The sequence below is a fragment of the Heterodontus francisci genome, chromosome 24 (assembly GCF_036365525.1).
Source record: "Heterodontus francisci isolate sHetFra1 chromosome 24, sHetFra1.hap1, whole genome shotgun sequence".
Classification (NCBI taxonomy): Eukaryota; Metazoa; Chordata; class Chondrichthyes; order Heterodontiformes; family Heterodontidae; genus Heterodontus; species Heterodontus francisci.
Genome location: NC_090394.1, coordinates 2,340,719 through 2,407,498, shown reverse-complemented (window position 1 = coordinate 2,407,498; position 66,780 = coordinate 2,340,719).

The window sequence follows — 66,780 nt, the reverse complement described above, 5'->3', positions numbered from 1 at the left end:
AGTGTCAGAGATTGTTAGAGAGGGTCAGAGAGTGATAGTGAGTGATAGTGAGTGATTGTGAGTGTCAGAGAGTGTCAGAGAGTGTCAGAGTGTGTCAGAGAGTGATAGTGAGTGTCTGAGAGTGTCAGAGAGTGTCAGAGAGTGATAGAGAGAGATAGAGAGTGATGGAGAGTGATAGAGAGTGTCAGTGAATGTCAGAGAGAGTCAAGAGAGTGTCAAGAGAGTGTCAGAGAGTGACAGAGAGTGGTAGAGAGTGTCAGAGAGTGTCAGAGAGTGATAGTGAGTGTCAGAGAGTGTCAAGAGAGTGTCAGAGAGTGACAGAGAGTGACAGAGAGTAATAGAGAGTGTCAGAGAGTGTCAGAGAGTGATAGTGAGTGTCTGAGAGTGTCAGAGTGTGATAGAGACTGTCAGAGAGTGTCAGAGAGTGATAGTGATTGTCAGAGAGTGTCAGAGAGTGTCAGAGTGTGCCAGTGAGTGATAGAGAGTGTCTGAGAGTGTCTGACATTGTCAGAGAGTGTCAGGGAGTGTCAGGGAGTGTCAGAGAGTGATAGAGAGTGATAGAGAGTGATAGAGTGTGATAGAGAGTGATAGTGAGTGTCAGCGAGTGTCAGAGAGTGATAGAGAGTGTCAGAGAGTGAAGGTGAGTGTCTGAGAGTGTCTGAGATTGTCAGAGAGTGTCAGAGAGTGTCAGAGAGTGTCAGAGAGTGTCAGAGAGAGTCAGAGAGTGATGGAGAGTGATGGAGAGTGATAGAGAGTGATAGAGAGTGATAGAGAGTGATAGAGAGTGTCAGAGAGTGAAAGTGAGTGTCTGAGAGTGTCTGAGATAGTCAGAGAGTGATTGTGAGTGTCAGAGAGTTATAGTGTGTGTCAGAGAGTGTCAGAGAGTGATAGTGAGTGTCTGAGAGTGTCTGAGATAGTCAGAGAGTGATAGTGAGTGTCAGAGAGTGTCAGAGAGTTATAGTGAGTGTCAGAAAGTGTCAGAGAGTGATAGTGAGTGTCTGAGTGTGTCTGAGATAGTAAGAGAGTGATAGTGAGTGTCTGAGAGTGTCAGAGAGTGTCAGAGATTGATGGAGAGTGATAGAGACTGTCAGAGGGTGTCAGAGAGTGTCAGAGAGAGATAGAGAGTGATAGAGAGTGATAGAGAGTGTCAGAGAGTTTCAGAGAGTGTCAGAGAGTGTCAGAGGGTGATAGAGAGTGTCAGAGAGTATCAGAGAGTGATAGTGAGTTTCTGAGAGTGTCTGAGATTGTCAGAGAGTGATAGAGAGTGTCAGAGAGTGTCAGAGAGTGTCAGAGAGTGTCAGAGAGTGATAGTGAGTGTCTGAGAGTGTTTGAGATTATCAGAGAGTCTCAGAGAGTGATAGAGAGTGATAGTGAGTGTCAGAGAGTGTCAGAGAGTGTCAGAGAGTGTCAGAGAGTGTCTGAGAGTGTCAGAGAGTGATAGTGAAAGTCAGAGAGTGTCAGAGAGTGATAGTAAGTGTCAGAGAGTGATAGTGAAAGTCAGAGAGTGTCAGAGAGTGATAGTAAGTGTCAGAGAGTGTCTGAGATTGTCAGAGAGTGTCAGAGAGTGATAGTGTGTGTCAGAGAGTGATAGAGACTGTCAGAGAGTGTCAGAGGGTGTCAGAGAGAGATAGAGAGTGATAGAGACTGATAGTGAGTGTCAGAGAGTGATAGTGAGTGTCAGAGAGAGTCAGTGAGAGGTAGAGAGTGATAGAGACTGTCAGAGAGTGTCAGAGAGTGTCAGAGAGTGATCGTGAGTGTCAGAGAGCGATATTGATTGTCAGAGAGAGTCTGAGAGTGTCTGAGATAGTCAGAGAGTGGTAGAGAGTGATAGTGAGTGTCTGAGAGTGTCAGAGGGTGTAAGAGAGTGTCAGAGAGAGATAGAGAGTGATCGAGAGTGTCAGAGAGTGTCAGAGAGTGATAGAGAGTGTCAGAGAGTGATAGTGAGTGTCCGAGATTATCTGAGAACGTCAGAGAGTGTCAGAGAGTGTCAGAGAGTGTCATAGAGTGATAGAGACTGTCAGAGAGTGTCAGAGAGAGATCGAGAGTGATAGAGAGTGTCAGAGAGTGTCAGAGAGTGTCAGAGAGTGATAGTGAGTGATAGTGAGTGATAGTGAGTGATGAGTGATAGTGAGTGATAGTGAGTGATAGTGAGTAATAGAGAGTGATAGAGAGTGTCAGAGAGTGATAGTGAGTGTCAGAGAGTGATAGTGAGTGTCTGAGAGTGTCAGAGAGTGATAGAGAGTTTCAGAGAGTGATAGTGAGTGTCAGAGAGTGATATAGAGTGTCAGAGAATGTCAGAGAGTGTCAGAGAGTGATAGTGAGTGATAGTGAGTGTCAGAGAGTGTCAGAGAGTGTCAGAGAGTGTCAGAGAATGTCAGAGAGTGTCAGAGAGTGATAGTGAGTGTCAGAGAGTGTCAGAGAGTGTCAGAGAGTGACAGCGAGTGTCAGAGGGTGTCTGAGAGTGTCAGAGAGTGACAGTGAGTGTCAGAGAGTGTCAGAGAGTGTCAGAGATTGTCAGAGAGTGTCAGAGAGTGATAGTGAGTGTCAGAGAATGTCAGAGAGTGTCAGAGAGTGATAGTGAGTGTCAGAGAGTGTCAGAGAGTGTCAGAGAGTGACAGGGAGTGTCAGAGGGTGTCTGAGAGTGTCAGAGAGTGATAGTGAGTGTCAGAGAGTGTCTGAGAGTGTCTGAGAGTGTCAGAGAGTGATAGTGAGTGTCAGAGAGTGTCAGAGAGTGATAGTGAGTGTCAGAGAGTGTCAGAGAGTGATAGAGAGTGTCAGAGAGTGTTAGAGAGTGTCAGAGAGTGATAGTGAGTGATAGTGAGTGTCAGAGAGTGTCAGAGAGTGATAGTGAGTGTCAGAGAGTGTCAGAGAGTGATAGTGAGTGTCAGAGACTGTCAGAGAGTGATAGAGAGTGTCAGAGAGTGTTAGAGAGTGTCAGAGAGTGATAGTGAGTGATAGTGAGTGTCAGAAAGTGTCAGAGTGTGTCAGAGAGTGATAGTGAGTGTCAGAGAGTGTCAGAGAGTGTTAGAGAGTGTCAGAGAGTGATAGTGAGAGATAGCGAGTGTCAGAGTGAGTCACAGAGTGTCAGAGAGTGTCTGAGAGTGTCAGAGAGTGATAGTGAGTGTCAGAGAGTGTCAGAGAGTGATAGTGAGTGTCAGAGAGTGTCAGAGAGTGTCAGAGAGTGTCAGAGAGTGATAGTGAGTGTCAGAGAGTGTCAGAGAGTGATAGTGAGTGTCAGAGAGTGATAGTGAGTGTCAGAGAGTGATAGTGAGTGTCAGAGAGTGTCAGAGAGTGTCAGAGAGTAATAGAGAGTGTCAGAGTGTGTTAGAGAGTGTTAGAGAGTGTCAGAGAGTGATAGTGAGTGATAGTGAGTGTCAGAGAGTGTCAGAGAGTGATAGTGAGTGTCAGAGAGTGATAGTGAGTGTCAGAGAGTGTCACAGAGTGATAGAGAGTGTCAGAGAGTGATAGAGAGTGTCAGAGAGTGTTAGAGTGTGTCAGAGAGTGATAGTGAGTGATAGTGAGTGTCAGAGTGTGTCAGAGTGTGTCAGAGAGTGATAGTGAGTGTCAGAGAGTTTCAGAGAGTGATAGTGAGTGTCAGAGAGTGACAGAGAGGGTCAGAGAGTGATAGTGTGTGTCAGAGAGTGTCAGAGAGTGACAGGGAGTGTCAGAGAGTGTCAGAGAGTGACAGGGAGTGTCAGAGAGTGTCAGAGAGTGTGTGAGAGTGACAGGGAGTGTCAGAGAGTGTCAGAGAGTGTCAGAGAGTGATAATGAGTGTCAGAGAGTGTCAGAGAGTGATAGTGAGTGTCAGAGTGTGTCAGAGTGTGACAGGGAGTGTCAGAGAGTGTCTGAGAGTGTCAGAGAGTGATAGTGAGTGTCAGAGTGTGTCAGAGAGTGTCAGAGAGTGTTAGAGAGTGTCAGAGAGTGATAGTGAGTAATAGTGAGTGTCAGAGAGTGTCAGAGAGTGATAGTGAGTGTCAGAGAGTGTCAGAGAGTGTCAGAGAGTGTCAGAGAGTGATAGTGAGTGTCAGAGTGTGTCAGAGAGTGTCAGAGAGTGATAGGGAGTGTCAGAGAGTGTCTGAGAGTGTCAGAGAGTGATAGTGAGTGTCAGAGTGTGTCAGAGAGTGTCAGAGAGTGTCAGAGAGTGTCAGAGATTGATAGTGAGTGATAGTGAGTGTCAGAGTGTGTCAGAGAGTGTCAGAGAGTGTCTGAGAGTGTCTGAGAGTGTCTGAGAGTGTCAGAGAGTGATAGTGAGTGTCAGAGAGTGATAGTGAGTGTCAGAGAGTGTCAGAGAGTGACAGGGAGTGTCAGAGAGTGTCTGAGAGTGTCAGAGAGTGATAGTGAGTGTCAGAGTGTGTCAGAGAGTGTCAGAGAGTGTTAGAGAGTGTCAGAGAGTGATAGTGAGTGATAGTGAGTGTCAGAGAGTGTCAGAGAGTGATAGTGAGTGTCAGAGAGTGTCAGAGAGTGATAGTGAGTGTCAGAGAGTGTCAGAGAGTGACAGGGAGTGTCAGAGAGTGTCTGAGAGTGTCAGAGAGTGATAGTGAGTGTCAGAGTGTGTCAGAGAGTGTCAGAGAGTGTCAGAGAGTGATAGTGAGTGATAGTGAGTGTCAGAACGTGTCAGAGAGTGTCAGAGAGTGATAGTGAGTGTCAGAGAGTGTCAGAGAGTGATAGTGAGTGTCAGAGAGTGATAGTGAGTGTCAGAGAGTGTCAGAGAGTGATAGTGAGTGTCAGAGTGTGTCAGAGAGTGTCAGAGAGTGATAGGGAGTGTCAGAGAGTGTCTGAGAGTGTCAGAGAGTGATAGTGAGTGTCAGAGTGTGTCAGAGAGTGTCAGAGAGTGTCAGAGAGTGTCAGAGATTGATAGTGAGTGATAGTGAGTGTCAGAGTGTGTCAGAGAGTGTCAGAGAGTGTCAGAGAGTGTCTGAGAGTGTCTGAGAGTGTCAGAGAGTGATAGTGAGTGTCAGAGAGTGATAGTGAGTGTCAGAGAGTGTCAGAGAGTGACAGGGAGTGTCAGAGAGTGTCTGAGAGTGTCAGAGAGTGATAGTGAGTGTCAGAGTGTGTCAGAGAGTGTCAGAGAGTGTTAGAGAGTGTCAGAGAGTGATAGTGAGTGATAGTGAGTGTCAGAGAGTGTCAGAGAGTGATAGTGAGTGTCAGAGAGTGTCAGAGAGTGATAGTGAGTGTCAGAGAGTGTCAGAGAGTGATAGTGAGTGTCAGAGAGTGTCAGAGAGTGACAGGGAGTGTCAGAGAGTGTCTGAGAGTGTCAGACAGTGATAGTGAGTGTCAGAGTGTGTCAGAGAGTGTCAGAGAGTGTCAGAGAGTGATAGTGAGTGATAGTGAGTGTCAGAACGTGTCAGAGAGTGTCAGAGATTGATAGTGAGTGTCAGAGAGTGTCAGAGAGTGATAGTGAGTGTCAGAGAGTGTCAGAGAGTGATAGTGAGTGTCTGAGAGTGTCAGAGAGTGATAGTGAGTGTCAGAGAGTGATAGTGAGTGTCAGAGAGTGATAGTGAGTGTCAGAGAGTGTCAGAGAGTGTCAGAGAGTAATAGAGAGTGTCAGAGTGTGTTAGAGAGTGTTAGAGAGTGTCAGAGAGTGATAGTGAGTGATAGTGAGTGTCAGAGAGTGTCAGAGAGTGATAGTGAGTGTCAGAGAGTGATAGTGAGTGTCAGAGAGTGTCACAGAGTGATAGAGAGTGTCAGAGAGTGATAGAGAGTGTCAGAGAGTGTTAGAGTGTGTCAGAGAGTGATAGTGAGTGATAGTGAGTGTCAGAGTGTGTCAGAGTGTGTCAGAGAGTGATAGTGAGTGTCAGAGAGTTTCAGAGAGTGATAGTGAGTGTCAGAGAGTGACAGAGCGGGTCAGAGAGTGATAGTGTGTGTCAGAGAGTGTCAGAGAGTGACAGGGAGTGTCAGAGAGTGTCAGAGAGTGACAGGGAGTGTCAGAGAGTGTCAGAGAGTGTGTGAGAGTGACAGGGAGTGTCAGAGAGTGTCAGAGAGTGTCAGAGAGTGATAATGAGTGTCAGAGAGTGTCAGAGAGTGATAGTGAGTGTCAGAGTGTGTCAGAGTGTGACAGGGAGTGTCAGAGAGTGTCTGAGAGTGTCAGAGAGTGATAGTGAGTGTCAGAGTGTGTCAGAGAGTGTCAGAGAGTGTTAGAGAGTGTCAGAGAGTGATAGTGAGTAATAGTGAGTGTCAGAGAGTGTCAGAGAGTGATAGTGAGTGTCAGAGAGTGTCAGAGAGTGTCAGAGAGTGATAGTGAGTGTCAGAGAGTGTCAGAGAGTGATAGTGAGGGTCAGAGTGTGTCAGAGAGTGTCAGAGAGTGATAGGGAGTGTCAGAGAGTGTCTGAGAGTGTCAGAGAGTGATAGTGAGTGTCAGAGTGTGTCAGAGAGTGTCAGAGAGTGTCAGAGAGTGTCAGAGATTGATAGTGAGTGATAGTGAGTGTCAGAGTGTGTCAGAGAGTGTCAGAGAGTGTCAGAGAGTGTCTGAGAGTGTCTGAGAGTGTCAGAGAGTGATAGTGAGTGTCAGAGAGTGATAGTGAGTGTCAGAGAGTGTCAGAGAGTGACAGGGAGTGTCAGAGTGTGTCAGAGAGTGTCAGAGAGTGTTAGAGAGTGTCAGAGAGTGATAGTGAGTGATAGTGAGTGTCAGAGAGTGTCAGAGAGTGATAGTGAGTGTCAGAGAGTGTCAGAGAGTGATAGTGAGTGTCAGAGAGTGTCAGAGAGTGACAGGGAGTGTCAGAGAGTGTCTGAGAGTGTCAGAGAGTGATAGTGAGTGTCAGAGTGTGTCAGAGAGTGTCAGAGAGTGTCAGAGAGTGATAGTGAGTGATAGTGAGTGTCAGAACGTGTCAGAGAGTGTCAGAGAGTGATAGTGAGTGTCAGAGAGTGTCAGAGAGTGATAGTGAGTGTCAGAGAGTGATAGTGAGTGTCAGAGAGTGTCAGAGAGTGATAGTGAGTGTCAGAGTGTGTCAGAGAGTGTCAGAGAGTGATAGGGAGTGTCAGAGAGTGTCTGAGAGTGTCAGAGAGTGATAGTGAGTGTCAGAGTGTGTCAGAGAGTGTCAGAGAGTGTCAGAGAGTGTCAGAGAGTGTCAGAGATTGATAGTGAGTGATAGTGAGTGTCAGAGTGTGTCAGAGAGTGTCAGAGAGTGTCAGAGAGTGTCTGAGAGTGTCTGAGAGTGTCAGAGAGTGATAGTGAGTGTCAGAGAGTGATAGTGAGTGTCAGAGAGTGTCAGAGAGTGACAGGGAGTGTCAGAGAGTGTCTGAGAGTGTCAGAGAGTGATAGTGAGTGTCAGAGTGTGTCAGAGAGTGTCAGAGAGTGTTAGAGAGTGTCAGAGAGTGATAGTGAGTGATAGTGAGTGTCAGAGAGTGTCAGAGAGTGATAGTGAGTGTCAGAGAGTGTCAGAGAGTGATAGTGAGTGTCAGAGAGTGTCAGAGAGTGATAGTGAGTGTCAGAGAGTGTCAGAGAGTGACAGGGAGTGTCAGAGAGTGTCTGAGAGTGTCAGAGAGTGATAGTGAGTGTCAGAGTGTGTCAGAGAGTGTCAGAGAGTGTCAGAGAGTGATAGTGAGTGATAGTGAGTGTCAGAACGTGTCAGAGAGTGTCAGAGATTGATAGTGAGTGTCAGAGAGTGTCAGAGAGTGATAGTGAGTGTCAGAGAGTGTCAGAGAGTGATAGTGAGTGTCTGAGAGTGTCAGAGAGTGATAGTGAGTGTCAGAGTGTGTCAGAGAGTGTCAGAGATTGTTAGAGTGTGTCAGAGAGTGATAGTGAGTGATAGTGAGTGATTGTGAGTGTCAGAGAGTGTCAGAGTGTGTCAGAGTGTGTCAGAGAGTGTCAGAGAGTGATAGTGAGTGTCAGAGTGTGTCAGAGAGTGTCAGAGAGTGTTAGAGAGTGTCAGAGAGTGATAGTGAGTGATAGTGAGTGTCAGAGAGTGTCAGAGAGTGTCAGAGAGTGATAGTGAGTGTCAGAGAGTGTCAGAGAGTGATAGTGAGTGTCAGAGAGTGTCAGAGAGTGTCAGAGATTGTTAGAGAGTGTCAGAGAGTGATAGTGAGTGATTGTGAGTGTCAGAGAGTGTCAGAGTGTGTCAGAGAGTGTCAGAGAGTGTTAGAGAATGTCAGAGAGTGATAGTGAGTGATAGTGAGTGTCAGAGAGTGTCAGAGAGTGATAGTGAGTGTCAGAGAGTGTCAGAGAGTGATAGTGAGTGTCAGAGAGTGTCAGAGAGTGTCAGAGAGTGACAGTGAGTGTCAGAGAGTGTCTGAGAGTGTCTGAGAGTGTCAGAGAGTGATAGTGAGTGTCAGAGTGTGTCGGAGAGTGTCAGAGAGTGTTAGAGTGTGTTAGAGAGTGTCAGAGAGTGATAGTGAGAGATAGTGAGTGTCAGAGTGTGTCACAGAGTGTCAGAGACTGTCTGAGAGTGTCAGAGAGTGATAGTGAGTGTCAGAGAGTGTCAGAGAGTGATAGTGAGTGTCAGAGAGTGTCAGAGAGTGTCAGAGAGTGATAGTGAGTGTCAGAGAGTGTCAGAGAGTGTCTGAGAGTGTCAGAGAGTGATAGTGAGTGTCAGAGAGTGTCAGAGAGTGATAGTGAGTGTCAGAGAGTGTCAGAGAGTGATAGTGAGTGTCAGAGAGTGTCAGAGAGTGATAGAGAGTGTCAGAGAGTGTTAGAGAGTGTCAGAGAGTGATAGTGAGTGATAGTGAGTGTCAGAGAGTGTCAGAGAGTGTCAGAGTGTGTCAGAGAGTGATAGTGAGTGTCAGAGAGTTTCAGAGAGTGATAGTGAGTGTCAGAGAGTGTCAGAGAGGGTCAGAGAGTGATATTGAGTGTCAGAGAGTGTCAGAGAGTGACAGGGAGTGTCAGAGAGTGTCAGAGAGTGACAGAGTGTGTCAGAGAGTGACAGGGAGTGTCAGAGAGTGTCAGAGAGTGTCAGAGAGTGATAGTGAGTGTCAGAGAGTGTCAGAGAGTGATAGTGAGTGTCAGAGAGTGTCAGAGGTTGTCAGAGAGTGACAGGGAGTGTCAGAGAGTGTATGAGAGTGTCAGAGAGTGATAGTGAGTGTCAGAGTGTGTCAGAGATTGTCAGAGACTGTTAGAGAGTGTCAGAGATTGATAGTGAGTGATAGTGAGTGTCAGAGTGTGTCAGAGAGTGTCAGAGAGTGTCTGAGAGTGTCAGAGAGTGATAGTGAGTGTCAGAGAGTGATAGTGAGTGTCAGAGAGTGTCAGAGAGTGATAGTGAGTGTCAGAGAGTGTCAGAGAGTGACAGGGAGTGTCAGAGAGAGTCTGAGAGTGTCAGAGAGTGATAGTGAGTGTCAGAGTGTGTCAGAGAGTGTCAGAGAGTGTTAGAGAGTGTCAGAGAGTGATAGTGAGTGATAGTGAGTGATAGCGAGTGATAGAGAGTGTCAGAGAGTGTCAGAGAGTGTCAGAGAGTGATAGTGAGTGTCAGAGAGTGTCAGAGAGTGATAGTGAGTGTCAGAGAGTGTCAGAGAGTGATAGTGAGTGTCAGAGAGTGTCAGAGAGTGACAGGGAGTGTCAGAGAGTGTCTGAGAGTGTCAGAGAGTGATAGTGAGTGTCAGAGTGTGTCAGAGAGTGTCAGAGAGTGTTAGAGAGTGTCAGAGAGTGATAGTGAGTGATAGTGAGTGTCAGAGAGTGTCAGAGAGTGTCAGAGAGTGATTGTGTGTGTCAGAGAGTGTCAGAGAGTGATAGTGAGTGTCTGAGAGTGTCAGAGACTGATAGTGAGTGTCAGAGTGTGTCAGAGAGTGTCAGAGATTGTTAGAGTGTCAGAGAGTGATAGTGAGTGATAGTGAGTGATTGTGAGTGTCAGAGAGTGTTAGAGTGTGTCAGAGAGTGATAGTGTGTGTCTGAGAGTGTCAGAGAGTGTCAGAGAGTGATAGTGAGTGTCAGAGAGTGTCAGAGAGTGTCAGAGAGTGTCAGAGAGTGATAGTGAGTGTCAGAGAGTGTCAGAGAGAGTCAGAGAGTGTCAGAGAGTGTCAGAGAGTGTCAGAGAGTGATAGTGAGTGTCAGAGAGTGTCAGAGAGTGATAGTGAGTGTCAGAGAGTGTCAGAGAGTGATAGTGAGTGTCAGAGAGTGTCAGAGAGTGACAGGGAGTGTCAGAGAGTGTCTGAGAGTGTCAGAGAGTGATAGTGAGTGTCAGAGTGTGTCAGAGAGTGTCAGAGAGTGTTAGAGAGTGTCAGAGAGTGATAGTGAGTGATAGTGAGTGTCAGAGAGTGTCAGAGAGTGTCAGAGAGTGATTGTGTGTGTCAGAGAGTGTCAGAGAGTGATAGTGAGTGTCTGAGAGTGTCAGAGACTGATAGTGAGTGTCAGAGTGTGTCAGAGAGTGTCAGAGATTGTTAGAGAGTGTCAGAGAGTGATAGTGAGTGATAGTGAGTGATTGTGAGTGTCAGAGAGTGTTAGAGTGTGTCAGAGAGTGATAGTGTGTGTCTGAGAGTGTCAGAGAGTGTCAGAGAGTGATAGTGAGTGTCAGAGTGTGTCAGAGAGTGTCAGAGAGTGTCAGAGAGTGATAGTGAGTGTCAGAGAGTGTCAGAGAGAGTCAGAGAGTGTCAGAGAGTGATAGTGAGTGTCTAAGAGTGTCAGAGACTGTCAGAGAGTGATAGAGAGCTATAGAGATTGTCAGAGAGTGTCAGAGAGTGCAAGGGAGTGATAGTGCGTGTGAGAGAGTGTCAGAGAGTGATATTGAGTGTCTGAGAGTGTCAGAGAGTGTCAGAGAGTTTTAGAGAGTGTCAGAGAGTGATAATGATTGTCAGAGAGTATCCGAGAATGATAGTGAGTGTCTGAGAGTGTCTGAGAGTGTCAGAGAGCGATAGAGAGAGATAGAGAGTGATGGAGAGTGATAGAGAGTGTCAGTGAATGTCAGAGAGAGTCAAGAGAGTGTCAAGAGAGTGTCAGAGAGTGACAGAGAGTGATAGAGAGTGCCAGAGAGTGTCAGAGAGTGATAGTGAGTGTCAGAGAGTGTCAAGAGAGTGTCAGAGAGTGTCAGAGAGTGACAGAGAGTGACAGAGAGTGAATGAGAGTAATAGAGAGTGTCAGAGAGTGTCAGAGAGTGATAGTGAGTGTCTGAGAGTGTCAGAGTGTGATAGAGACTGTCAGAGAGTGTCAGAGAGTGATAGTGATTGTCAGAGAGTGTCAGAGAGTGTCAGAGTGTGCCAGAGAGTGATAGAGAGTGTCTGAGAGTGTCTGACATTGTCTGAGAGTGTCAGGGAGTGTCAGGGAGTGTCAGAGAGTGATAGAGAGTGATAGAGTGTGATAGAGAGTGATAGTGAGTGTCAGAGAGTGTCAGAGAGTGATAGAGAGTGTCAGAGAGTGAAAGTGAGCGTCTGAGAGTGTCTGAGATTGTCAGAGAGTGTCAGAGAGTGTCAGAGAGTGATGGAGAGTGATAGAGAGTGTCAGAGAGTGATAGTGAGTGTCTGAGAGTGTCTGAGATAGTCAGAGAGTGATAGTGAGTGTCAGAGAGTTATAGTGTGTGTCAGAGAGTGATAGTGAGTGTCTGAGAGTGTCTGAGATAGTCAGAGAGTGATAGTGAGTGTCAAAGAGTGTCAGAGAGTGATAGTGAGTGTCAGAGAGTGTCAGAGAGTGATAGTGAGTGTCAGAGAGTCTCAGAGAGTGTCAGAGAGTGATAGTGAGTGTCAGAGAGTGTCAGAGAGTGATAGTGAGTGTCAGAGAGTGGCAGAGAGTGTCAGAGAGTGACAGGGAGTGTCAGAGAGTGTCAGAGAGTGTCTGAGAGTGTCAGAGAGTTGTAGTGAGTGTCAGCGTGTGTCAGAGAGTGTTTGAGAGAGTAAGAGAGTGATAGTGAGTGATAGTGAGCGTCAGAGTGTGTCAGAGAGTGTCTGAGAGTGTCAGAGAGTGATAGTAAGTGTCAGAGAGTGTCAGAGAGTGATAGTGAGTGTCAGAGAGTGTCAGAGAGTGTCAGAGAGTGATAGTGAGTGTCAGAGAGTGTCAGAGAGTGTCAGAGAGTGATAGTGAGTGTCAGAGAGTGATAGTGAGTGTCAGAGAGTGTCAGAGAGTGATAGTGAGTGTCAGAGAGTGTCAGAGAGTGTCAGAGAGTGACAGGGAGTGTCAGAGAGTGTCTGAGAGTGTCAGAGAGTGATAGTGAGTGTCAGAGTGTGTCAGAGAATGTTAGAGAGTGTCAGAGAGTGATAGTGAGTGACAGTGAGTGTCAGAGTGTGTCAGAGATTGTCAGAGAGTGTCTGAGAGTGTCAGAGAGTGATAGTGAGTGACAGTGAGTGACAGTGAGTGTCAGAGTGTGTCAGAGAGTGTCAGAGTGTGTCAGAGAGTGTCAGAGAGTGTCTGAGAGTGTCAGTGAGTGATAGTGAGTGTCAGAGAGTGTCAGAGAGTGATAGTGAGTGTCAGAGAGTGTCAGAGAGTGATAGTGAGTGTCAGAGAGTGTCAGAGAGTGATAGTGAGTGCCAGAGAGTGTCAGAGAGTGACAGGGAGTGTCAGAGAGTGATAGTGAGTGTCAGAGTGTGTCAGAGAGTGTCAGAGAGTGTTAGAGAGTGTCAGAGAGTGATAGTGAGTGATAGTGAGTGTCAGAGAGTGTCAGAGTGTGTCAGAGAGTGTCAGAGAGTGATAGTGAGTGTCAGAGAGTGTCAGAGAGTGTCAGAGAGTGATAGTGAGTGTCAGAGAGTGATAGTGAGTGTCAGAGAGTGTCAGAGAGTGTCAGAGAGTTACAGGGAGTGTCAGAAAGTGTCAGAGAGTGTCAGAGAGTGATAGTGAGTGTCAGAGAGTGACAGGGAGTGTCAGAGAGTGTCAGAGAGTGTCAGAGTGTGTCAGAGTGTGTCAGAGTGTGTCAGAGAGTGTCAGAGAGTGTCTGAGAGTGTCAGAGAGTGATAGTGAGTGTCAGAGAGTGATAGTGAGTGTCAGAGAGTGTCAGAGAGTGTCAGAGAGTGATAGTGAGTGTCAGAGAGTGTCAGAGAGTGATAGTGAGTGTCAGAGAGTGTCAGAGAGTGACAGGGAGTGTCAGAGAGTGATAGTGAGTGTCAGAGTGTGTCAGAGAGTGTCAGAGAGTGTTAGAGAGTGTCAGAGAGTGATAGTGAGTGATAGTGAGTGTCAGAGAGTGTCAGAGTGTGTCAGAGAGTGATAGTGAGTGTCAGAGAGTGTCAGAGAGTGATAGTGAGTGTCAGAGAGTGTCAGAGAGTGTCAGAGAGTGATAGTGACTGTCAGAGAGTGTCAGAGAGTGATAGTGAGTGTCAGAGAGTGTCAGAGAGTGTCAGAGAGTTACAGTGAGTGTCAGAAAGTGTCAGAGAGTGTCAGAGAGTGATAGTGAGTGTCAGAGAGTGTCAGAGAGTGATAGTGAGTGTCAGAGAGTGTCAGAGAGTGACAGGGAGTGTCAGAGAGTGTCTGAGAGTGTCAGAGAGTGATAGTGAGTGATAGTGAGTGTCAGAGAGTGATAGTGAGTGTCAGAGAGTGTCTGAGATTGTCAGAGAGTGTCAGAGAGTGATAGTGTGTGTCAGAGAGTGATAGAGAGTGATAGAGACTGTCAGAGAGAGTCAGAGGGTGTCAGAGAGTGATAGAGAGTGATAGTGAGTGTCAGAGAGCGATAGTGAGTGTCTGAGATTATCTGAGAATGTCAGAAAGTGCCAGAGAGTGTCAGAGAGTGATAGAGAGTGATAGAGACTGTCAGAGAGTGTCAGAGAGAGAGATAGAGAGTGATAGAGAGTGTCAGAGAGAGTCAGAGAGTGATAGTTAGTGATAGTGAGTGATAGTGAGTGATAGAGAGTGTCTGAGATTGTCAGAGAGTGATAGTGAGTGTCAGAGAGTGCCAGAGAGCAACAGAGAGTGTCAGAGAGTGTCTGAGAGTGTCAGAGAGTGATAGAGAGTGTCAGAGAGTGATAGAGAGTGTCAGAGAATGTCAGAGAGTGTCAGAGAGTGATAGTGAGTGTCAGAGAGTGTCAGAGAGTGTCAGAGAGTGACAGGGAGTGACAGGGAGTGTCAGAGAGTGTCTGAGAGTGTCAGAGAGTGAAAGTGAGTGTCAGAGAGTGTCAGAGAGTGTCAGAGAGTGATAGTGAGTGTCAGAGAGTGTCAGAGTGTGTCAGAGTGTGTCAGAGAGTGTCAGAGAGTGTCAGAGGGTGATAGTGAGTGTCTGAGAGTGATAGTGAGAGTCAGACAGTGTCAGAGAGTGTCAGAGAGTGACAGGGAGTGTCAGAGAGTGTCTGAGAGTGTCAGAGAGTGATAGTGAGTGACAGAGAGTGTCAGAGAGTGTCAGAGAGTGTCTGAGAGTGTCAGAGAGTGATAGTGAGTGTCAGAGAGTGTCAGAGAGTGATAGTGAGTGTCAGAGAGTGTCAGAGAGTGATAGTGAGTGTCAGAGAGTGTCAGAGAGTGATAGTGAGTGTCAGAGAGTGTCAGAGAGTGATAGTGAGTGTCAGAGAGTGATAGTGAGTGTCAGAGAGTGTCAGAGAGTGATAGTGAGTGTCAGAGAGTGTCAGAGAGTGATAGTGAGTGTCAGAGAGTGATAGTGAGTGTCAGAGAGTGTCAGAGAGTGTCAGAGAGTGATAGAGAGTGTCAGAGAGTGTCAGAGAGTGATAGTGAGTGTCTGAGAGTGTCAGAGAGTGATAGTGAGTGTCAGAGTGTGTCAGAGAGTGATAGTGAGTGTCAGAGAGTGATAGTGAGTGTCAGAGAGTGTCACAGAGTGATAGAGAGTGTCAGAGAGTGATAGAGAGTGTCAGAGAGTGTTAGAGTGTGTCAGAGAGTGATAGTGAGTGATAGTGAGTGTCAGAGTGTGTCAGAGTGTGTCAGAGAGTGATAGTGAGTGTCAGAGTGTGTCAGAGAGTGATAGTGAGTGTCAGAGAGTGATAGTGAGTGTCAGAGAGTGTCAGAGAGTGTCAGAGAGTGTCAGAGAGTGATAGTGAGTGTCAGAGAGTGTCAGAGAGTGATAGTGAGTGTCAGAGAGTGATAGTGAGTGTCAGAGAGTGATAGTGAGTGTCAGAGAGTGTCAGAGAGTGTCAGAGAGTAATAGAGAGTGTCAGAGTGTGTTAGAGAGTGTTAGAGAGTGTCAGAGAGTGATAGTGAGTGATAGTGAGTGTCAGAGAGTGTCAGAGAGTGATAGTGAGTGTCAGAGAGTGATAGTGAGTGTCAGAGAGTGTCACAGAGTGATAGAGAGTGTCAGAGAGTGATAGAGAGTGTCAGAGAGTGTTAGAGTGTGTCAGAGAGTGATAGTGAGTGATAGTGAGTGTCAGAGTGTGTCAGAGTGTGTCAGAGAGTGATAGTGAGTGTCAGAGAGTTTCAGAGAGTGATAGTGAGTGTCAGAGAGTGACAGAGAGGGTCAGAGAGTGATAGTGTGTGTCAGAGAGTGTCAGAGAGTGACAGGGAGTGTCAGAGAGTGTCAGAGAGTGACAGGGAGTGTCAGAGAGTGTCAGAGAGTGTGTGAGAGTGACAGGGAGTGTCAGAGAGTGTCAGAGAGTGTCAGAGAGTGATAATGAGTGTCAGAGAGTGTCAGAGAGTGATAGTGAGTGTCAGAGTGTGTCAGAGTGTGACAGGGAGTGTCAGAGAGTGTCTGAGAGTGTCAGAGAGTGATAGTGAGTGTCAGAGTGTGTCAGAGAGTGTCAGAGAGTGTTAGAGAGTGTCAGAGAGTGATAGTGAGTAATAGTGAGTGTCAGAGAGTGTCAGAGAGTGATAGTGAGTGTCAGAGAGTGTCAGAGAGTGTCAGAGAGTGATAGTGAGTGTCAGAGAGTGTCAGAGAGTGATAGTGAGTGTCAGAGTGTGTCAGAGAGTGTCAGAGAGTGATAGGGAGTGTCAGAGAGTGTCTGAGAGTGTCAGAGAGTGATAGTGAGTGTCAGAGTGTGTCAGAGAGTGTCAGAGAGTGTCAGAGAGTGTCAGAGATTGATAGTGAGTGATAGTGAGTGTCAGAGTGTGTCAGAGAGTGTCAGAGAGTGTCTGAGAGTGTCTGAGAGTGTCTGAGAGTGTCAGAGAGTGATAGTGAGTGTCAGAGAGTGATAGTGAGTGTCAGAGAGTGTCAGAGAGTGACAGGGAGTGTCAGAGAGTGTCTGAGAGTGTCAGAGAGTGATAGTGAGTGTCAGAGTGTGTCAGAGAGTGTCAGAGAGTGTTAGAGAGTGTCAGAGAGTGATAGTGAGTGATAGTGAGTGTCAGAGAGTGTCAGAGAGTGATAGTGAGTGTCAGAGAGTGTCAGAGAGTGATAGTGAGTGTCAGAGAGTGTCAGAGAGTGACAGGGAGTGTCAGAGAGTGTCTGAGAGTGTCAGAGAGTGATAGTGAGTGTCAGAGTGTGTCAGAGAGTGTCAGAGAGTGTCAGAGAGTGATAGTGAGTGATAGTGAGTGTCAGAACGTGTCAGAGAGTGTCAGAGAGTGATAGTGAGTGTCAGAGAGTGTCAGAGAGTGATAGTGAGTGTCAGAGAGTGATAGTGAGTGTCAGAGAGTGTCAGAGAGTGATAGTGAGTGTCAGAGTGTGTCAGAGAGTGTCAGAGAGTGATAGGGAGTGTCAGAGAGTGTCTGAGAGTGTCAGAGAGTGAAAGTGAGTGTCAGAGAGTGTCAGAGAGTGTCAGAGAGTGATAGTGAGTGTCAGAGAGTGTCAGAGTGTGTCAGAGTGTGTCAGAGAGTGTCAGAGAGTGTCAGAGGGTGATAGTGAGTGTCTGAGAGTGATAGTGAGAGTCAGACAGTGTCAGAGAGTGTCAGAGAGTGACAGGGAGTGTCAGAGAGTGTCTGAGAGTGTCAGAGAGTGATAGTGAGTGACAGAGAGTGTCAGAGAGTGTCAGAGAGTGTCTGAGAGTGTCAGAGAGTGATAGTGAGTGTCAGAGAGTGTCAGAGAGTGATAGTGAGTGTCAGAGAGTGTCAGAGAGTGATAGTGAGTGTCAGAGAGTGTCAGAGAGTGATAGTGAGTGTCAGAGAGTGTCAGAGAGTGATAGTGAGTGTCAGAGAGTGATAGTGAGTGTCAGAGAGTGTCAGAGAGTGATAGTGAGTGTCAGAGAGTGTCAGAGAGTGATAGTGAGTGTCAGAGAGTGATAGTGAGTGTCAGAGAGTGTCAGAGAGTGTCAGAGAGTGATAGAGAGTGTCAGAGAGTGTCAGAGAGTGATAGTGAGTGTCTGAGAGTGTCAGAGAGTGATAGTGAGTGTCAGAGTGTGTCAGAGAGTGATAGTGAGTGTCAGAGAGTGATAGTGAGTGTCAGAGAGTGTCACAGAGTGATAGAGAGTGTCAGAGAGTGATAGAGAGTGTCAGAGAGTGTTAGAGTGTGTCAGAGAGTGATAGTGAGTGATAGTGAGTGTCAGAGTGTGTCAGAGTGTGTCAGAGAGTGATAGTGAGTGTCAGAGTGTGTCAGAGAGTGATAGTGAGTGTCAGAGAGTGATAGTGAGTGTCAGAGAGTGTCAGAGAGTGTCAGAGAGTGTCAGAGAGTGATAGTGAGTGTCAGAGAGTGTCAGAGAGTGATAGTGAGTGTCAGAGAGTGATAGTGAGTGTCAGAGAGTGATAGTGAGTGTCAGAGAGTGTCAGAGAGTGTCAGAGAGTAATAGAGAGTGTCAGAGTGTGTTAGAGAGTGTTAGAGAGTGTCAGAGAGTGATAGTGAGTGATAGTGAGTGTCAGAGAGTGTCAGAGAGTGATAGTGAGTGTCAGAGAGTGATAGTGAGTGTCAGAGAGTGTCACAGAGTGATAGAGAGTGTCAGAGAGTGATAGAGAGTGTCAGAGAGTGTTAGAGTGTGTCAGAGAGTGATAGTGAGTGATAGTGAGTGTCAGAGTGTGTCAGAGTGTGTCAGAGAGTGATAGTGAGTGTCAGAGAGTTTCAGAGAGTGATAGTGAGTGTCAGAGAGTGACAGAGAGGGTCAGAGAGTGATAGTGTGTGTCAGAGAGTGTCAGAGAGTGACAGGGAGTGTCAGAGAGTGTCAGAGAGTGACAGGGAGTGTCAGAGAGTGTCAGAGAGTGTGTGAGAGTGACAGGGAGTGTCAGAGAGTGTCAGAGAGTGTCAGAGAGTGATAATGAGTGTCAGAGAGTGTCAGAGAGTGATAGTGAGTGTCAGAGTGTGTCAGAGTGTGACAGGGAGTGTCAGAGAGTGTCTGAGAGTGTCAGAGAGTGATAGTGAGTGTCAGAGTGTGTCAGAGAGTGTCAGAGAGTGTTAGAGAGTGTCAGAGAGTGATAGTGAGTAATAGTGAGTGTCAGAGAGTGTCAGAGAGTGATAGTGAGTGTCAGAGAGTGTCAGAGAGTGTCAGAGAGTGATAGTGAGTGTCAGAGAGTGTCAGAGAGTGATAGTGAGTGTCAGAGTGTGTCAGAGAGTGTCAGAGAGTGATAGGGAGTGTCAGAGAGTGTCTGAGAGTGTCAGAGAGTGATAGTGAGTGTCAGAGTGTGTCAGAGAGTGTCAGAGAGTGTCAGAGAGTGTCAGAGATTGATAGTGAGTGATAGTGAGTGTCAGAGTGTGTCAGAGAGTGTCAGAGAGTGTCTGAGAGTGTCTGAGAGTGTCTGAGAGTGTCAGAGAGTGATAGTGAGTGTCAGAGAGTGATAGTGAGTGTCAGAGAGTGTCAGAGAGTGACAGGGAGTGTCAGAGAGTGTCTGAGAGTGTCAGAGAGTGATAGTGAGTGTCAGAGTGTGTCAGAGAGTGTCAGAGAGTGTTAGAGAGTGTCAGAGAGTGATAGTGAGTGATAGTGAGTGTCAGAGAGTGTCAGAGAGTGATAGTGAGTGTCAGAGAGTGTCAGAGAGTGATAGTGAGTGTCAGAGAGTGTCAGAGAGTGACAGGGAGTGTCAGAGAGTGTCTGAGAGTGTCAGAGAGTCATAGTGAGTGTCAGAGTGTGTCAGAGAGTGTCAGAGAGTGTCAGAGAGTGATAGTGAGTGATAGTGAGTGTCAGAACGTGTCAGAGAGTGTCAGAGAGTGATAGTGAGTGTCAGAGAGTGTCAGAGAGTGATAGTGAGTGTCAGAGAGTGATAGTGAGTGTCAGAGAGTGTCAGAGAGTGATAGTGAGTGTCAGAGTGTGTCAGAGAGTGTCAGAGAGTGATAGGGAGTGTCAGAGAGTGTCTGAGAGTGTCAGAGAGTGATAGTGAGTGTCAGAGTGTGTCAGAGAGTGTCAGAGAGTGTCAGAGAGTGTCAGAGAGTGTCAGAGATTGATAGTGAGTGATAGTGAGTGTCAGAGTGTGTCAGAGAGTGTCAGAGAGTGTCAGAGAGTGTCTGAGAGTGTCTGAGAGTGTCAGAGAGTGATAGTGAGTGTCAGAGAGTGATAGTGAGTGTCAGAGAGTGTCAGAGAGTGACAGGGAGTGTCAGAGAGTGTCTGAGAGTGTCAGAGAGTGATAGTGAGTGTCAGAGTGTGTCAGAGAGTGTCAGAGAGTGTTAGAGAGTGTCAGAGAGTGATAGTGAGTGATAGTGAGTGTCAGAGAGTGTCAGAGAGTGATAGTGAGTGTCAGAGAGTGTCAGAGAGTGATAGTGAGTGTCAGAGAGTGTCAGAGAGTGATAGTGAGTGTCAGAAAGTGTCAGAGAGTGACAGGGAGTGTCAGAGAGTGTCTGAGAGTGTCAGAGAGTGATAGTGAGTGTCAGAGTGTGTCAGAGAGTGTCAGAGAGTGTCAGAGAGTGATAGTGAGTGATAGTGAGTGTCAGAACGTGTCAGAGAGTGTCAGAGATTGATAGTGAGTGTCAGAGAGTGTCAGAGAGTGATAGTGAGTGTCAGAGAGTGTCAGAGAGTGATAGTGAGTGTCTGAGAGTGTCAGAGAGTGATAGTGAGTGTCAGAGAGTGATAGTGAGTGTCAGAGAGTGATAGTGAGTGTCAGAGAGTGTCAGAGAGTGTCAGAGAGTAATAGAGAGTGTCAGAGTGTGTTAGAGAGTGTTAGAGAGTGTCAGAGAGTGATAGTGAGTGATAGTGAGTGTCAGAGAGTGTCAGAGAGTGATAGTGAGTGTCAGAGAGTGATAGTGAGTGTCAGAGAGTGTCACAGAGTGATAGAGAGTGTCAGAGAGTGATAGAGAGTGTCAGAGAGTGTTAGAGTGTGTCAGAGAGTGATAGTGAGTGATAGTGAGTGTCAGAGTGTGTCAGAGTGTGTCAGAGAGTGATAGTGAGTGTCAGAGAGTTTCAGAGAGTGATAGTGAGTGTCAGAGAGTGACAGAGAGGGTCAGAGAGTGATAGTGTGTGTCAGAGAGTGTCAGAGAGTGACAGGGAGTGTCAGAGAGTGTCAGAGAGTGACAGGGAGTGTCAGAGAGTGTCAGAGAGTGTGTGAGAGTGACAGGGAGTGTCAGAGAGTGTCAGAGAGTGTCAGAGAGTGATAATGAGTGTCAGAGAGTGTCAGAGAGTGATAGTGAGTGTCAGAGTGTGTCAGAGTGTGACAGGGAGTGTCAGAGAGTGTCTGAGAGTGTCAGAGAGTGATAGTGAGTGTCAGAGTGTGTCAGAGAGTGTCAGAGAGTGTTAGAGAGTGTCAGAGAGTGATAGTGAGTAATAGTGAGTGTCAGAGAGTGTCAGAGAGTGATAGTGAGTGTCAGAGAGTGTCAGAGAGTGATAGTGAGTGTCAGAGAGTGTCAGAGAGTGATAGTGAGTGTCAGAGTGTGTCAGAGAGTGTCAGAGAGTGATAGGGAGTGTCAGAGAGTGTCTGAGAGTGTCAGAGAGTGATAGTGAGTGTCAGAGTGTGTCAGAGAGTGTCAGAGAGTGTCAGAGAGTGTCAGAGATTGATAGTGAGTGATAGTGAGTGTCAGAGTGTGTCAGAGAGTGTCAGAGAGTGTCTGAGAGTGTCTGAGAGTGTCTGAGAGTGTCAGAGAGTGATAGTGAGTGTCAGAGAGTGATAGTGAGTGTCAGAGAGTGTCAGAGAGTGACAGGGAGTGTCAGAGAGTGTCTGAGAGTGTCAGAGAGTGATAGTGAGTGTCAGAGTGTGTCAGAGAGTGTCAGAGAGTGTTAGAGAGTGTCAGAGAGTGATAGTGAGTGATAGTGAGTGTCAGAGAGTGTCAGAGAGTGATAGTGAGTGTCAGAGAGTGTCAGAGAGTGATAGTGAGTGTCAGAGAGTGTCAGAGAGTGACAGGGAGTGTCAGAGAGTGTCTGAGAGTGTCAGAGAGTGATAGTGAGTGTCAGAGTGTGTCAGAGAGTGTCAGAGAGTGTCAGAGAGTGATAGTGAGTGATAGTGAGTGTCAGAACGTGTCAGAGAGTGTCAGAGAGTGATAGTGAGTGTCAGAGAGTGTCAGAGAGTGATAGTGAGTGTCAGAGAGTGATAGTGAGTGTCAGAGAGTGTCAGAGAGTGATAGTGAGTGTCAGAGTGTGTCAGAGAGTGTCAGAGAGTGATAGGGAGTGTCAGAGAGTGTCTGAGAGTGTCAGAGAGTGATAGTGAGTGTCAGAGTGTGTCAGAGAGTGTCAGAGAGTGTCAGAGAGTGTCAGAGAGTGTCAGAGATTGATAGTGAGTGATAGTGAGTGTCAGAGTGTGTCAGAGAGTGTCAGAGAGTGTCAGAGAGTGTCTGAGAGTGTCTGAGAGTGTCAGAGAGTGATAGTGAGTGTCAGAGAGTGATAGTGAGTGTCAGAGAGTGTCAGAGAGTGACAGGGAGTGCCAGAGAGTGTCTGAGAGTGTCAGAGAGTGATAGTGAGTGTCAGAGTGTGTCAGAGAGTGTCAGAGAGTGTTAGAGAGTGTCAGAGAGTGATAGTGAGTGATAGTGAGTGTCAGAGAGTGTCAGAGAGTGATAGTGAGTGTCAGAGAGTGTCAGAGAGTGATAGTGAGTGTCAGAGAGTGTCAGAGAGTGATAGTGAGTGTCAGAGAGTGTCAGAGAGTGACAGGGAGTGTCAGAGAGTGTCTGAGAGTGTCAGAGAGTGATAGTGAGTGTCAGAGTGTGTCAGAGAGTGTCAGAGAGTGTCAGAGAGTGATAGTGAGTGATAGTGAGTGTCAGAACGTGTCAGAGAGTGTCAGAGATTGATAGTGAGTGTCAGAGAGTGTCAGAGAGTGATAGTGAGTGTCAGAGAGTGTCAGAGAGTGATAGTGAGTGTCTGAGAGTGTCAGAGAGTGATAGTGAGTGTCAGAGTGTGTCAGAGAGTGTCAGAGATTGTTAGAGAGTGTCAGAGAGTGATAGTGAGTGATAGTGAGTGATTGTGAGTGTCAGAGAGTGTCAGAGTGTGTCAGAGTGTGTCAGAGAGTGTCAGAGAGTGATAGTGAGTGTCAGAGTGTGTCAGAGAGTGTCAGAGAGTGTTAGAGAGTGTCAGAGAGTGATAGTGAGTGATAGTGAGTGTCAGAGAGTGTCAGAGAGTGTCAGAGAGTGATAGTGAGTGTCAGAGAGTGTCAGAGAGTGATAGTGAGTGTCAGAGAGTGTCAGAGAGTGTCAGAGATTGTTAGAGAGTGTCAGAGAGTGATAGTGAGTGATTGTGAGTGTCAGAGAGTGTCAGAGTGTGTCGGAGAGTGTCAGAGAGTGATAGTGAGTGTCAGAGTGTGTCAGAGAGTGTCAGAGAGTGTTAGAGAATGTCAGAGAGTGATAGTGAGTGATAGTGAGTGTCAGAGAGTGTCAGAGAGTGATAGTGAGTGTCAGAGAGTGTCAGAGAGTGATAGTGAGTGTCAGAGAGTGTCAGAGAGTGTCAGAGAGTGACAGTGAGTGTCAGAGAGTGTCTGAGAGTGTCTGAGAGTGTCAGAGAGTGATAGTGAGTGTCAGAGTGTGTCGGAGAGTGTCAGAGAGTGTTAGAGAGTGTTAGAGAGTGTCAGAGAGTGATAGTGAGAGATAGTGAGTGTCAGAGTGTGTCACAGAGTGTCAGAGACTGTCTGAGAGTGTCAGAGAGTGATAGTGAGTGTCAGAGAGTGTCAGAGAGTGATAGTGAGTGTCAGAGAGTGTCAGAGAGTGTCAGAGAGTGATAGTGAGTGTCAGAGAGTGTCAGAGAGTGTCTGAGAGTGTCAGAGAGTGATAGTGAGTGTCAGAGAGTGTCAGAGAGTGATAGTGAGTGTCAGAGAGTGTCAGAGAGTGATAGTGAGTGTCAGAGAGTGTCAGAGAGTGATAGTGAGTGTCAGAGAGTGTCAGAGGTTGTCAGAGAGTGACAGGGAGTGTCAGAGAGTGTATGAGAGTGTCAGAGAGTGATAGTGAGTGTCAGAGTGTGTCAGAGATTGTCAGAGACTGTTAGAGAGTGTCAGAGATTGATAGTGAGTGATAGTGAGTGTCAGAGTGTGTCAGAGAGTGTCAGAGAGTGTCTGAGAGTGTCAGAGAGTGATAGTGAGTGTCAGAGAGTGATAGTGAGTGTCAGAGAGTGTCAGAGAGTGATAGTGAGTGTCAGAGAGTGTCAGAGAGTGACAGGGAGTGTCAGAGAGAGTCTGAGAGTGTCAGAGAGTGATAGTGAGTGTCAGAGTGTGTCAGAGAGTGTCAGAGAGTGTTAGAGAGTGTCAGAGAGTGATAGTGAGTGATAGTGAGTGATAGCGAGTGATATAGAGTGTCAGAGAGTGTCAGAGAGTGTCAGAGAGTGATAGTGAGTGTCAGAGAGTGTCAGAGAGTGATAGTGAGTGTCAGAGAGTGTCAGAGAGTGATAGTGAGTGTCAGAGAGTGTCAGAGAGTGACAGGGAGTGTCAGAGAGTGTCTGAGAGTGTCAGAGAGTGATAGTGAGTGTCAGAGTGTGTCAGAGAGTGTCAGAGAGTGTTAGAGAGTGTCAGAGAGTGATAGTGAGTGATAGTGAGTGTCAGAGAGTGTCAGAGAGTGTCAGAGAGTGATTGTGTGTGTCAGAGAGTGTCAGAGAGTGATAGTGAGTGTCTGAGAGTGTCAGAGACTGATAGTGAGTGTCAGAGTGTGTCAGAGAGTGTCAGAGATTGTTAGAGAGTGTCAGAGAGTGATAGTGAGTGATAGTGAGTGATTGTGAGTGTCAGAGAGTGTTAGAGTGTGTCAGAGAGTGATAGTGTGTGTCTGAGAGTGTCAGAGAGTGTCAGAGAGTGATAGTGAGTGTCAGAGAGTGTCAGAGAGTGTCAGAGAGTGTCAGAGAGTGATAGTGAGTGTCAGAGAGTGTCAGAGAGAGTCAGAGAGTGTCAGAGAGTGTCAGAGAGTGATAGTGAGTGTCAGAGAGTGTCAGAGTGTGATAGTGAGTGTCAGAGAGTGTCAGAGAGTGATAGTGTGTGTCAGAGAGTGTCAGAGAGTGACAGGGAGTGTCAGAGAGTGTCTGAGAGTGTCAGAGAGTGATAGTGAGTGTCAGAGTGTGTCAGAGAGTGTCAGAGAGTGTTAGAGAGTGTCAGAGAGTGATAGTGAGTGATAGTGAGTGTCAGAGAGTGTCAGAGAGTGTCAGAGAGTGATTGTGTGTGTCAGAGAGTGTCAGAGAGTGATAGTGAGTGTCTGAGAGTGTCAGAGACTGATAGTGAGTGTCAGAGTGTGTCAGAGAGTGTCAGAGATTGTTAGAGAGTGTCAGAGAGTGATAGTGAGTGATAGTGAGTGATTGTGAGTGTCAGAGAGTGTTAGAGTGTGTCAGAGAGTGATAGTGTGTGTCTGAGAGTGTCAGAGAGTGTCAGAGAGTGATAGTGAGTGTCAGAGTGTGTCAGAGAGTGTCAGAGAGTGTCAGAGAGTGATAGTGAGTGTCAGAGAGTGTCAGAGAGAGTCAGAGAGTGTCAGAGAGTGATAGTGAGTGTCTAAGAGTGTCAGAGACTGTCAGAGAGTGATAGAGAGCTATAGAGATTGTCAGAGAGTGTCAGAGAGTGCAAGGGAGTGATAGTGCGTGTGAGAGAGTGTCAGAGAGTGATATTGAGTGTCTGAGAGTGTCAGAGAGTGTCAGAGAGTTTTAGAGAGTGTCAGAGAGTGATAATGATTGTCAGAGAGTATCCGAGAATGATAGTGAGTGTCTGAGAGTGTCTGAGAGTGTCAGAGAGCGATAGAGAGAGATAGAGAGTGATGGAGAGTGATAGAGAGTGTCAGTGAATGTCAGAGAGAGTCAAGAGAGTGTCAAGAGAGTGTCAGAGAGTGACAGAGAGTGATAGAGAGTGCCAGAGAGTGTCAGAGAGTGATAGTGAGTGTCAGAGAGTGTCAAGAGAGTGTCAGAGAGTGTCAGAGAGTGACAGAGAGTGACAGAGAGTGAATGAGAGTAATAGAGAGTGTCAGAGAGTGTCAGAGAGTGATAGTGAGTGTCTGAGAGTGTCAGAGTGTGATAGAGACTGTCAGAGAGTGTCAGAGAGTGATAGTGATTGTCAGAGAGTGTCAGAGAGTGTCAGAGTGTGCCAGAGAGTGATAGAGAGTGTCTGAGAGTGTCTGACATTGTCTGAGAGTGTCAGGGAGTGTCAGGGAGTGTCAGAGAGTGATAGAGAGTGATAGAGTGTGATAGAGAGTGATAGTGAGTGTCGGAGAGTGTCAGAGAGTGATAGAGAGTGTCAGAGAGTGAAAGTGAGCGTCTGAGAGTGTCTGAGATTGTCAGAGAGTGTCAGAGAGTGTCAGAGAGTGATGGAGAGTGATAGAGAGTGTCAGAGAGTGATAGTGAGTGTCTGAGAGTGTCTGAGATAGTCAGAGAGTGATAGTGAGTGTCAGAGAGTTATAGTGTGTGTCAGAGAGTGATAGTGAGTGTCTGAGAGTGTCTGAGATAGTCAGAGAGTGATAGTGAGTGTCAAAGAGTGTCAGAGAGTGATAGTGAGTGTCAGAGAGTGTCAGAGAGTGATAGTGAGTGTCAGAGAGTCTCAGAGAGTGTCAGAGAGTGATAGTGAGTGTCAGAGAGTGTCAGAGAGTGATAGTGAGTGTCAGAGAGTGGCAGAGAGTGTCAGAGAGTGACAGGGAGTGTCAGAGAGTGTCAGAGAGTGTCTGAGAGTGTCAGAGAGTGATAGTGAGTGTCAGCGTGTGTCAGAGAGTGTTTGAGAGAGTAAGAGAGTGATAGTGAGTGATAGTGAGCGTCAGAGTGTGTCAGAGAGTGTCTGAGAGTGTCAGAGAGTGATAGTAAGTGTCAGAGAGTGTCAGAGAGTGATAGTGAGTGTCAGAGAGTGTCAGAGAGTGTCAGAGAGTGATAGTGAGTGTCAGAGAGTGTCAGAGAGTGTCAGAGAGTGATAGTGAGTGTCAGAGAGTGATAGTGAGTGTCAGAGAGTGTCAGAGAGTGATAGTGAGTGTCAGAGAGTGTCAGAGAGTGTCAGAGAGTGACAGGGAGTGTCAGAGAGTGTCTGAGAGTGTCAGAGAGTGATAGTGAGTGTCAGAGTGTGTCAGAGAGTGTTAGAGAGTGTCAGAGAGTGATAGTGAGTGACAGTGAGTGTCAGAGTGTGTCAGAGAGTGTCAGAGAGTGTCTGAGAGTGTCAGAGAGTGATAGTGAGTGACAGTGAGTGACAGTGAGTGTCAGAGTGTGTCAGAGAGTGTCAGAGTGTGTCAGAGAGTGTCAGAGAGTGTCTGAGAGTGTCAGTGAGTGATAGTGAGTGTCAGAGAGTGTCAGAGAGTGATAGTGAGTGTCAGAGAGTGTCAGAGAGTGATAGTGAGTGTCAGAGAGTGTCAGAGAGTGATAGTGAGTGCCAGAGAGTGTCAGAGAGTGACAGGGAGTGTCAGAGAGTGATAGTGAGTGTCAGAGTGTGTCAGAGAGTGTCAGAGAGTGTTAGAGAGTGTCAGAGAGTGATAGTGAGTGATAGTGAGTGTCAGAGAGTGTCAGAGTGTGTCAGAGAGTGTCAGAGAGTGATAGTGAGTGTCAGAGAGTGTCAGAGAGTGTCAGAGAGTGATAGTGAGTGTCAGAGAGTGATAGTGAGTGTCAGAGAGTGTCAGAGAGTGTCAGAGAGTGTCAGAGAGTTACAGGGAGTGTCAGAAAGTGTCAGAGAGTGTCAGAGAGTGATAGTGAGTGTCAGAGAGTGACAGGGAGTGTCAGAGAGTGTCAGAGAGTGTCAGAGTGTGTCAGAGTGTGTCAGAGTGTGTCAGAGAGTGTCAGAGAGTGTCTGAGAGTGTCAGAGAGTGATAGTGAGTGTCAGAGAGTGATAGTGAGTGTCAGAGAGTGTCAGAGAGTGTCAGAGAGTGATAGTGAGTGTCAGAGAGTGTCAGAGAGTGATAGTGAGTGTCAGAGAGTGTCAGAGAGTGACAGGGAGTGTCAGAGAGTGATAGTGAGTGTCAGAGTGTGTCAGAGAGTGTCAGAGAGTGTTAGAGAGTGTCAGAGAGTGATAGTGAGTGATAGTGAGTGTCAGAGAGTGTCAGAGTGTGTCAGAGAGTGATAGTGAGTGTCAGAGAGTGTCAGAGAGTGATAGTGAGTGTCAGAGAGTGTCAGAGAGTGTCAGAGAGTGATAGTGACTGTCAGAGAGTGTCAGAGAGTGATAGTGAGTGTCAGAGAGTGTCAGAGAGTGTCAGAGAGTTACAGTGAGTGTCAGAAAGTGTCAGAGAGTGTCAGAGAGTGATAGTGAGTGTCAGAGAGTGTCAGAGAGTGATAGTGAGTGTCAGAGAGTGTCAGAGAGTGACAGGGAGTGTCAGAGAGTGTCTGAGAGTGTCAGAGAGTGATAGTGAGTGATAGTGAGTGTCAGAGAGTGATAGTGAGTGTCAGAGAGTGTCTGAGATTGTCAGAGAGTGTCAGAGAGTGATAGTGTGTGTCAGAGAGTGATAGAGAGTGATAGAGACTGTCAGAGAGTGTCAGAGGGTGTCAGAGAGTGATAGAGAGTGATAGTGAGTGTCAGAGAGCGATAGTGAGTGTCTGAGATTATCTGAGAATGTCAGAAAGTGTCAGAGAGTGTCAGAGAGTGATAGAGAGTGATAGAGACTGTCAGAGAGTGTCAGAGAGAGAGATAGAGAGTGATAGAGAGTGTCAGAGAGAGTCAGAGAGTGATAGTTAGTGATAGTGAGTGATAGTGAGTGATAGAGAGTGTCTGAGATTGTCAGAGAGTGATAGTGAGTGTCAGAGAGTGCCAGAGAGCAACAGAGAGTGTCAGAGAGTGTCTGAGAGTGTCAGAGAGTGATAGAGAGTGTCAGAGAGTGATAGAGAGTGTCAGAGAGTGATAGAGAGTGTCAGAGAATGTCAGAGAGTGTCAGAGAGTGATAGTGAGTGTCAGAGAGTGTCAGAGAGTGACAGAGAGTGACAGGGAGTGTCAGAGAGTGTCTGAGAGTGTCAGAGAGTGAAAGTGAGTGTCAGAGAGTGTCAGAGAGTGTCAGAGAGTGATAGTGAGTGTCAGAGAGTGTCAGAGTGTGTCAGAGTGTGTCAGAGAGTGTCAGAGAGTGTCAGAGGGTGATAGTGAGTGTCTGAGAGTGATAGTGAGAGTCAGACAGTGTCAGAGAGTGTCAGAGAGTGACAGGGAGTGTCAGAGAGTGTCTGAGAGTGTCAGAGAGTGATAGTGAGTGACAGAGAGTGTCAGAGAGTGTCAGAGAGTGTCTGAGAGTGTCAGAGAGTGATAGTGAGTGTCAGAGAGTGTCAGAGAGTGATAGTGAGTGTCAGAGAGTGTCAGAGAGTGATAGTGAGTGTCAGAGAGTGTCAGAGAGTGATAGTGAGTGTCAGAGAGTGTCAGAGAGTGATAGTGAGTGTCAGAGAGTGATAGTGAGTGTCAGAGAGTGTCAGAGAGTGATAGTGAGTGTCAGAGAGTGTCAGAGAGTGATAGTGAGTGTCAGAGAGTGATAGTGAGTGTCAGAGAGTGTCAGAGAGTGTCAGAGAGTGATAGAGAGTGTCAGAGAGTGTCAGAGAGTGATAGTGAGTGTCTGAGAGTGTCAGAGAGTGATAGTGAGTGTCAGAGTGTGTCAGAGAGTGTTAGAGAGTGTCAGAGAGTGATAGTGAGTGATTGTGAGTGTCAGAGAGTGTCAGAGAGTGATAGTGAGTGTCAGAGAGTGTCAGAGTGTGTCAGAGTGTGTCAGAGAGTGTCAGAGAGTGTCAGAGGGTGATAGTGAGTGTCTGAGAGTGATAGTGAGAGTCAGACAGTGTCAGAGAGTGTCAGAGAGTGACAGGGAGTGTCAGAGAGTGTCTGAGAGTGTCAGAGAGTGATAGTGAGTGACAGAGTGTGTCAGAGAGTGTCAGAGAGTGTCTGAGAGTGTCAGAGAGTGTCAGAGAGTGTCTGAGAGTGTCAGAGAGTGATAGTGAGTGTCAGAGAGTGTCAGAGAGTGATAGTGAGTGTCAGAGAGTGTCAGAGAGTGATAGTGAGTGTCAGAGAGTGGCAGAGAGTGTCAGAGAGTGACAGGGAGTGTCAGAGAGTGTCAGAGAGTGATAGTGAGTGTCAGCGTGTGTCAGAGAGTGTTAGAGAGTGTCAGAGAGTGATAGTGAGTGATAGTAAGTGTCAGAGTGTGTCAGAGAGTGTCAGAGAGTGTCTGAGAGTGTCAGAGAGTGATACTGAGTGTCAGAGAGTGATAGTGAGTGTCAGAGAGTGATAGTGAGTGTCAGAGAGTGTCAGAGAGTGATAGTGAGTGTCAGAGAGTGTCAGAGAGTGTCAGAGAGTGTCAGAGAGTGATAGTGAGTGTCAGAGAGTGATAGTGAGTGTCAGAGAGTGTCAGAGAGTGTCAGAAAGTGATAGTGAGTGTCAGAGAGTGTCAGAGAGTGTCAGAGAGTGACAGGGAGTGTCAGAGAGTGATAGTGAGTGTCAGAGTGTGTCAGAGAGTTTCAGAGAGTGTTAGCGAGTGTCAGAGAGTGATAGTGAGTGATAGTGAGTGTCAGAGAGTGCCAGAGTGTGTCAAAGAGTGATAGTGAGTGTCAGAGTGTATCAGAGAGCGATAGTGAGTGTCAGAGAGTGTCAGAGAGTGTCAGAGAGTGATAGTGAGTGTCAGAGAGTGTCAGAGAGTGACAGGGAGTGTCAGAGAGTGTCAGAGAGTGTCAGAGAGTGATAGTGAGTGTCAGTGAGTGTCAGAGAGTGATAGTGAGTGTCAGAGAGTGTCAGAGAGTGTCAGAGAGTGATAGTGAGTGTCAGAGTGTGTCAGAGAGTGTCAGAGAGTGTTAGAGAGTGTCAGAGATTGATAGTGAGTGTCAGAGTGTGTCAGAGTGTGTCAGAGAGTGTCAGAGAGTGTCAGAGAGTGTCTGAGAGTGTCAGAGAGTGATAGTGAGTGTCAGAGATTGATAGTGAGTGATAGTGAGTGTCAGAGTGTGTCAGAGAGTGTCTGAGAGTGTCAGAGAGTGATAGTGAGTGTCAGAGAGTGTCAGAGAGTGATAGTGAGTGTCAGAGAGTGTCAGAGAGTGATAGTGAGTGTCAGAGAGTGTCAGAGAGTGTCAGAGAGTGATAGTGAGTGTCAGAGAGTGTCAGAGAGTGATAGTGAGTGTCAGAGAGTGTCAGAGAGTGATAGTGAGTGTCAGAGAGTGATAGTGAGTGTCAGAGAGTGTCAGAGAGTGTCAGAGAGTGATAGAGAGTGTCAGAGAGTGTCAGAGAGTGATAGTGAGTGTCAGAGATTGATAGTGAGTGATAGTGAGTGTCAGAGTGTGTCAGAGAGTGTCTGAGAGTGTCAGAGAGTGATAGTGAGTGTCAGAGAGTGTCAGAGAGTGATAGTGAGTGTCAGAGAGTGTCAGAGAGTGATAGTGAGTGTCAGAGAGTGTCAGAGAGTGTCAGAGAGTGATAGTGAGTGTCAGAGAGTGTCAGAGAGTGATAGTGAGTGTCAGAGAGTGTCAGAGAGTGATAGTGAGTGTCAGAGAGTGATAGTGAGTGTCAGAGAGTGTCAGAGAGTGTCAGAGAGTGATAGAGAGTGTCAGAGAGTGTCAGAGAGTGATAATGAGTGTCTGAGAGTGTCAGAGAGTGATAGTGAGTGTCAGAGTGTGTCAGAGAGTGTTAGAGAGTGTCAGAGAGTGATAGTGAGTGATTGTGAGTGTCAGAGAGTGTCAGAGAGTGATAGTGAGTGTCAGAGTGTGTCAGAGAGTGTCAGAGAGTGTTAGAGAGTGTCAGAGATTGATAGTGAGTGATAGTGAGTGTCAGAGAGTGTCAGAGAGTGTCAGAGAGTGTCAGAGAGTGTCTGAGATTGTCAGAGAGTGATAGTGAGTGTCAGAGAGTGTCAGAGAGTGATAGTGAGTGTCAGAGAATGTCAGAGAGTGATAGTGAGTGTCAGAGAGTGTCAGAGAGTGTCAGAGAGTGATAGTGAGTGTCAGAGAGTGTCAGAGAGTGATAGTGAGTGTCAGAGAGTGTCAGAGAGTGATAGTGAGTGTCAGAGAGTGATAGTGAGTGTCAGAGAGTGTCAGAGAGTGTCAGAGAGTGATAGAGAGTGTCAGAGAGTGTCAGAGAGTGATAGTGAGTGTCTGAGAGTGTCAGAGAGTGATAGTGTGTGTCAGAGTGTGTCAGAGAGTGTTAGAGAGTGTGAGAGAGTGATAGTGAGTGATTGTGAGTGTCAGAGAGTGTCAGAGAGTGATAGTGAGTGTCAGAGTGTGTCAGAGAGTGTCAGAGAGTGTTAGAGAGTGTCAGAGATTGATAGTGAGTGATAGTGAGTGTCATAGTGTGTCAGAGAGTGTCAGAGAGTGTCAGAGAGTGTCTGAGATTGTCAGAGAGTGATAGTGAGTGTCAGAGAGTGTCAGAGAGTGATAGTGAGTGTCAGAGAGTGTCAGAGAGTGTCAGAGAGTGATAGTGAGTGTCAGAGAGTGTCAGAGAGTGTCAGAGAGTGTCAGAGAGTGATAGAGAGTGTCAGAGAATGTCAGAGAGTGATAGTGAGTGTCTGAGAGTGTCAGAGAGTGATAGTGAGTGTCAGAGTGTGTCAGAGAGTGTTAGAGTGTGTCAGAGATTGATAGTGAGTGATTGTGAGTGTCAGAGAGTGTCAGAGAGTGTCAGAGTGTGTCAGAGAGTGATAGTGAGTGTCTGAGAGTGTCAGAGAGTGTCAGAGAGTGATAGTGAGTGTCAGAGAGTGTCAGAGAGTGTCAGAGAGTGTCAGAGAGTGATAGTGAGTGATAGTGAGTGATAGTGAGTGTCAGAGAGTGTCAGAGAGTTTCAGAGAGTGTCAGAGAGTGATAGTGAGTGTCAGAGAGTGATAGTGAGTGTCAGACAGTGTCAGAGAGTGTCAGAAAGTGATAGTGAGTGTCAGAGAGTGTCAGAGAGTGTCAGAGAGTGACAGGGAGTGTCAGAGAGTGTCAGAGAGTGTCAGAGAGTGATAGTGAGTGTCAGAGTGTGTCAGAGAGTTTCAGAGAGTGTTAGCGAGTGTCAGAGAGTGATAGTGAGTGATAGTGGGTGTCAGAGAGTGCCAGAGTGTGTCAGAGAGTGATAGTGAGTGTCAGAGTGTATCAGAGAGCGATAGTGAGTGTCAGAGAGTGTCAGAGAGTGATAGTGAGTGTCAGAGAGTGTCAGAGAGTGACAGGGAGTGTCAGAGAGTGTCAGAGAGTGTCAGAGAATGACAGGGAGTGTCAGAGAGTGTCAGAGAGTGTCAGAGAGTGATACTGAGTGTCAGAGAGTGTCAGAGAGTGATAGTGAGTGTCGGAGAGTGTCAGAGAGTGTCAGAGAGTGATAGTGAGTGTCAGAGTGTGTCAGAGAGTGTCAGAGAGTGTCAGAGAGTGTCAGAGAGTGTCTGAGAGTGTCAGAGAGTGATAGTGAGTGTCAGAGTGTGTCAGAGAGTGTCAGAGAGTGTCTGAGAGTGTCAGAGAGTGATAGTGAGTGTCAGAGAGTGTCAGAGAGTGATAGTGAGTGTCAGAGAGTGTCAGAGAGTGATAGTGAGTGATAGTGAGTGTCAGAGAATGTCAGAGAGTGATAGTGAGTGTCAGAGAGTGTCAGAGAGTGTCAGAGAGTGATAGTGAGTGTCAGAGAGTGTCAGAGAGTGATAGTGAGTGTCTGAGAGTGTCAGAGAGTGATAGTGAGTGTCAGAGTGTGTCAGAGAGTGTCAGAGAGTGTCTGAGAGTGTCAGAGAGTGATAGTGAGTGTCAGAGAGTGTCAGAGAGTGATAGTGAGTGTCAGAGAGTGTCAGAGAGTGATAGTGAGTGATAGTGAGTGTCAGAGAATGTCAGAGAGTGATAGTGAGTGTCAGAGAGTGTCAGAGAGTGTCAGAGAGTGATAGTGAGTGTCAGAGAGTGTCAGAGAGTGATAGTGAGTGTCAGAGAGTGTCAGAGAGTGATAGTGAGTGTCAGAGAGTGATAGTGAGTGTCAGAGAGTGTCAGAGAGTGTCAGAGAGTGATAGAGAGTGTCAGAGAGTGTCAGAGAGTGATAGTGAGTGTCTGAGAGTGTCAGAGAGTGATAGTGAGTGTCAGAGTGTGTCAGAGAGTGTCAGAGAGTGTTAGAGAGTGTCAGAGATTGATAGTGAGTGATAGTGAGTGTCAGAGTGTGTCAGAGAGTGTCAGAGAGTGTCAGAGAGTGTCTGAGATTGTCAGAGAGTGATAGTGAGTGTCAGAGAGTGTCAGAGAGTGATAGTGAGTGTCAGAGAGTGTCAGAGAGTGTCAGAGAGTGATAGTGAGTGTCAGAGAGTGTCAGAGAGTGTCAGAGAGTGTCAGAGACTGATAGAGAGTGTCAGAGAATGTCAGAGAGTGATAGTGAGTGTCTGAGAGTGTCAGAGAGTGATAGTGAGTGTCAGAGTGTGTCAAAGAGTGTTAGAGTGTGTCAGAGATTGATAGTGAGTGATTGTGAGTGTCAGAGAGTGTCAGAGAGTGTCAGAGTGTGTCAGAGAGTGATAGTGAGTGTCTGAGAATGTCAGAGAGTGTCAGAGAGTGATAGTGAGTGTCAGAGAGTGTCAGAGAGTGTCAGAGAGTGTCAGAGAGTGATAGTGAGTGATAGTGAGTGATAGTGAGTGTCAGAGAGTGTCAGAGAGTTTCAGAGAGTGTCAGAGAGTGATAGTGAGTGTCAGAGAGTGATAGTGAGTGTCAGACAGTGTCAGAGAGTGTCAGAGAGTGTCAGAAAGTGATAGTGAGTGTCAGAGAGTGTCAGAGAGTGCCAGAGAGTGACAGGGAGTGTCAGAGAGTGTCTGAGAGTGTCAGAGAGTGATAGTGAGTGTCAGAGTGTGTCAGAGAGTTTCAGAGAGTGTTAGCGAGTGTCAGAGAGTGATAGTGAGTGATAGTGGGTGTCAGAGAGTGCCAGAGTGTGTCAGAGAGTGATAGTGAGTGTCAGAGTGTATCAGAGAGCGATAGTGAGTGTCAGAGAGTGTCAGAGAGTGATAGTGAGTGTCAGAGAGTGTCAGAGAGTGACAGGGAGTGTCAGAGAGTGTCAGAGAGTGTCAGAGAGTGACAGGGAGTGTCAGAGAGTGTCAGAGAGTGTCAGAGAGTGATAGTGAGTGTTAGAGAGTGTCAGAGAGTGATAGTGAGTGTCAGAGAGTGTCAGAGAGTGTCAGAGAGTGATAGTGAGTGTCAGAGTGTGTCAGAGAGTGTCAGAGAGTGTCAGAGAGTGTCAGAGAGTGTCTGAGAGTGTCAGAGAGTGATAGTGAGTGTCAGAGTATGTCAGAGAGTGTCAGAGAGTGTTAGAGAGTGTCAGAGATTGATAGTGAGTGATAGTGAGTGTCAGAGTGTGTCAGAGAGTGTCAGAGAGTGTCTGAGAGTGTCAGAGAGTGATAGTGAGTGTCAGAGAGTGTCAGAGAGTGATAGTGAGTGTCAGAGAGTGTCAGAGAGTGTCAGAGAGTGATAGTGAGTGTCAGAGAGTGTCAGACAGTGATAGTGAGTGTCAGACAGTGTCAGAGAGTGTCAGAGAGTGATAGTGAGTGTCAGAGAGTGTCAGAGAGTGATAGTGAGTGTCAGAGAGTGTCAGAGAGTGTCAGAGAGTGTCAGAGAGTGATAGAGAGTGTCAGAGAGTGTCAGAGAGTGATAGTGAGTGTCTGAGAGTGTCAGAGAGTGATAGTGAGTGTCAGAGTGTGTCAGAGAGTGTTAGAGAGTGTCAGAGAGTGATAGTGAGTGATTGTGAGTGTCAGAGAGTGTCAGAGAGTGATAGTGAGTGTCAGAGTGTGTCAGAGAGTGTCAGAGAGTGTTAGAAAGTGTCAGAGATTGATAGTGAGTGATAGTGAGTGTCAGAGTGTGTCAGAGAGTGTCAGAGAGTGTCAGAGAGTGTCAGAGAGTGTCTGAGATTGTCAGAGAGTGATATTGAGTGTCTGAGAGTGTCAGAGAGTGATAGTGAGTGTCAGAGAGTGTCAGAGAGTGTCAGAGAGTGATAGTGAGTGTCAGAGAGTGTCAGAGAGTGATAGTGAGTGTCAGAGAGTGTCAGAGAGTGTCAGAGAGTGTCAGAGAGTGATAGAGAGTGTCAGAGAGTGTCAGAGAGTGATAGTGAGTGTCAGAGTGTGTCAGAGAGTGTTAGAGTGTGTCAGAGATTGATAGTGAGTGATTGTGAGTGTCAGAGAGTGTGAGAGTGTCAGAGTGTGTCAGAGAGTGATAGTGAGTGTCTGAGAGTGTCAGAGAGTGTCAGTGAGTGATAGTGAGTGTCAGAGAGTGTCAGAGAGTGTCAGAGAGTGTCAGAGAGTGATAGTGAGTGATAGTGAGTGTCAGAGAGTGTCAGAGAGTTTCAGAGAGTGTCAGAGAGTGATAGTGAGTGTCAGAGAGTGTCAGAGAGTGTCAGAGTGTGATAGTGAGTGTCTGAGAGTGTCAGAGTGTGATAGTGAGTGTCTGAGAGTGTCAGAGACTGTCAGAGAGTGATAGAGAGTGATAGAGAGTGTCAGAGAGTGTCAGAGAGTGCAAGGGAGTGATAGTGCGTGTGAGAGAGTGTCAGAGAGTGATAGTGAGTGTCTGAGAGTGTCAGAGAGAGTCTAGAGAGTGTCAAGAGAGTGTCAGAGAGTGACAGAGAGTGACAGAGAGTGACAGAGAGTGTCAGAGAGTGTCAGAGAGTGTCAGAGAGTGATAGTGAGTGTCAGAGAGTGTCAAGAGAGTGTCAGAGAGTGACAGAGAGTGACAGAGAGTGATAGAGAGTGTCAGAGAGTGTCAGAGAGTGATAGTGAGTGTCTGAGAGTGTCAGAGTGGGATAGAGACTGTCAGAGAGTGTCAGAGAGTGATAGTGATTGTCAGAGAGTGTCAGAGTGTGCCAGAGAGTGATAGAGAGTGTCTGAAAGCGTCTGAGAGTGTCTGAGAGTGTCTGACATTGTCAGAGAGTGTCATGGAGTGTCAGAGAGTGTCAGAGAGTGATAGAGAGTGATAGAGTGTGATCGAGAGTGATAGTGAGTGTCAGAGAGTGTCAGAGAGTGATAGAGAGTGTCAGAGAGTGATAGTGAGTGTCTGAGAGTGTTTGAGATTGTCAGAGAGTGATGGAGAGTGTCAGAGAGTGTCAGAGGGTGTCAGAGAGAGATAGAGAGTGATAGAGAGTGATAGTGAGTGTCAGAGAGCGATAGTGAGTGTCTGAGATTATCTGAGAATGTCAGAATGTGTCAGAGAGTGTCAGAGAGTGATAGAGAGTGATAGAGACTGTCAGAGAGTGTCAGAGAGTGTCAGAGAGAGAGATAGAGAGTGATAGAGAGTGTCAGAGAGTGTCAGAGAGTGTCAGAGTGTGTCAGAGAGTGATAGTTAGTGATAGTGTAGTGATAGTGAGTGATAGAGAGTGTCTGAGATAGTCAGAGTGTGATAGTGAGTGTCAGAGAGTGCCAGAGAGCAATAGAGTGTGATAGAGAGTGTCAGAGAGTGTCAGAGAGTGATAGTGAGTGTCAGAGAGTGTTAGAGAGTGTCAGAGAGTGATAGTGAGTGATATTGAGTGTCAGAGAGTGTCAGAGAGTGATAGTGAGTGTCAGAGAGTGTCAGAGAGTGATAGTGAGTGTCAGAGAGTGTCAGAGAGTGTCAGAGAGTGTCAGAGAGTGATAGAGAGTGTCAGAGAGTGTCAGAGAGTGTCAGAGAGTGACAGGGAGTGTCAGAGAGGGTCAGAGAGTGATATAGAGTGTCAGAGAGTGTCAGAGAGTGCTAGTGAGCTTCAGAGAGTTTCAGAGAGTGATAGAGAGTGTCAGAGAGTGTCAGAGAGGGTCAGAGAGTGATAGTGAGTGTCAGAGAGTGTCAGAGAGTGTCAGAGAGTGACAGGGAGTGTCAGAGAGGGTCAGAGAGTGATAGTGAGTGTCAGAGAGTGTCAGAGAGTGATAGTGAGTGTCAGAGAGTGTCAGAGAGTGTCAGAGAGTGACAGGGAGTGTCAGAGAGTGTCAGAGAGTGTCAGAGAGTGATAGTGAATGTCAGAGTGTGTCAGAGAGTGTCAGAGAGTGTTAGAGAGTGTTAGAGAGTGTCAGAGAGTGATAGTGAGTGATAGTGAGTGTCAGAGAGTGTCAGAGAGTGTCAGAGAGTGATAGTGAGTGTCAGAGAGTGTCAGAGAGTGATAGTGAGTGTCAGAGAGTGTCAGAGAGTGATAGTGAGTGTCAGAGAGTGTCAGAGAGTGTCAGAGAGTGACAGGGAGTGTCAGAGAGTGTCTGAGAGTGTCTGAGAGTGTCAGAGAGTGATAGTGAGTGTCAGAGTGATTCAGAGAGTGTCAGAGAGTGTCAGAGAGCGTCAGAGACTGTTAGAGAGTGTCAGAGATTGATAGTGAGTGAAAGTGAGTGTCAGAGTGTGTCAGAGAGTGTCAGAGAGTGTCAGAGAGTGATAGAGAGTGATAGAGAGTGATAGAGAGTGTCAGAGAGTGTCAGAGAGTGGCAGAGAGTGGCAGAGAGTGTCAGAGAGTGATAGAGAGTGATAGAGAGTGATAGAGAGTGTCAGAGAGTGTCAGAGAGTGACAGGGAGTGTCAGAGAGGGTCAGAGAGTGATATAGAGTGTCAGAGAGTGTCAGAGAGTGCTAGTGAGCTTCAGAGAGTTTCAGAGAGTGATAGAGAGTGTCAGAGAGTGTCAGAGAGGGTCAGAGAGTGATAGTGAGTGTCAGAGAGTGTCAGAGAGTGTCAGAGAGTGACAGGGAGTGTCAGAGAGGGTCAGAGAGTGATAGTGAGTGTCAGAGAGTGTCAGAGAGTGATAGTGAGTGTCAGAGAGTGTCAGAGAGTGTCAGAGAGTGACAGGGAGTGTCAGAGAGTGTCAGAGAGTGTCAGAGAGTGATAGTGAATGTCAGAGTGTGTCAGAGAGTGTCAGAGAGTGTTAGAGAGTGTTAGAGAGTGTCAGAGAGTGATAGTGAGTGATAGTGAGTGTCAGAGAGTGTCAGAGAGTGTCAGAGAGTGATAGTGAGTGTCAGAGAGTGTCAGAGAGTGATAGTGAGTGTCAGAGAGTGTCAGAGAGTGATAGTGAGTGTCAGAGAGTGTCAGAGAGTGTCAGAGAGTGACAGGGAGTGTCAGAGAGTGTCTGAGAGTGTCTGAGAGTGTCAGAGAGTGATAGTGAGTGTCAGAGTGATTCAGAGAGTGTCAGAGAGTGTCAGAGAGCGTCAGAGACTGTTAGAGAGTGTCAGAGATTGATAGTGAGTGAAAGTGAGTGTCAGAGTGTGTCAGAGAGTGTCAGAGAGTGTCAGAGAGTTTCTGAGAGTGTCAGAGAGTGTCAGAGAGTGATAGTGAGTGTCAGAGAGTGTCAGAGAGTGATAGTGAGTGTCAGAGAGTGATAGTGAGTGTCAGAGAGTGTCAGAGAGTGACAGGGAGTGTCAGGGAGTGTCAGAGAGTGATAGTGAGTGTCAGAGAGTGATAGTGAGTGTCAGAGTGTGTCAGAGAGTGTCAGAGAGTGTTAGAGAGTGTCAGAGAGTGATAGTGAGTGATAGTGAGTGTCAGAGAGTGTCAGAGAGTGTCAGAGAGTGATAGTGAGTGTCAGAGAGTGTCAGAGAGTGATAGTGAGTGTCAGAGAGTGTCAGAGAGTGATAGTGAGTGTCAGAGAGTGTCAGAGAGTGACAGGGAGTGTCAGAGAGTGTCTGAGAGTGTCAGAGAGTGATAGTGAGTGTCAGAGTGTGTCAGAGAGTGTCAGAGAGTGTTAGAGAGTGTCAGAGAGTGATAGTGAGTGTCAGAGAGTGTCAGAGAGTGTCAGAGAGTGATAGTGAGTGTCAGAGAGTGTAAGAGAGTGATAGTGAGTGTCAGAGAGTGTCAGAGAGTGTCAGAGAGTGATAGTGAGTGATAGTGAGTGTCTGAGAGTGTCAGAGAGTGATAGTGAGTGAAAGAGTGTGTCAGAGAGTGTCAGAGATTGTTAGAGAGTGATAGTGAGTGATAGTGAGTGATAGTGAGTGATTGTGAGTGTCAGAGAGTGTCAGAGAGTGTCAGAGTGTGTCAGAGAGTGATAGTGAGTGTCTGAGAGTGTCAGAGAGTGTCAGAGAGTGATAGTGAGGGTCAGAGAGTGTCAGAGAGTGTCAGAGAGTGATAGTGAGAGTCAGAGAGTGTCAGAGAGTGATAATGAGTGTCTGAGAGTGTCAGAGACTGTCAGAGTGTGATAGAGAACTATAGAGAGTGTCAGAGAGTGTCAGAGAGTGCAAGGGAGTGATAGTGCGTGTGAGAGAGTGTCAGAGAGTGATAGTGAGTGTCTGAGAGTGTCAGAGAGTGTCAGAGAGTCTTAGAGAGTGTCAGAGAGTGATAATGATTGTCAGAGAGTATCCGAGAATGATAGTGAGTGTCTGAGAGTGTTTGAGAGTGTCAGAGAGTGAGAGAGAGAGATAGAGAGTGATGGAGAGTGATAGAGAGTGTCAGTGAATGTCAGAGAGAGTCAAGAGAGTGTCAAGAGAGTGTCAGAGATTGACAGAGAGTGATAGAGAGTTTCAGAGAGTGTCAGAGAGTGATAGTGAGTGTCAGAGAGTGTCAAGAGAGTGTCAGAGAGTGACAGAGAGTGACAGAGAGTAATAGAGAGTGACAGAGAGTGTCAGAGAGTGATAGAGACTGTCAGAGAGTGTCAGAGAGTGATAGTGATTGTCAGAGAGTGTCAGAGAGTGTCAGAGTGTGCCAGAGAGTGATAGAGAGTGTCTGAGAGTGTCTGACATTGTCAGAGAGTGTCAGGGAGTGTCAGGGAGTGTCAGAGAGTAATAGAGAGTGATAGAGTGTGATAGAGAGTGATAGTGAGTGTCAGAGAGTGTCAGAGAGTGATAGAGAGAGTCAGAGAGTGAAAGTGAGTTTCTGAGAGTGTCTGAGATTGTCAGAGAGCATCAGAGAGTGTCAGAGAGTGTCAGAGAGTGATGGAGAGTGATAGAGAGTGATAGAGAGTGATAGAGAGTGTCAGAGAGTGATAGTGAGTGTCTGAGAGTGTCTGAGATAGTCAGAGAGTGATAGTGAGTGTCAGAGAGTGTCAGAGAGTTATAGTGTGTGTCAGAGAGTGTCAGAGAGTGATAGTGAGTGTCTGAGAGTGTCTGAGATAGTCAGAGAGTGATAGTGAGTGTCAGAGAGTGTCAGAGAGTTATAGTGAGTGTCAGAGAGTGTCAGAGAGTGTCAGAGAGTGATAGTGAGTGTCTGAGTGTGTCTGAGATAGTCAGAGAGTGATAGTGAGTGTCTGAGAGTGTCAGAGAGTGTCAGAGATTGATGGAGAGTGATAGAGACTGTCAGAGGGTGTCAGAGAGTGTCAGAGAGAGATAGAGAGTGATAGAGAGTGATAGAGAGTGTCAGAGAGTGTCAGAGAGTGATAGTGAGTGTCAGAGAGTGATAGTGAGTGTCAGAGAGTGTCAGAGAGTGACAGGGAGTGTCAGAGAGTGTCTGAGAGTGTCAGAGAGTGATAGTGAGTGTCAGAGTGTGTCAGAGAGTGTCAGAGAGTGTCAGAGAGTGATAGTGAGTGATAGTGAGTGTCAGAGAGTGTCAGAGAGTGATAGTGAGTGTCAGAGAGTGTCAGAGAGTGATAGTGAGTGTCAGAGAGTGTCAGAGAGTGATAGTGAGTGTCAGAGAGTGTCAGAGAGTGACAGGGAGTGTCAGAGAGTGTCTGAGAGTGTCAGAGAGTGATAGTGAGTGTCAGAGTGTGTCAGAGAGTGTCAGAGAGTGTTAGAGAGTGTCAGAGAGTGATAGTGAGTGATAGTGAGTGTCAGAGAGTGTCAGAGAGTGTCAGAGCGTGATAGTGAGTGTCAGAGAGTGATAGTGTGTGTCAGAGAGTGTCAGAGAGTGTCAGAGAGTGATCGTGAGTGTCTGAGAGTGTCAGAGAGTGATAGTGAGTGTCAGAGTGTGTCAGAGAGTGTCAGAGATTGTTAGAGAGTGTCAGAGAGTGATAGTGAGTGATAGTGAGTGATTGTGAGTGTCAGAGAGTGTCAGAGAGTGTCAGAGTGTGTCAGAGAGTGATAGTGAGTGTCTGAGAGTGTCAGAGAGTGTCAGAGAGTGATAGTGAGGGTCAGAGAGTGTCAGAGAGTGTCAGAGAGTGATAGTGAGAGTCAGAGAATGTCAGAGAGTGATAGTGAGTGTCTGAGAGTGTCAGAGACTGTCAGAGTGTGATAGAGAGCTATAGAGAGTGTCAGAGAGTGTCAGAGAGTGCAATGGAGTGATAGTGCGTGTGAGAGAGTGTCAGAGAGTGATAGTGAGTGTCTGAGAGTGTCAGAGAGTGTCACAGAGAGTGTCAGAGAGTTTTAGAGAGTGTCAGAGAGTGATAATGACTGTCAGAGAGTATCCGAGAATGATAGTGAGTGTCTGAGAGTGTCTGAGAGTGTCAGAGAGTGATAGAGAGAGATAGAGAGTGATGGAGAGTGATAGAGAGTGTCAGTGAATGTCAGAGTGTGGTAGAGAGTGTCAGAGAGTGTCAGAGAGTGATAGTGAGTGTCAGAGAGTGTCAAGAGAGTGTCAGAGAGTGACAGAGAGTGACAGAGAGTGACAGAGAGTAATAGAGAGTGTCAGAGAGTGTCAGAGAGTGATAGTGATTGTCTGAGAGTGTCAGAGTGTGATAGAGACTGTCAGAGAGTGTCAGAGAGTGATAGTGATTGTCAGAGAGTGTCAGAGAGTGTCAGAGTGTGCCAGAGAGTGATAGAGAGTGTCTGAGAGTGTCTGACATTGTCAGAGAGTGTCAGGGAGTGTCAGGGAGTGTCAGAGAGTGATAGAGAGTGATAGAGTGTGATAGAGAGTGATAGAGAGTGATAGTGAGTGTCAGAGAGTGTCAGAGAGTGATAGAGAGTGTCAGAGAGTGAAAGTGAGTGTCTGAGAGTGTCTGAGATTGTCAGAGAGTGATAGTGAGTGTCAGAGAGTGTCAGAGAGTTATAGTGTGTGTCAGAGTGTGTCAGAGAGTGATAGTGAGTGTCTGAGAGTGTCTGAGATAGTCAGAGAGTGATAGTGAGTGTCAGAGAGTGTCAGAGAGTTATAGTGAAATTCAGAGAGTGATAGTGAGTGTCTGAGTGTGTCTGAGATAGTCAGAGAGTGATAGTGAGTGTCTGAGAGTGTCAGAGAGTGTCAGAGATAGATGGAGAGTGATAGAGACTGTCAGAGGGTGTCAGAGAGTGTCAGAGAGAGATAGAGAGTGATAGAGAGTGTCAGAGAGTGTCAGAGAGTGATAGTGAGTGTCAGAGAGTGATAGTGAGTGTCAGAGAGTGTCAGAGAGTTATAGTGAGTGTCAGAGAGTGTCAGAGAGTGTCAGAGAGTGATAGTGAGTGGCTGAGTGTGTTAGAGAGTGTCAGAGAGTGATAGTGAGTGATAGTGAGTGTCAGAGAGTGTCAGAGAGTGTCAGAGAGTGATAGTGAGTGTCAGAGAGTGTCAGAGAGTGATAGTGAGTGTCAGAGAGTGTCAGAGAGTGATAGTGAGTGTCAGAGTGTGTCAGAGAGTGTCAGAGAGTGTTAGAGAGTGTCAGAGAGTGATAGTGAGTGATAGTGAGTGTCAGAGAGTGTCAGAGAGTGTCAGAGAGTGATAGTGAGTGTCAGAGAGTGATAGTGAGTGTCAGAGAGTGTCAGAGAGTGTCAGAGAGTGATAGTGAGTGTCAGAGAGTGATAGTGAGTGTTAGAGAGTGTCAGAGAGTGATAGTGAGTGATAGTGAGTGATTGTGAATGTCAGAGAGTGTCAGAGAGTGTCAGAGTGTGTCAGAGAGTGATAGTGAGTGTCTGAGAGTGTCAGAGAGTGTCAGAGAGTGATAGTGAGGGTCAGAGAGTGTCAGAGAGTGTCAGAGAGTGATAGTGAGTGATAGTGAGTGTCAGAGAGTGTCAGAGAGTGTCAGAGAGTGATAGTGAGTGTCAGAGAGTGATAGTGAGTGTCAGAGAGTGTCAGAGAGTGTCAGAGAGTGATAGTGAGTGTCAGAGAGTGATAGTGAGTGTCAGAGAGTGTCAGAGAGTGTCAGAGAGTGATAGTGAGTGTCAGAGAGTGATAGTGAGTGTTAGAGAGTGTCAGAGAGTGATAGTGAGTGATAGTGAGTGATTGTGAGTGTCAGAGAGTGTCAGAGAGTGTCAGAGTGTGTCAGAGAGTGATAGTGAGTGTCTGAGAGTGTCAGAGAGTGTCAGAGAGTGATAGTGAGGGTCAGAGAGTGTCAGAGAGTGTCAGAGAGTGATAGTGAGTGATAGTGAGTGTCAGAGAGTGTCAGAGAGTGTCAGAGAGTGATAGTGAGTGTCAGAGAGTGATAGTGAGTGTCAGAGAGTGTCAGAGAGTGTCAGAGAGTGATAGTGAGTGTCAGAGTGTGTCAGAGAGTGTCAGAGTGTGTCAGAGAGTGTCAGAGAGTGATAGTGAGTGATTGTGAGTGTCAGAGAGAGTCAGAGAGTGTCAGAGTGTGTCAGAGAGTGATAGTGAGTGTCTGAGAGTGTCAGAGAGTGTCAGAGAGTGATAGTGAGGGTCAGAGAGTGTCAGAGAGTGTCAGAGAGTGTCAGAGAGTGATAGTGAGAGTCAGAGAATGTCAGAGAGTGATAGTGAGTGTCTGAGAGTGTCAGAGACTGTCAGAGTGTGATAGAGAGCTATAGAGAGTGTCAGAGAGTGTCAGAGAGTGCAAGGGAGTGATAGTGCGTGTGAGAGAGTGTCAGAGAGTGATAGTGAGTGTCTGAGAGTGTCAGAGAGTGTCAGAGAGTGTCAGAGAGTTTTAGAGAGTGTCAGAGAGTGATAATGACTGTCAGAGAGTATCCGAGAATGATAGTGAGTGTCTGAGAGTGTCTGAGAGTGTCAGAGAGTGATAGAGAGAGATAGAGAGTGATGGAGAGTGATAGAGAGTGTCAGTGAATGTCAGAGAGAGTCAAGAGAGTGTCAAGAGTGTGTCAGAGAGTGGTAGAGAGTGTCAGAGAGTGTCAGAGAGTGATAGTGAGTGTCAGAGAGTGTCAAGAGAGTGTCAGAGAGTGACAGAGAGTGACAGAGAGTGACAGAGAGTGATAGAGAGAGTCAGAGAGTGTCAGAGAGTGATAGTGAGTGTCTGAGAGTGACAGAGTGTGATAGAGACTGTCAGAGAGTGTCAGAGAGTGATAGTGATTGTCAGAGAGTGTCAGAGAGTGTCAGAGTGTGCCAGAGAGTGATAGAGAGTGTCTGAGAGTGTCTGACATTGTCAGAGAGTGTCAGGGAGTGTCAGGGAGTGTCAGCGAGTGATAGAGAGTGATAGAGTGTGATAGAGAGTGATAGTGAGTGTCAGAGAGTGTCAGAGAGTGATAGAGAGTGTCAGAGAGTGAAAGTGAGTGTCTGAGAGTGTCTGAGATTGTCAGAGAGTGTCAGAGAGTGTCAGAGAGTGTCAGAGAGTGATGGAGAGTGATGGAGAGTGTCAGAGAGTGATAGTGAGTGTCTGAGAGTGTCTGAGATAGTCAGAGAGTTATAGTGAGTGTCAGACAGTGTCAGAGAGTTATAGTGTGTGTCAGAGAGTGTCAGAGAGTGATAGTGAGTGTCTGAGAGTGTCTGAGATAGTCAGAGAGTGATAGTGAGTGTCAGAGAGTGTCAGAGAGTTATAAAGAGTGTCAGAGAGTGTCAGAGAGTGATAGTGAGTGTCTGAGTGTGTCTGAGATAGTCAGAGAGTGATAGTGAGTGTCTGAGAGTGTCAGAGAGTGTCAGAGATTGTTGGAGAGTGATAGAGACTGTCAGAGGGTGTCAGAGAGAGATAGAGAGTGATAGAGAGTGATAGAGAGTGTCAGAGAGTGTCAGAGAGTGATAGTGAGTGTCAGAGTGTGTCAGAGAGTGTCAGAGATTGTTAGAGAGTGTCAGAGAGTGATAGTGAGTGATAGTGAGTGATTGTGAGTGTCAGAGAGTGTCAGAGAGTGTCAGAGTGTGTCAGAGAGTGATAGTGAGTGTCTGAGAGTGTCAGAGAGTGTCAGAGAGTGATAGTGAGGGTCAGAGAGTGTCAGAGAGTGTCAGAGAGTGATAGTGAGAGTCAGAGAGTGTCAGAGAGTGATAATGAGTGTCTGAGAGTGTCAGAGACTGTCAGAGTGTGATAGAGAACTATAGAGAGTGTCAGAGAGTGTCAGAGAGTGCAAGGGAGTGATAGTGCGTGTGAGAGAGTGTCAGAGAGTGATAGTGAGTGTCAGAGAGTGTCAGAGAGTGTCAGAGAGTCTTAGAGAGTGTCAGAGAGTGATAATGATTGTCAGAGAGTATCCGAGAATGATAGTGAGTGTCTGAGAGTGTTTGAGAGTGTCAGAGAGTGAGAGAGAGAGATAGAGAGTGATGGAGAGTGATAGAGAGTGTCAGTGAATGTCAGAGAGAGTCAAGAGAGTGTCAAGAGAGTGTCAGAGATTGACAGAGAGTGATAGAGAGTTTCAGAGAGTGTCAGAGAGTGATAGTGAGTGTCAGAGAGTGTCAAGAGAGTGTCAGAGAGTGACAGAGAGTGACAGAGAGTAATAGAGAGTGACAGAGAGTGTCAGAGAGTGATAGTGAGTGTCTGAGAGTGTCAGAGTGTGATAGAGACTGTCAGAGAGTGTCAGAGAGTGATAGTGATTGTCAGAGAGTGTCAGAGAGTGTCAGAGTGTGCCAGAGAGTGATAGAGAGTGTCTGAGAGTGTCTGACATTGTCAGAGAGTGTCAGGGAGTGTCAGGGAGTGTCAGAGAGTGATAGAGAGTGATAGAGTGTGATAGAGAGTGATAGTGAGTGTCAGAGAGTGTCAGAGAGTGATAGAGAGTGTCAGAGAGTGAAAGTGAGTGTCTGAGAGTGTCTGAGATTGTCAGAGAGCGTCAGAGAGTGTCAGAGAGTGTCAGAGAGTGATGGAGAGTGATAGAGAGTGATAGAGAGTGATAGAGAGTGTCAGAGAGTGATAGTGAGTGTCTGAGAGTGTCTGAGATAGTCAGAGAGTGATAGTGAGTGTCAGAGAGTGTCAGAGAGTTATAGTGTGTGTCAGAGAGTGTCAGAGAGTGATAGTGAGTGTCTGAGAGTGTCTGAGATAGTCAGAGAGTGATAGTGAGTGTCAGAGAGTGTCAGAGAGTTATAGTGAGTGTCAGAGAGTGTCAGAGAGTGTCAGAGAGTGATAGTGAGTGTCTGAGTGTGTCTGAGATAGTCAGAGAGTGATAGTGAGTGTCTGAGAGTGTCAGAGAGTGTCAGAGATTGATGGAGAGTGATAGAGACTGTCAGAGGGTGTCAGAGAGTGTCAGAGAGAGGTAGAGAGTGATAGAGAGTGATAGAGAGTGTCAGAGAGTGTCAGAGAGTGATAGTGAGTGTCAGAGAGTGATAGTGAGTGTCAGAGAGTGTCAGAGAGTGACAGGGAGTGTCAGAGAGTGTCTGAGAGTGTCAGAGAGTGATAGTGAGTGTCAGAGTGTGTCAGAGAGTGTCAGAGAGTGTCAGAGAGTGATAGTGAGTGATAGTGAGTGTCAGAGAGTGTCAGAGAGTGATAGTGAGTGTCAGAGAGTGTCAGAGAGTGATAGTGAGTGTCAGAGAGTGTCAGAGAGTGATAGTGAGTGTCAGAGAGTGTCAGAGAGTGACAGGGAGTGTCAGAGAGTGTCTGAGAGTGTCAGAGAGTGATAGTGAGTGTCAGAGTGTGTCAGAGAGTGTCAGAGAGTGTTAGAGAGTGTCAGAGAGTGATAGTGAGTGATAGTGAGTGTCAGAGAGTGTCAGAGAGTGTCAGAGCGTGATAGTGAGTGTCAGAGAGTGATAGTGTGTGTCAGAGAGTGTCAGAGAGTGTCAGAGAGTGATAGTGAGTGTCTGAGAGTGTCAGAGAGTGATAGTGAGTGTCAGAGTGTGTCAGAGAGTGTCAGAGATTGTTAGAGAGTGTCAGAGAGTGATAGTGAGTGATAGTGAGTGATTGTGAGTGTCAGAGAGTGTCAGAGAGTGTCAGAGTGTGTCAGAGAGTGATAGTGAGTGTCTGAGAGTGTCAGAGAGTGTCAGAGAGTGATAGTGAGGGTCAGAGAGTGTCAGAGAGTGTCAGAGAGTGATAGTGAGAGTCAGAGAATGTCAGAGAGTGATAGTGAGTGTCTGAGAGTGTCAGAGACTGTCAGAGCGTGATAGAGAGCTATAGAGAGTGTCAGAGAGTGTCAGAGAGTGCAATGGAGTGATAGTGCGTGTGAGAGAGTGTCAGAGAGTGATAGTGAGTGTCTGAGAGTGTCAGAGAGTGTCACAGAGAGTGTCAGAGAGTTTTAGAGAGTGTCAGAGAGTGATAATGACTGTCAGAGAGTATCCGAGAATGATAGTGAGTGTCTGAGAGTGTCTGAGAGTGTCAGAGAGTGATAGAGAGAGATAGAGAGTGATGGAGAGTGATAGAGAGTGTCAGTGAATGTCAGAGTGTGGTAGAGAGTGTCAGAGAGTGTCAGAGAGTGATAGTGAGTGTCAGAGAGTGTCAAGAGAGTGTCAGAGAGTGACAGAGAGTGACAGAGAGTGACAGAGAGTAATAGAGAGTGTCAGAGAGTGTCAGAGAGTGATAGTGATTGTCTGAGAGTGTCAGAGTGTGATAGAGACTGTCAGAGAGTGTCAGAGAGTGATAGTGATTGTCAGAGAGTGTCAGAGAGTGTCAGAGTGTGCCAGAGAGTGATAGAGAGTGTCTGAGAGTGTCTGACATTGTCAGAGAGTGTCAGGGAGTGTCAGGGAGTGTCAGAGAGTGATAGAGTGTGATAGAGTGTGATAGAGAGTGATAGAGAGTGATAGTGAGTGTCAGAGAGTGTCAGAGAGTGATAGAGAGTGTCAGAGAGTGAAAGTGAGTGTCTGAAAGTGTCTGAGATTGTCAGAGAGTGATAGTGAGTGTCAGAGAGTGTCAGAGAGTTATAGTGTGTGTCAGAGAGTGTCAGAGAGTGATAGTGAGTGTCTGAGAGTGTCTGAGATAGTCAGAGAGTGATAGTGAGTGTCAGAGAGTGTCAGAGAGTTATAGTGAAATTCAGAGAGTGATAGTGAGTGTCTGAGTGTGTCTGAGTTAGTCAGAGAGTGATAGTGAGTGTCTGAGAGTGTCAGAGAGTGTCAGAGATAGATGGAGAGTGATAGAGACTGTCAGAGGGTGTCAGAGAGTGTCAGAGAGAGATAGAGAGTGATAGAGAGTGTCAGAGAGTGTCAGAGAGTGATAGTGAGTGTCAGAGAGTGATAGTGAGTGTCAGAGAGTGTCAGAGAGTTATAGTGAGTGTCAGAGAGTGTCAGAGAGTGTCAGAGAGTGATAGTGAGTGGCTGAGTGTGTTAGAGAGTGTCAGAGAGTGATAGTGAGTGATAGTGAGTGTCAGAGAGTGTCAGAGAGTGTCAGAGAGTGATAGTGAGTGTCAGAGAGTGTCAGAGAGTGATAGTGAGTGTCAGAGAGTGTCAGAGAGTGATAGTGAGTGTCAGAGTGTGTCAGAGAGTGTCAGAGAGTGTTAGAGAGTGTCAGAGAGAGATAGTGAGTGATAGTGAGTGTCAGAGAGTGTCAGAGAGTGTCAGAGAGTGATAGTGAGTGTCAGAGAGTGATAGTGAGTGTCAGAGAGTGTCAGAGAGTGTCAGAGAGTGATAGTGAGTGTCTGAGAGTGTCAGAGAGTGATAGTGAGTGTCAGAGTGTGTCAGAGAGTGTCAGAGTGTGTCAGAGAGTGTCAGAGAGTGATAGTGAGTGATTGTGAGTGTCAGAGAGTGTCAGAGAGTGTCAGAGTGTGTCAGAGAGTGATAGTGAGTGTCTGAGAGTGTCAGAGAGTGTCAGAGAGTGATAGTGAGGGTCAGAGAGTGTCAGAGAGTGTCAGAGAGTGATAGTGAGAGTCAGAGAATGTCAGAGAGTGATAGTGAGTGTCTGAGAGTGTCAGAGACTGTCAGAGTGTGATAGAGAGCTATAGAGAGTGTCAGAGAGTGTCAGAGAGTGCAAGGGAGTGATAGTGCGTGTGAGAGAGTGTCAGAGAGTGATAGTGAGTGTCTGAGAGTGTCAGAGAGTGTCAGAGAGTGTCAGAGAGTTTTAGAGAGTGTCAGAGAGTGATAATGACTGTCAGAGAGTATCCGAGAATGATAGTGAGTGTCTGAGAGTGTCTGAGAGTGTCAGAGAGTGATAGAGAGAGATAGAGAGTGATGGAGAGTGATAGAGAGTGTCAGTGAATGTCAGAGAGAGTCAAGAGAGTGTCAAGAGTGTGTCAGAGAGTGACAGAGAGTGGTAGAGAGTGTAAGAGAGTGTCAGAGAGTGATAGAGTGTGATAGAGAGAGTCAGAGAGTGTCAGAGAGTGATAGTGAGTGTCTGAGAGTGACAGAGTGTGATAGAGACTGTCAGAGAGTGTCAGAGAGTGATAGTGATTGTCAGAGAGTGTCAGAGAGTGTCAGAGTGTGCCAGAGAGTGATAGAGAGTGTCTGAGAGTGTCTGACATTGTCAGAGAGTGTCAGGGAGTGTCAGGGAGTGTCAGCGAGTGATAGAGAGTGATAGAGTGTGATAGAGAGTGATAGTGAGTGTCAGAGAGTGTCAGAGAGTGATAGAGAGTGTCAGAGAGTGAAAGTGAGTGTCTGAGAGTGTCTGAGATTGTCAGAGAGTGTCAGAGAGTGTCAGAGAGTGATGGAGAGTGATGGAGAGTGTCAGAGAGTGATAGTGAGTGTCTGAGAGTGTCTGAGATAGTCAGAGAGTGATACTGAGTGTCAGACAGTGTCAGAGAGTTATAGTGTGTGTCAGAGAGTGTCAGAGAGTGATAGTGAGTGTCTGAGAGTGTCTGAGATAGTCAGAGAGTGATAGTGAGTGTCAGAGAGTGTCAGAGAGTTATAAAGAGTGTCAGAGAGTGTCAGAGAGTGATAGTGAGTGTCTGAGTGTGTCTGAGATAGTCAGAGAGTGATAGTGAGTGTCTGAGAGTGTCAGAGAGTGTCAGAGATTGTTGGAGAGTGATAGAGACTGTCAGAGGGTGTCAGAGAGAGATAGAGAGTGATAGAGAGTGATAGAGAGTGTCAGAGAGTTTCAGAGAGTGTCAGAGAGTGTCAGAGGGTGATAGAGAGTGTCAGAGAGTATCAGAGAGTGATATTGAGTGTCTGAGAGTGTCTGAGATTGTCAGAGAGTGATAGAGAGTGTCAGAGAGTGTCAGAGAGTGTCTGAGAGTGTCAGAGAGTGATAGTGAGTGTCTGAGAGTGTTTGAGATTATCAGAGAGTCTCAGAGAGTGATAGAGAGTGATAGTGAGTGTCAGAGAGTGTCAGAGAGTGTCAGAGAGTGTCAGAGAGTGTCTGAGAGTGTCAGAGAGTGATAGTGAAAGTCAGAGAGTGTCAGAGAGTGATAGTAAGTGTCAGAGAGTGATAGTGAAAGTCAGAGAGTGTCAGAGAGTGATAGTAAGTGTCAGAGAGTGTCTGAGATTGTCAGAGAGTGTCAGAGAGTGATAGTGTGTGTCAGAGAGTGATAGAGACTGTCAGAGAGTGTCAGAGGGTGTCAGAGAGAGATAGAGAGTGATAGAGATTGATAGTGAGTGTCAGAGAGTGATAGTGAGTGTCAGAGAGCGTCAGTGAGAGGTAGAGAGTGATAGAGACTGTCAGAGAGTGTCAGAGAGTGTCAGAGAGTGATCGTGAGTGTCAGAGAGCGATATTGATTGTCAGAGAGAGTCTGAGAGTGTCTGAGATAGTCAGAGAGTGGTAGAGAGTGATAGTGAGTGTCTGAGAGTGTCAGAGGGTGTAAGAGAGTGTCAGAGAGAGATAGAGAGTGATCGAGAGTGTCAGAGAGTGTCAGAGAGTGATACAGAGTGTCAGAGAGTGATAGTGAGTGTCCGAGATTATCTGAGATCGTCAGAGAGTGTCAGAGAGTGTCAGAGAGTGTCATAGAGTGATAGAGAGTGATAGAGAGTGATAGAGAGTGTCAGAGGTGTCAGAGAGTGTCAGAGAGTGATAGTGAGTGATAGTGAGTGATAGTGAGTGATGAGTGATAGTGAGTGATAGTGAGTGATAGTGAGTAATAGAGAGTGATAGAGAGTGATAGTGAGTGATAGTGAGTGATAGTGAGTGATAGTGAGTAATAGAGAGTGTTAGTGAGTGTCAGAGAATGTCAGAGAGTGTCAGAGAGTGATAGTGAGTGTCAGAGAGTGTCAGAGAGTGACAGGGAGTGTCAGAGTGTGGTAGTGAGTGTCAGAGAGTGATAGTGAGTGTCTGAGAGTGTCAGAGAGTGATAGAGAGTGTCAGAGAGTGATAGTGAGTGTCAGAGAGTGATAGAGAGTGTCAGAGAATGTCAGAGAGTGTCAGAGAGTGATAGTGAGTGTCAGAGAGTGTCAGAGAGTGACAGGGAGTGTCAGAGTGTGTCTGAGAGTGTCAGAGAGTGATAGTGAGTGATAGTGAGTGTCAGAGAGTGTCAGAGAGTGTCAGAGAGTGTCAGAGAGTGTCAGAGAATGTCAGAGAGTGTCAGAGAGTGATAGTGAGTGTCAGAGAGTGTCAGAGAGTGTCAGAGAGTGTCAGAGAGTGACAGGGAGCGTCAGAGGGTGTCTGAGAGTGTCAGAGAGTGACAGTGAGTGTCAGAGAGTGTCAGAGAGTGTCAGAGAGTGATAGTGAGTGTCAGAGAATGTCAGAGAGTGTCAGAGAGTGATAGTGAGTGTCAGAGAGTGTCAGAGAGTGTCAGAGAGTGACAGGGAGTGTCAGAGGGTGTCTGAGAGAGTCAGAGAGTGATAGTGAGTGTCAGAGAGTGTCAGAGAGTGTCTGAGAGTGTCAGAGAGTGATAGTGAGTGTCAGAGAGTGTCAGAGAGTGATAGTGAGTATCAGAGAGTGTCAGAGAGTGATAGTGAGTGTCAGAGAGTGTCAGAGAGTGTCAGAGAGTGATAGAGAGTGTCAGAGAGTGTTAGAGAGTGTCAGAGAGTGATAGTGAGTGATAGTGAGTGTCAGAGAGTGTCAGAGAGTGATAGTGAGTGTCAGAGAGTGTCAGAGAGTGATAGTGAGTGTCAGAGAGTGTCAGAGAGTGATAGAGAGTGTCAGAGAGTGTTAGAGAGTGTCAGAGAGTGATAGTGAGTGATAGTGAGTGTCAGAAAGTGTCAGAGTGTGTCAGAGAGTGATAGTGAGTGTCAGAGTGTGTCAGAGAGTGTTAGAGAGTGTCAGAGAGTGATAGTGAGAGATAGCGAGTGTCAGAGTGTGTCACAGAGTGTCAGAGAGTGTCTGAGAGTGTCAGAGAGTGATAGTGAGTGTCAGAGAGTGTCAGAGAGTGATAGTGAGTGTCATAGAGTGATAGTGAGTGTCTGAGAGTGTCAGAGAGTGATAGTGAGTATCAGAGAGTGTCAGAGAGTGATAGTGAGTGTCAGAGAGTGTCAGAGAGTGTCAGAGAGTGATAGAGAGTGTCAGAGAGTGTTAGAGAGTGTCAGAGAGTGATAGTGAGTGATAGTGAGTGTCAGAGAGTGTCAGAGAGTGATAGTGAGTGTCAGAGAGTGTCAGAGAGTGATACTGAGTGTCAGAGAGTGTCAGAGAGTGATAGAGAGTGTCAGAGAGTGTTAGAGATTGTTAGAGAGTGTCAGAGAGTGATAGTGAGTGATAGTGAGTGTCAGAAAGTGTCAGAGTGTGTCAGAGAGTGATAGTGAGTGTCAGAGTGTGTCAGAGAGTGTTAGAGAGTGTCAGAGAGTGATAGTGAGAGATAGCGAGTGTCAGAGTGTGTCACAGAGTGTCAGAGAGTGTCTGAGAGTGTCAGAGAGTGATAGTGAGTATCAGAGAGTGTCAGAGAGTGATAGTGAGTGTCAGAGAGTGTCAGAGAGTGTCAGAGAGTGATAGAGAGTGTCAGAGAGTGTTAGAGAGTGTCAGAGAGTGATAGTGAGTGATAGTGAGTGTCAGAGAGTGTCAGAGAGTGATAGTGAGTGTCAGAGAGTGTCAGAGAGTGATACTGAGTGTCAGAGAGTGTCAGAGAGTGATAGAGAGTGTCAGAGAGTGTTAGAGAGTGTTAGAGAGTGTCAGAGAGTGATAGTGAGTGATAGTGAGTGTCAGAAAGTGTCAGAGTGTGTCAGAGAGTGATAGTGAGTGTCAGAGTGTGTCAGAGAGTGTTAGAGAGTGTCAGAGAGTGATAGTGAGAGATAGCGAGTGTCAGATTGTGTCACAGAGTGTCAGAGAGTGTCTGAGAGTGTCAGAGAGTGATAGTGAGTGTCAGAGAGTGTCAGAGAGTGATAGTGAGTGTCAGAGAGTGTTAGTGAGTGTCTGAGAGTGTCAGAGAGTGATAGAGAGTGTCAGAGAGTGATAGTGAGTGTCAGAGATTGATCGAGAGTGTCAGAGAATGTCAGAGAGTGTCAGAGAGTGATAGTGAGTGTCAGAGAGTGTCAGAGAGTGACAGGGAGTGTCAGAGTGTGTCTGAGAGTGTCAGAGAGTGATAGTGAGTGATAGTGAGTGTCAGAGAGTGTCAGAGAGTGTCAGAGAGTGACAGGGAGTGTCAGAGGGTGTCTGAGAGTGTCAGAGAGTGATAGTGAGTGTCAGAGAGTGTCAGAGAGAGTCAGAGAGTGTCAGAGAGTGATAGTGAGTGTCAGAGAATGTCAGAGAGTGTCAGAGAGTGATAGTGAGTGTCAGAGAGTGTCAGAGAGCGACAGGGAGTGTCAGAGGGTGTCTGAGAGTGTCAGAGAGTGATAGTGAGTGTCAGAGAGTGTCAGAGAGTGTCTGAGAGTGTCAGAGAGTGATAGTGAGTGTCAGAGAGTGTCAGAGAGTGATAGTGAGTGTCAGAGAGTGTCAGAGAGTGATAGTGAGTGTCAGAGAGTGTCAGAGAGTGTCAGAGAGTGTCAGAGAGTGATAGAGAGTGTCAGAGAGTGTTAGAGAGTGTCAGAGAGTGATAGTGAGTGATAGTGAGTGTCAGAGAGTGTCAGAGAGTGATAGTGAGTGTCAGAGAGTGTCAGAGAGTGATAGTGAGTGTCAGAGAGTGTCAGAGAGTGATAGAGAGTGTCAGAGAGTGTTAGAGAGTGTCAGAGAGTGATAGTGAGTGATAGTGAGTGTCAGAAAGTGTCAGAGTGTGTCAGAGAGTGATAGTGAGTGTCAGAGTGTGTCAGAGAGTGTTAGAGAGTGTCAGAGAGTGTTAGAGAGTGTCAGAGAGCGATAGTGAGAGATAGCGAGTGTCAGAGTGTGTCACAGAGTGTCAGAGAGTGTCTGAGAGTGTCAGAGAGTGATAGTGAGTTTCAGAGAGTGTCATAGAGTGATAGTGAGTGTCAGAGAGTGTCAGAGAGTGATAGTGAGTGTCAGAGAGTGATAGTGAGTGTCAGAGAGTGTCAGAGAGTGTCAGAGAGTGATAGAGAGTGTCAGAGAGTGTTAGAGAGTGTTAGAGAGTGTCAGAGATTGATAGTGAGTGATAGTGAGTGTCAGAGAGTGTCAGAGAGTGTCAGAGAGTGATAGTGAGTGTCAGAGAGTGATAGTGAGTGTCAGAGAGTGTCAGAGAGTGTCAGAGAGTGTCAGAGAGTGATAGTGAGTGTCAGAGAGTGTTAGAGAGTGATAGTGAGTGTCAGAGAGTGTCAGAGAGTGATAGTGAGTGTCAGAGAGTGATAGTGAGTGTCAGAGAGTGTCAGAGAGTGATAGAGAGTGTCAGAGAGTGTTAGAGAGTGTTAGAGAGTGTCAGAGAGTGATAGTGAGTGATAGTGAGTGTCAGAGAGTGTCAGAGAGTGTCAGAGAGTGATAGTGAGTGTCAGAGAGTGATCGTGAGTGTCAGAGAGTGTCAGAGAGTGTCAGAGAGTGATAGAGAGTGTCAGAGAGTGATAGAGAGTGTCAGAGAGTGTTAGAGTGTGTCAGAGAGTGATAGTGAGTGATAGTGAGTGTCAGAGTGTGTCAGAGTGTGTCAGAGAGTGATAGTGAGCGTCAGAGAGTTTCAGAGAGTGATAGTGAGTGTCAGAGAGTGTCAGAGAGGTTCAGAGAGTGATAGTGAGTGTCAGAGAGTGTCAGAGAGTGACAGGGAGTGTCAGAGAGTGTCAGAGAGTGACAGGGAGTGTCAGAGAGTGTCAGAGAGTGTCAGAGAGTGACAGGGAGTGTCAGAGAGTGTCAGAGAGTGTCAGAGAGTGATAGTGAGTGTCAGAGAGTGTCAGAGAGTGATAGTGAGTGTCAGAGTGTGTCAGAGAGTGACAGGGAGTGTCAGAGAGTGTCTGAGAGTGTCAGAGAGTGATAGTGAGTGTCAGAGTGTGTCAGAGAGTGTTAGAGAGTGTCAGAGAGTGATAGTGAGTAATAGTGAGTGTCAGAGAGTGTCAGAGAGTGATAGTGATTGTCAGAGAGTGTCAGAGAGTGATAGTGAGTGTCAGAGAGTGTAAGAGAGTGATAGTGAGTGTCTGAGAGTGTCAGAGAGTGATAGTGAGTGTCAGAGTGTGTCAAAGAGTGTCAGAGAGTGTCAGAGACTGTTAGAGAGTGTCAGAGATTGATAGTGAGTGATACTGAGTGTCAGAGTGTGTCAGAGAGTGTCAGAGAGTGTCAGAGAGTGTCTGAGAGTGTCTGAGAGTGTCAGAGAGTGTCAGAGAGTGAGTGTCAGAGAGTGATAGTGAGTGTCAGAGATTGTCAGAGAGTGACAGGGAGTGTCAGAGAGTGTCTGAGAGTGTCAGAGAGTGATAGTGAGTGATAGTGAGTGTCAGAAAGTGTCAGAGAGTGTCAGAGAGTGATAGTGAGTGTCAGAGTGTGTCAGAGAGTGTCTGAGAGTGTCAGAGACTGTTAGAGAGTGTCAGAGATCGATAGTGAGTGATAGTGAGTGTCAGAGTGTGTCAGAGAGTGTCAGAGAGTGTCAGAGAGTGTCTGAGAGTGTCTGAGAGTGTCAGAGAGTGTCAGAGAGTGATAGTGAGTGTCAGAGAGTGATAGTGAGTGTCAGAGAGTGTCAGAGAGTGACAGGGAGTGTCAGAGAGTGTCAGAGAGTGTCTGAGAGTGTCAGAGAGTGATAGTGAGTGTCAGAGTGTGTCAGAGAGTGTCAGAGAGTGTTCGAGAGTGTCAGAGAGTGATAGTGAGTGATAGTGAGTGTCAGAGAGTGTCAGAGAGTGATAGTGAGTGTCAGAGAGTGTCAGAGAGTGATAGTGAGTGTCAGAGAATGTCAGAGAGTGATAGTGAGTGTCAGAGAGTGTCAGAGAGTGACAGGGAGTGTCAGAGAGTGTCTGAGAGTGTCAGAGAGTGATAGTGAGTGTCAGGGTGTGTCAGAGAGTGTCAGAGAGTGTTAGAGAGTGTCAGAGAGTGATAGTGAGTGATAGTGAGTGTCAGAAAGTGTCAGAGAGTGTCAGAGAGTGATAGTGAGTGTCAGAGAGTGATAGTGAGTGTCAGAGAGTGTCAGAGAGTGATAGTGAGTGTCTGAGAGTGTCAGAGAGTGATAGTGAGTGTCAGAGTGTGTCAGAGAGTGTCAGAGATTGTTAGAGAGTGTCAGAGAGTGATAGTGAGTGATAGTGAGTGATTGTGAGTGTCAGAGAGTGTCAGAGTGTGTCAGAGTGTGTCAGAGAGTGTCAGAGAGTGATAGTGAGTGTCAGAGTGTGTCAGAGTGTGTCAGAGAGTGTCAGAGAGTGTCAGAGAGTGATAGTGAGTGATAGTGAGTGTCAGAGAGTGTCAGAGAGTGTCAGAGAGTGATAGTGAGTGTCAGAGAGTGTCAGAGAGTGATAGTGAGTGTCAGAGAGTGTCAGAGAGTGTCAGAGATTGTTAGAGAGTGTCAGAGAGTGATAGTGAGTGATTGTGAGTGTCAGAGAGTGTCAGAGTGTGTCAGAGAGTGTCAGAGAGTGATAGTGAGTGTCAGAGTGTGTCAGAGAGTGTCAGAGAGTGTTAGAGAATGTCAGAGAGTGATAGTGAGTGTCAGAGAGTGTCAGAGAGTGATAGTGAGTGTCAGAGAGTGTCAGAGAGTGATAGTGAGTGATAGTGAGTGATTGTGAGTGTCAGAGAGTGTCAGAGTGTGTCAGAGTGTGTCAGAGAGTGTCAGAGAGTGATAGTGAGTGTCAGAGTGTGTCAGAGAGTGTCAGAGAGTGTTAGAGAGTGTCAGAGAGTGATAGTGAGTGATAGTGAGTGTCAGAGAGTGTCAGAGAGTGATAGTGAGTGTCAGAGAGTGTCAGAGAGTGATAGTGAGTGCCAGAGAGTGTCAGAGATTGTTAGAGACTGTCAGAGAGTGATAGTGAGTGATTGTGAGTGTCAGAGAGTGTCAGAGTGTGTCAGAGAGTGTCAGAGTGTGATACAGAGTGTCAGAGAGTGATAGTGAGTGTCAGAGAGTGATAGAGAGTGTCAGAGAATGTCAGAGAGTGTCAGAGAGTGATAGTGAGTGTCAGAGAGGGTCAGAGAGCGACAGGGAGTGTCAGAGTTTGTCTGAGAGTGTCAGAGAGTGATAGTGAGTGATAGTGAGTGTCAGAGAGTGTCAGAGAATGTCAGAGAGTGTCAGAGAGTGATAGTGAGTGTCAGAGAGTGTCAGAGAGTGACAGGGAGTGTCAGAGGGTGTCTGAGAGAGTCAGAGAGTGATAGTGAGTGTCAGAGAGTGTCAGAGAGTGTCAGAGAGTGTCAGAGAGTGATAGTGAGTGTCAGAGAGTGTCAGAGAGAGTCAGAGAGTGATAGTGAGTGTCAGAGAGTGTCAGAGAGTGTCAGAGAGTGACAGGGAGTGTCAGAGGGTGTCTGAGAGTGTCAGAGAGTGATAGTGAGTGTCACAGAGTGTCAGAGAGTGTCAGAGAGTGTCAGAGAGTGATAGTGAGTGTCAGAGGGTGTCTGAGAGTGTCAGAGAGTGATAGTGAGTGTCAGAGAGTGTCAGAGAGTGTCAGAGAGTGATAGTGAGTGTCAGAGAGTGTCAGAGAGTGTCAGAGAGTGATAGTGAGTGTCAGAGAATGTCAGAGAGTGTCAGAGAGTGATCGAGAGTGTCAGAGAGTGTCAGAGAGTGTCCGAGAGTGTCAGAGAGTGATAGAGAGTGTCAGAGAGTGATAGTGAGTGTCCGAGATTATCTGAGAACGTCAGAGAGTGTCAGAGAGTGTCAGAGAGTGTCATAGAGTGATAGAGAGTGATAGAGAGTGATAGAGACTGTCAGAGAGTGTCAGAGAGAGATCGAGAGTGATAGAGAGTGTCAGAGAGTGTCAGAGAGTGATAGTGAGTGATAGTGAGTGATAGTGAGTGATAGTGAGTGATAGTGAGTAATAGAGAATGATAGAGAGTGTCAGAGAGTGATAGAGAGTGTCAGAGATTGATAGTGAGTGTCAGAGAGTGATAGTGAGTGTCTGAGAGTGTCAGAGAGTGATAGAGAGTGTCAGAGAGTGATAGTGAGTGTCAGAGAGTGATAGAGAGTGTCAGAGAATGTCAGAGAGTGTCAGAGAGTGATAGTGAGTGTCTGAGAGTGTCAGAGAGTGATAGTGAGTGTCAGAGTGTGTCAGAGAGTGTCAGAGATTGTTAGAGAGTGTCAGAGAGTGATAGTGAGTGATAGTGAGTGATTGTGAGTGTCAGAGAGTGTCAGAGTGTGTCAGAGTGTGTCAGAGAGTGTCGGAGAGTGATAGTGAGTGTCAGAGTGTGTCAGAGAGTGTCAGAGAGTGTCAGACAGTGATAGTGAGTGATAGTGAGTGTCAGAGAGTGTCAGAGAGTGTCAGAGAGTGATAGTGAGTGTCAGAGAGTGTCAGAGAGTGATAGTGAGTGTCAGAGAGTGTCAGAGAGTGTCAGAGATTGTTAGAGAGTGTCAGAGAGTGATAGTGAGTGATTGTGAGTGTCAGAGAGTGTCAGAGTGTGTCAGAGAGTGTCAGAGAGTGATAGTGAGTGTCAGAGTGTGTCAGAGAGTGTCAGAGAGTGTTAGAGAATGTCAGAGAGTGATAGTGAGTGATAGATGGTGATAGTGAGTGTCAGAGAGTGTCAGAGAGTGATAGTGAGTGTCAGAGAGTGTCAGAGAGTGATAGTGAGTGTCAGAGAGTGTCAGAGATTGTTAGAGAGTGTCAGAGAGTGATAGTGAGTGATTGTGAGTGTCAGAGAGTGTCAGAGTGTGTCAGAGAGTGTCAGAGTGTGATACAGAGTGTCAGAGAGTGATAGTGAGTGTCAGAGAGTGATAGAGAGTGTCAGAGAATGTCAGAGAGTGTCAGAGAGTGATAGTGAGTGTCAGAGAGTGTCAGAGAGCGACAGGGAGTGTCAGAGTGTGTCTGAGAGTGTCAGAGAGTGATAGTGAGTGATAGTGAGTGTCAGAGAGTGTCAGAGAATGTCAGAGAGTGTCAGAGAGTGATAGTGAGTGTCAGAGAGTGTCAGAGAGTGACAGGGAGTGTCAGAGGGTGTCTGAGAGAGTCAGAGAGTGATAGTGAGTGTCAGAGAGTGTCAGAGAGTGTCAGAGAGTGATAGTGAGTGTCAGAGAATGTCAGAGAGTGTCAGAGAGTGATAGTGAGTGTCAGAGAGTGTCAGAGAGTGACAGGGAGTGTCAGAGGGTGTCTGAGAGTGTCGGAGAGTGATAGTGAGTGTCACAGAGTGTCAGAGAGTGTCAGAGAGTGTCAGAGAGTGATAGTGAGTGTCAGAGAGTGTCAGAGAGTGTCAGAGAGTGATAGTGAGTGTCAGAGAGTGTCAGAGAGTGTCAGAGAGTGATAGGGAGTGACAGAGAGTGTCAGAGAGTGTCAGAGATTGATAGAGAGTGATAGAGACTGTCAGAGGGTGTCAGAGAGTGTCAGAGAGAGATAGAGAGTGATAGAGAGTGTCAGAGGGTGATAGAGAGTGTCAGAGAGTATCAGAGAGTGATAGTGAGTGTCTGAGAGAGTCTGAGATTGTCAGAGAGTGATAGAGAGTGTCAGAGAGTGCTAGAGAGTGTCAGAGAGTGATAGAGAGTGTCAGAGAGTGATAGTGAGTGTCTGAGAGTGTTTGAGATTATCGGAGAGTGTCAGAGAGTGATAGTGAGTGTCAGAGAGTGTCAGAGAGTGATAGAGAGTGATAGAGAGTGTCAAAGAGTGTCTGAGAGCATCTGAGAGTGTCAGCGAGTGATAGTGAAAGTCAGAGAGTGTCAGAGATTGATAGTGAGTGTCAGAGAGTGTCAGAGAGTGATAGTGAGTGTCAGAGAGTGTCTGAGATTGTCTGAGATTGTCAGAGAGTGTCAGAGAGTGTCAGAGAGTGTCAGAGAGTGATAGTGTGTGTCAGAGAGTGAAAGAGCGTGATAGAGACTGTCAGAGAGTGTCAGAGGGTGTCAGAGAGAGATAGAGAGTGATAGAGAGTGATAGTGAGTGTCAGAGCGTGATAGTGAGTGTCAGAGAGTGTCAGAGTGTGTCAGAGTGTGTCAGAGAGTGTCAGAGAGTGATAGTGAGTGTCAGAGTGTGTCAGAGTGTGTCAGAGAGTGTCAGAGAGTGTCAGAGAGTGATAGTGAGTGATAGTGAGTGTCAGAGAGTGTCAGAGAGTGTCAGAGAGTGATAGTGAGTGTCAGAGAGTGTCAGAGAGTGATAGTGAGTGTCAGAGAGTGTCAGAGAGTGTCAGAGATTGTTAGAGAGTGTCAGAGAGTGATAGTGAGTGATTGTGAGTGTCAGAGAGTGTCAGAGTGTGTCAGAGAGTGTCAGAGAGTGATAGTGAGTGTCAGAGTGTGTCAGAGAGTGTCAGAGAGTGTTAGAGAATGTCAGAGAGTGATAGTGAGTGTCAGAGAGTGTCAGAGAGTGATAGTGAGTGTCAGAGAGTGTCAGAGAGTGATAGTGAGTGTCAGAGAGTGTCAGAGAGTGTCAGAGAGTGATAGTGAGTGATAGTGAGTGATTGTGAGTGTCAGAGAGTGTCAGAGTGTGTCAGAGTGTGTCAGAGAGTGTCAGAGTGTGTCAGAGAGTGTCAGAGAGTGTCAGAGAGTGTCAGAGAGTGTTAGAGAGTGTCAGAGAGTGATAGTGAGTGATAGTGAGTGTCAGAGAGTGTCAGAGAGTGATAGTGAGTGTCAGAGAGTGTCAGAGAGTGATAGTGAGTGCCAGAGAGTGTCAGAGATTGTTAGAGAGTGTCAGAGAGTGATAGTGAGTGATTGTGAGTGTCAGAGAGTGTCAGAGTGTGTCAGAGAGTGTCAGAGTGTGATACAGAGTGTCAGAGAGTGATAGTGAGTGTCAGAGAGTGATAGAGAGTGTCAGAGAATGTCAGAGAGTGTCAGAGAGTGATAGTGAGTGTCAGAGAGTGTCAGAGAGCGACAGGGAGTGTCAGAGTTTGTCTGAGAGTGTCAGAGAGTGATAGTGAGTGATAGTGAGTGTCAGAGAGTGTCAGAGAATGTCAGAGAGTGTCAGAGAGTGATAGTGAGTGTCAGAGAGTGTCAGAGAGTGACAGGGTGTGTCAGAGGGTGTCTGAGAGAGTCAGAGAGTGATAGTGAGTGTCAGAGAGTGTCAGAGAGTGTCAGAGAGTGTCAGAGAGTGATAGTGAGTGTCAGAGAATGTCAGAGAGTGTCAGAGAGTGATAGTGAGTGTCAGAGAGTGTCAGAGAGTGACAGGGAGTGTCAGAGGGTGTCTGAGAGTGTCAGAGAGTGATAGTGAGTGTCACAGAGTGTCAGAGAGTGTCAGAGAGTGTCAGAGAGTGATAGTGAGTGTCAGAGGGTGTCTGAGAGTGTCAGAGAGTGATAGTGAGTGTCAGAGAGTGTCAGAGAGTGTCAGAGAGTGATAGTGAGTGTCAGAGAGTGTCAGAGAGTGTCAGAGAGTGATAGTGAGTGTCAGAGTATGTCAGAGAGTGTCAGAGAGTGATCGAGAGTGTCAGAGAGTGTCAGAGAGTGTCCGAGAGTGTCAGAGAGTGATAGAGAGTGTCAGAGAGTGATAGTGAGTGTCCGAGATTATCTGAGAACGTCAGAGAGTGTCAGAGAGTGTCAGAGAGTGTCATAGAGTGATAGAGAGTGATAGAGAGTGATAGAGACTGTCAGAGAGTGTCAGAGAGAGATCGAGAGTGATAGAGAGTGTCAGAGAGTGTCAGAGAGTGATAGTGAGTGATAGTGAGTGATAGTGAGTGATAGTGAGTGATAGTGAGTAATAGAGAATGATAGAGAGTGTCAGAGAGTGATAGAGAGTGTCAGAGATTGATAGTGAGTGTCAGAGAGTGATAGTGAGTGTCTGAGAGTGTCAGAGAGTGATAGAGAGTGTCAGAGAGTGATAGTGAGTGTCAGAGAGTGATAGAGAGTGTCAGAGAATGTCAGAGAGTGTCAGAGAGTGATAGTGAGTGTCTGAGAGTGTCAGAGAGTGATAGTGAGTGTCAGAGTGTGTCAGAGAGTGTCAGAGATTGTTAGAGAGTGTCAGAGAGTGATAGTGAGTGATAGTGAGTGATTGTGAGTGTCAGAGAGTGTCAGAGTGTGTCAGAGTGTGTCAGAGAGTGTCAGAGAGTGATAGTGAGTGTCAGAGTGTGTCAGAGAGTGTCAGAGAGTGTCAGAGAGTGATAGTGAGTGATAGTGAGTGTCAGAGAGTGTCAGAGAGTGTCAGAGAGTGATAGTGAGTGTCAGAGAGTGTCAGAGAGTGATAGTGAGTGTCAGAGAGTGTCAGAGAGTGTCAGAGATTGTTAGAGAGTGTCAGAGAGTGATAGTGAGTGATTGTGAGTGTCAGAGAGTGTCAGAGTGTGTCAGAGAGTGTCAGAGAGTGATAGTGAGTGTCAGAGTGTGTCAGAGAGTGTCAGAGAGTGTTAGAGAATGTCAGAGAGTGATAGTGAGTGATAGATGGTGATAGTGAGTGTCAGAGAGTGTCAGAGAGTGATAGTGAGTGTCAGAGAGTGTCAGAGAGTGATAGTGAGTGTCAGAGAGTGTCAGAGATTGTTAGAGAGTGTCAGAGAGTGATAGTGAGTGATTGTGAGTGTCAGAGAGTGTCAGAGTGTGTCAGAGAGTGTCAGAGTGTGATACAGAGTGTCAGAGAGTGATAGTGAGTGTCAGAGAGTGATAGAGAGTGTCAGAGAATGTCAGAGAGTGTCAGAGAGTGATAGTGAGTGTCAGAGAGTGTCAGAGAGCGACAGGGAGTGTCAGAGTGTGTCTGAGAGTGTCAGAGAGTGATAGTGAGTGATAGTGAGTGTCAGAGAGTGTCAGAGAATGTCAGAGAGTGTCAGAGAGTGATAGTGAGTGTCAGAGAGTGTCAGAGAGTGACAGGGAGTGTCAGAGGGTGTCTGAGAGAGTCAGAGAGTGATAGTGAGTGTCAGAGAGTGTCAGAGAGTGTCAGAGAGTGTCAGAGAGTGATAGTGAGTGTCAGAGAATGTCAGAGAGTGTCAGAGAGTGATAGTGAGTGTCAGAGAGTGTCAGAGAGTGACAGGGAGTGTCAGAGGGTGTCTGAGAGTGTCAGAGAGTGATAGTGAGTGTCACAGAGTGTCAGAGAGTGTCAGAGAGTGTCAGAGAGTGATAGTGAGTGTCAGAGAGTGTCAGAGAGTGTCAGAGAGTGATAGTGAGTGTCAGAGAGTGTCAGAGAGTGTCAGAGAGTGATAGGGAGTGACAGAGAGTGTCAGAGAGTGTCAGAGATTGATAGAGAGTGATAGAGACTGTCAGAGGGTGTCAGAGAGTGTCAGAGAGAGATAGAGAGTGTCAGAGGGTGATAGAGAGTGTCAGAGAGTATCAGAGAGTGATAGTGAGTGTCTGAGAGAGTCTGAGATTGTCAGAGAGTGATAGAGAGTGTCAGAGAGTGCTAGAGAGTGTCAGAGAGTGATAGAGAGTGTCAGAGAGTGATAGTGAGTGTCTGAGAGTGTTTGAGATTATCGGAGAGTGTCAGAGAGTGATAGTGAGTGTCAGAGAGTGTCAGAGAGTGATAGAGAGTGATAGAGAGTGTCAAAGAGTGTCTGAGAGCATCTGAGAGTGTCAGCGAGTGATAGTGAAAGTCAGAGAGTGTCAGAGATTGATAGTGAGTGTCAGAGAGTGTCTGAGATTGTCTGAGATTGTCAGAGAGTGTCAGAGAGTGTCAGAGAGTGTCAGAGAGTGATAGTGTGTGTCAGAGAGTGAAAGAGCGTGATAGAGACTGTCAGAGAGTGTCAGAGGGTGTCAGAGAGAGATAGAGAGTGATAGAGAGTGATAGTGAGTGTCAGAGCGTGATAGTGAGTGTCAGAGAGTGATCGTGAGTGTCAGAGAGCGATATTGATTGTCAGAGAGAGTCTGAGAGTGTCTGAGATAGTCAGAGAGTGGTAGAGAGTGTCAGAGAGTGATAGTGAGTGTCTGAGAGAGTCAGAGGGTGTAAGAGAGTGTCAGAGAGAGATAGAGAGTGATAGAGACTGTCAGAGAGTGTCAGAGGGTGTCAGAGAGTGATTGTGAGTGTCAGAGAGCGATATTGATTGTCAGAGAGAGTCTTAGAGTGTCTGAGATAGTCAGAGAGTGGTAGAGAGTGTCAGAGAGTGATAGTGAGTGTCTGAGAGTGTCAGAGGGTGTAAGAGAGTGTCAGAGAGAGATAGAGAGTGATCGAGAGTGTCAGAGAGTGATAGAGAGTGTCAGAGAGAGATAGAGAGTGATCGAGAGTGTCAGAGAGTGATAGTGAGTGTCTGAGATTATCTGAGAATGTCAGAGAGTGTCAGAGAGTGCCAGAGAGTAATAGAGAGTGATAGAGACTGTCAGAGAGTGTCAGAGAGTGTCAGAGAGTGTCAGAGAGTGTCAGAGAGTGTCAGAGAGTGATAGTGAGTGTCAGAGAGTGTCAGAGAGTGTCAGAGAGTGATAGTGAGTGTCAGAGTATGTCAGAGAGTGTCAGAGAGTGATCGAGAGTGTCAGAGAGTGTCAGAGAGTGTCCGAGAGTGTCAGAGAGAGATAGAGAGTGTCAGAGAGTGATAGTGAGTGTCCGAGATTATCTGAGAACGTCAGAGAGTGTCAGAGAGTGTCAGAGAGTGTCATAGAGTGATAGAGAGTGATAGAGAGTGATAGAGACTGTCAGAGAGTGTCAGAGAGAGATCGAGAGTGATAGAGAGTGTCAGAGAGTGTCAGAGAGTGATAGTGAGTGATAGTGAGTGATAGTGAGTGATAGTGAGTGATAGTGAGTAATAGAGAATGATAGAGAGTGTCAGAGAGTGATAGAGAGTGTCAGAGATTGATAGTGAGTGTCAGAGAGTGATAGTGAGTGTCTGAGAGTGTCAGAGAGTGATAGAGAGTGTCAGAGAGTGATAGTGAGTGTCAGAGAGTGATAGAGAGTGTCAGAGAATGTCAGAGAGTGTCAGAGAGTGATAGTGAGTGTCTGAGAGTGTCAGAGAGTGATAGTGAGTGTCAGAGTGTGTCAGAGAGTGTCAGAGATTGTTAGAGAGTGTCAGAGAGTGATAGTGAGTGATAGTGAGTGATTGTGAGTGTCAGAGAGTGTCAGAGTGTGTCAGAGTGTGTCAGAGAGTGTCAGAGAGTGATAGTGAGTGTCAGAGTGTGTCAGAGAGTGTCAGAGAGTGTCAGAGAGTGATAGTGAGTGATAGTGAGTGTCAGAGAGTGTCAGAGAGTGTCAGAGAGTGATAGTGAGTGTCAGAGAGTGTCAGAGAGTGATAGTGAGTGTCAGAGAGTGTCAGAGAGTGTCAGAGATTGTTAGAGAGTGTCAGAGAGTGATAGTGAGTGATTGTGAGTGTCAGAGAGTGTCAGAGTGTGTCAGAGAGTGTCAGAGAGTGATAGTGAGTGTCAGAGTGTGTCAGAGAGTGTCAGAGAGTGTTAGAGAATGTCAGAGAGTGATAGTGAGTGATAGATGGTGATAGTGAGTGTCAGAGAGTGTCAGAGAGTGATAGTGAGTGTCAGAGAGTGTCAGAGAGTGATAGTGAGTGTCAGAGAGTGTCAGAGATTGTTAGAGAGTGTCAGAGAGTGATAGTGAGTGATTGTGAGTGTCAGAGAGTGTCAGAGTGTGTCAGAGAGTGTCAGAGTGTGATACAGAGTGTCAGAGAGTGATAGTGAGTGTCAGAGAGTGATAGAGAGTGTCAGAGAATGTCAGAGAGTGTCAGAGAGTGATAGTGAGTGTCAGAGAGTGTCAGAGAGCGACAGGGAGTGTCAGAGTGTGTCTGAGAGTGTCAGAGAGTGATAGTGAGTGATAGTGAGTGTCAGAGAGTGTCAGAGAATGTCAGAGAGTGTCAGAGAGTGATAGTGAGTGTCAGAGAGTGTCAGAGAGTGACAGGGAGTGTCAGAGGGTGTCTGAGAGAGTCAGAGAGTGATAGTGAGTGTCAGAGAGTGTCAGAGAGTGTCAGAGAGTGTCAGAGAGTGATAGTGAGTGTCAGAGAATGTCAGAGAGTGTCAGAGAGTGATAGTGAGTGTCAGAGAGTGTCAGAGAGTGATAGTGAGTGTCAGAGGGTGTCTGAGAGTGTCAGAGAGTGATAGTGAGTGTCACAGAGTGTCAGAGAGTGTCAGAGAGTGTCAGAGAGTGATAGTGAGTGTCAGAGAGTGTCAGAGAGTGTCAGAGAGTGATAGTGAGTGTCAGAGAGTGTCAGAGAGTGTCAGAGAGTGATAGGGAGTGACAGAGAGTGTCAGAGAGTGTCAGAGATTGATAGAGAGTGATAGAGACTGTCAGAGGGTGTCAGAGAGTGTCAGAGAGAGATAGAGAGTGATAGAGAGTGTCAGAGGGTGATAGAGAGTGTCAGAGAGTATCAGAGAGTGATAGTGAGTGTCTGAGAGAGTCTGAGATTGTCAGAGAGTGATAGAGAGTGTCAGAGAGTGCTAGAGAGTGTCAGAGAGTGATAGAGAGTGTCAGAGAGTGATAGTGAGTGTCTGAGAGTGTTTGAGATTATCGGAGAGTGTCAGAGAGTGATAGTGAGTGTCAGAGAGTGTCAGAGAGTGATAGAGAGTGATAGAGAGTGTCAAAGAGTGTCTGAGAGCATCTGAGAGTGTCAGCGAGTGATAGTGAAAGTCAGAGAGTGTCTGAGATTGTCTGAGATTGTCAGAGAGTGTCAGAGAGTGTCAGAGAGTGTCAGAGAGTGATAGTGTGTGTCAGAGAGTGAAAGAGCGTGATAGAGACTGTCAGAGAGTGTCAGAGGGTGTCAGAGAGAGATAGAGAGTGATAGAGAGTGATAGTGAGTGTCAGAGCGTGATAGTGAGTGTCAGAGAGTGATCGTGAGTGTCAGAGAGCGATATTGATTGTCAGAGAGAGTCTGAGAGTGTCTGAGATAGTCAGAGAGTGGTAGAGAGTGTCAGAGAGTGATAGTGAGTGTCTGAGAGAGTCAGAGGGTGTAAGAGAGTGTCAGAGAGAGATAGAGAGTGATAGAGACTGTCAGAGAGTGTCAGAGGGTGTCAGAGAGTGATTGTGAGTGTCAGAGAGCGATATTGATTGTCAGAGAGAGTCTTAGAGTGTCTGAGATAGTCAGAGAGTGGTAGAGAGTGTCAGAGAGTGATAGTGAGTGTCTGAGAGTGTCAGAGGGTGTAAGAGAGTGTCAGAGAGAGATAGAGAGTGATCGAGAGTGTCAGAGAGTGATAGAGAGTGTCAGAGAGAGATAGAGAGTGATCGAGAGTGTCAGAGAGTGATAGTGAGTGTCTGAGATTATCTGAGAATGTCAGAGAGTGTCAGAGAGTGCCAGAGA